Source organism: Nicotiana sylvestris, chromosome 2, assembly GCF_000393655.2.
Source record: "Nicotiana sylvestris chromosome 2, ASM39365v2, whole genome shotgun sequence".
Classification (NCBI taxonomy): Eukaryota; Viridiplantae; Streptophyta; class Magnoliopsida; order Solanales; family Solanaceae; genus Nicotiana; species Nicotiana sylvestris.
In genome coordinates this window covers 62,318,087-62,390,175 of record NC_091058.1, presented here as the reverse complement: position 1 = coordinate 62,390,175, position 72,089 = coordinate 62,318,087, and the positions used below count along the sequence as shown (strand labels likewise).

At 37.7% G+C, this 72,089-nt stretch overlaps 2 protein-coding genes across 2 annotated transcripts; both read left to right on the top strand.

The window, feature by feature from the left end:
- Positions 1-21,381: 21,381 nt before the first annotated feature.
- LOC138884982 (uncharacterized) lies at positions 21,382-21,921 on the top strand. The gene has a single exon (XM_070165863.1). The coding sequence runs from the start codon at positions 21,382-21,384 to the stop codon at positions 21,919-21,921; it is 540 nt and encodes a 179-aa protein (XP_070021964.1).
- Positions 21,922-53,508: 31,587 nt separating this feature from the next.
- LOC104210646 (E3 ubiquitin-protein ligase RSL1) lies at positions 53,509-58,846 on the top strand. Its single transcript, XM_009759597.2, has 4 exons — positions 53,509-53,760; positions 54,035-54,767; positions 55,355-56,115; positions 58,038-58,846. The coding sequence occupies exons 2-4, from the start codon at positions 54,306-54,308 to the stop codon at positions 58,417-58,419; spliced, it is 1,605 nt and encodes a 534-aa protein (XP_009757899.1). The 5' UTR covers positions 53,509-53,760; positions 54,035-54,305; the 3' UTR covers positions 58,420-58,846.
- The last annotated feature ends 13,243 nt before the right edge of the window (positions 58,847-72,089 follow it).

The window sequence follows — 72,089 nt, the reverse complement described above, 5'->3', positions numbered from 1 at the left end:
GACGCCTGACTTCTTTAATTCTCATCCTCATTCTCCAGGTGGACGCCTGATTTCTTCAATTCTTTGTCCTCATTCTCCAGGTGGACGCCTGATTTCTTTAATTCTTCATCCATATTCTCCAGGTGGACGCCTGATTTCTTCAATTCTTTTCATCGGATTTTTCCTGACACAAATGTTGTTTTTGCCCCTATTTTAAAATCAAAGAAAACTTTGTTAGTTTTAAAACAGGAGGGTTAACTGGGCATTCTCACCGACGGTGGGGCTTCTCTGTCTTGTTTTGTTGCCTTGAAATGGTTGAAAGACTGTTTGTCCTTGTAATTGATCCTTAACTATAGGATTCCCCTCTGTATGTTTTCCTTCAAACCCTTTTAACCGTAATCATATGTTCTCCTGACATTGCTGATCCGCTTTTGATTCCATTTTTCTTACACCCATATCTTATTATTTTTATCTCCCGCCTTTCATGGCCGTATTTTGCATCATGTAACCTTGAATCTTGGTAGTATACCTTGACATTCCTTCTTATTTGTTTGGAATAAAACTTATCTCAAAGCTTTTAGAAAAGTAAGATTATTAGTGACGAAACATGCTGATTTTCGACAATTATAGAATGAAAAGAAAAATCCAAATTTGGATGATCGTTGACGAAGGAATAAAGGACTTATCTGATTGGAGTCACTGGCGCCAATGATCATGGTATGCAATTTGGATTAATCAACCCAGTCTTTAATCAATCTCCTTTCAATTGTCTCATTTTTGTTTTCCCCAAAATTTCCGTAATCCAACTTCATTTTTCATTTTACAGACCTGTTGGACTTGCTTTATCTCAAAGAGTTTTCACCGATAAACCTTCCTCATTTGTTCATTTCTTACTTCTTTTTCGCCTTATGGTGCCTACGAAGGTTTTCACCAATAAGACTCTCTCATTTTACTTTCTCTCAACTTCCGTCGCCTTATGGTGCCCGTGTGGGTTTTCACCTATAAGACTCTCTCATTTTTACTTTCTTTTCTTGTTTGTACCAGAGTGTTATGAACCATCTTCATTTGTTTGACTCGGCATTTTTCTAAGATTGGTCGAAAGGTCTTTTTGGTATGTGGTGGGAAATGGAAAGGTATCAAAAACTAAACAGTTTTGGTATGGGTTTAAAATTACAACTCTTGGAATTTTTTTCTTATTTCCAATACAACTCCTGCCCCAGTTTTCTTGATTGGGGTCTCTTGATTTTTCTTTTGTACACATTATGCATATTGTGCACCCTATGACCGAGCCGTGAGGCGCCTACGTATCCTTCTTTGAGGAATCAGGTCAAACGTAGTTCACTAGATAATAGTGATTTTCTTTTTTTTTTCTTTTTTTTATTATTTCATATTTGATTTTTATTGATTCCAAGAGAGGGTAAGAAAGAAACAAATATGGCTCGAAGGGGAAGCAAATGGTATAGTGTTTGGATAGCAGAATAAATTGCCTTGTCATTCCAATCTTCGAAATAATGCTAAATACAAACATTCAAAAGTTATGCATAATATCTTTTTACCGCGTCAAAATTGATCGCCATATCTATGCATTTGCCTTCAATATCTGTTAAGCATAGTGCACCATTCGATAATACTCTGGTCACAATGAATGGTCCTTGCCAATTCGGGGCAAATTTGCCTTTTGCCTCAACCTGATGTGGAAGAATACGTTTCAGCACATGTTGACCCACTTCGAACTTCCGTGGACGCACTTTTTTGTTGTATGCTCTTGCTATTCTTCTTTGATATAATTGACCATGACATACTGCGACCAATCGTTTTTCATCAATCAAGTTTAACTGTTCCAGACGGGTTTTGACCCATTCATCATCATCAATCTTTGCTTCGGCGATGATCCGAAGGGAAGGAATCTCAACTTCTGCAGGAATTACTGCTTCAGTGCCATATACCAACAAATAAGGAGTTGCTCCTACTGAAGTGCGAACAGTAGTGCGGTATCCCAATAATGCAAATGGTAATTTTTCATGCCATTGTCTTGAACCTTCTACCATTTTCCGAAGTATCTTCTTTATGTTTTTGTTGGCTGCCTCGACTGCTCCATTCGCCTTGGGCCGATATGGGGTAGAGTTGCGATGTGTAATCTTAAACTGTTGACATACTTCCTTCATTAAGTTGCTGTTAAGATTAGCACCGTTATCTGTGATGATCACCTTTGGGATTCCGAATCGACATATGATATTTGAGTGGACAAAATCGACCACAGCTTTCTTGGTCACCGATTTGAATGTCTTGGCCTCAACCCATTTGGTAAAATAATCAATGGCTACCAGAATGAACCTGTGCCCATTGGATGCTGCCGGCTCAATTGGTCCAATCACATCCATGCCCCAGGCAACGAAGGGCCATGGTGCCGACATTGTGTGCAACTCGGATGGTGGAGAATGAATCAAATCTCCGTGTATCTGGCATTGATGACACTTGCGCACAAAACTGATACAATCTCGCTCCATGGTAAGCCAATAGTAACCAGCTCGGAGGATTTTCTTTGCCAACACATATCCACTCATGTGGGGTCCGCAAACTCCAGAATGTACTTCAGACATGACAGCTGTAGCTTGTCTAGCATCTATGCATCTTAATAATCCAAGATCTGGTGTTCTTTTATACAAAACTCCTCCGCTTAAGAAGAATCCATTTGCCAATCGCCTAATGGTCCTCTTTTGATCTCCTGTGGCTTGTGCGGGATATATCCCCATCCTGATATACTCCTTGATGTCGTGGAACCATGGTTCACCATCAAATTCTTCTTCAACCATATTGCAATAAGCGTGCTGATCGTGGACTCGAATATGTAGTGGATCCACATAAGCTTTGTCTGGATGGTGCAACATTGATGCCAAAGTAGCCAATGCATCGGCAACCTCATTATGAATCCTTGGAATATGCCGGAATTCCACTGATTGAAACCGCTGACAAAGATCATGTAGACATTGTCGGTATGGTATGAGCTTTAAGTCTCGGGTTTCCCATTCTCCTTGAATTTGATGTACCAGAAGATCCGAATCTCCCATGACTAAGATTTCTTGGATACCCATGTCTGCGGCTAGCCTTAAACCCATAATACAAGCTTCATATTCAGCCATATTATTGGTGCAATAAAATCGCAGTTGAGCCGTAACAGGATAGTGATGCCCTGTTTCAGAGATGATTACAGCTCCTATCCCGACTCCTTTCATGTTAGCGGCTCCATCAAAGAAAAGTTTCCAGCCAGGTTTTTCAATTCGCTCCACCTCGTCGATGTGCATTATTTCTTCATCAGGAAAATAGGTTTTCAATGGTTCGTATTCCTCATCGACCGGGTTTTCAGCTAAATGATCAGCCAATGCTTGGGCTTTCATTGCAGTTCGAGTCACATAGATGATGTCAAATTCTTTGAGCAATATCTGCCACTTTGCAAGTCTTCCCGTTGGCATAAGCTTTTGAAAAATATATTTCAACGGATCCAAACGCGAAATGAGGTAAGTAGTGTAGGACGACAAATAGTGTTTCAATTTTTTAGCTACCCAAGTCAGGGCGCAGCATGTCTTCTCCAGATGAGTATACTTAACCTCATAAGCTGTGAATTTCTTGCTAAGGTAGTAGATGGCCTGTTCTTTTCTGCCAGTGAGGTCATGTTGCCCCAATACACAACCAAATGAATTTTCCAAGACCGTCAAGTAAAGAATCATAGGTCTTCCTGGCTCTGGCGGGACCAACACGCGTGGGTTTGACAGGTATCCTTTTATCTTGTCAAACGCCTCCTGACACTCGTCGGTCCATTCGACCGCAGCATCCTTTTTCAACAATTTGAAAATAGGCTCACAGGTTGTTGTAAGCTGAGCAATAAACCTGCTGATGTAATTCAACCTTCCCAACAAACTCATTACTTCAGTTTTGTTCTTTGGAGGTGGCAATTCTTGGATGGCTTTGATTTTTTATGGGTCTAGCTCGATGCCTCGTCGACTGACTATGAACCCCAGCAACTTTCCAGATGGAACTCCAAATGCGCATTTGGCAGGGTTAAGCTTGAGGTTGTATCTGCGAAGTCTTAAGAAGAATTTCCTCAAATCCCCAACGTGGTCGGACTGATGCTTTGATTTTATGATCACATCGTCCACGTATACCTCAATCTCCTTGTGTATCATATCATGAAACACTGTGGTCATCGCTCTCATATAGGTTGCTCCGGCGTTCTTCAAACCGAATGGCATTACCCGGTAGCAATAAGTTCCCCATGGTGTGATGAATGCCGTCTTTTCTGCATCTTCTTCATCCATTAGAATTTGATGATACCCGGCATAACAATCCACGAAAGATCCTATATCATGCTTGGCACAATTATCGATCAAAATATGGATATTGGGTAATGGGAAATTATCCTTCGGACTTGCTTTGTTGAGATTGCGGTAGTCGACGCATACTCTAATTTTGCCGTCTTTCTTTGGCACAGGAACGATATTAGCTAACCAAACAGGATATCGAGTGACTCGAATGACCTTTGCTTCCAACTGTTTGGTGATTTCTTCTTTAATTCTCACACTCATATCAGGCTTGAATTTTCTCAGTCTCTGCTTGACAGGAGGCACCGTTGGATCGGTGGGCAAATTTGTGAACCACTAAATCGGTGCTCAGGCCCGGCATGTCGTCATATGACCATGCAAAAACATCTTTGAATTCTATGAGTGCTTTAATTAACTCTTCTCGGATCTTTGGTTCGAGATGGACACTTATTTTAGTTTCCCGGATATTACTCATGTCCCCTATATTGATGTCCTCGGTATCACTCAAGTTAGGTTTGATTTTTTCCTCAAAGTGAATTAACTCTTTACTAATCTCTTCAAAAACCTCATCTTCATCATATTCTGATTCATAATCACAATATATTTCTTGAATTAATATTTCGGAACCAGATTGATTTTTAAGACTGGGCTGAGGATTCCTCATGCATGCCATATCACTAGAGCCAGCGTAAAAGGAACTGTACAGGAAAGAAGAAAAAGAAAAGAAAACTATCAGGAATGATAATAAAAAGGAAACTGCTTTTTATTGGATGATGAAAGATAACAAGGTTTTGCACACTTCAAACAAACTGTAAGATAAGCTTTGGGATTACAACCCTGAAGTAACCCAAACAAACTGAAAGAAAATCAAAATAAACTACCAAGACTCCTTTCGAATGGGGAGAGGAGTGGCTTTCCAATTATTAAGCTTTGTTTCTGGCCCAACGAATTGAACTTCTGCGTTGCTACACCCTTCTCCGCTTTCCAACATATTCACATCATTAAACAATTTCTCGAATCTTTCAATTAATTCCTCCTCAGGATTGACCCGGGATTTAGGAATTGTTGTTATCGGGCGATTTTTAGCACCGGTCTTGACAAAAGACTTTGACAGACATGGGACTGGTTTTGGAAGAACCCATGCCTTGTGTTTCAACTTTCTGGCCTTTATCACGTCATTGACAGTGGGTATGAACCCCAAACCGAATGTTCCCCAGTTCTCGGGGAGAGATACTGGTTGTATAATTCCTTGCAAAGATGAGCCCAGACCTTTGCCGGGTATAAAACCATTTTTTAACATTTCATAAGCTACCATGACTGATGCAGAGGATATCTTTGGATTCGGAAGGTACTTCCCCTCTGGAATTTTCTCTACCGACACTATGTCGGATACTTGGTAGACCCATGGTCCCTGGTCATTTTCTGTTCCCTCGACCGGTACAATGGCCCTGCTGTGAGCATTTAAACTTTCTTCTCTATGCACAACTATTTCTTGATGATCCCATTCGAACTTGACCGCCTGATGTAGTGTTGACGGGACTGCTTTAGCAGCATGGATCCATGGTCTACCCAACAGCAAATTATAAGAAACAGTTATGTCCAGTACTTGAAACTCCATTGTGAATTCAACTGGCCCTATTGTCAGTTCCAACACTATGTCGCCACATGAATCTCTGCTTCCACCGTCAAACCCCTGTACGCAAATACTATTCTTCTAGATCCTCTCCTCTTTGATTTTCAATTTGCTTAAAGTGGAGAGAGGGCAGATGTTTGCACTTGACCCGTTGTCAACCAATACCCGGGTTACTACGGAGTTTTCACATTTCACGGTGAGGTAAAGAGCTCTGTTGTGCTCAGTACCTTCCATAGGCAATTCATCATCAGAAAATGTAATTCTGTTTGCCTCAAAGATTCTGTTGGCTATTCTTCCCAAATGATTTACAGAGATTTTTTCAGGAACATGAGCTTCATTCAGGATTTTCATCAAAGCCAGACGGTGCTCCTCTGAATGGATCAGTAATGCCAACAATGAAATTTGAGCGGGCGTCTTTTTCAATTGATCCACAACAGAATAGTCATGGAGTTTCATTTTTCTTAAAAACTCCTCCGCTTCTTCTTCCGTCACAGCTCTCTTTATTGGCGTTGGATTATTTTTAGTTTTTCTTAACTCTTCGGGAGTAAAACATCTTCCTGAACGAGTCAAGCCTTGCACCTCACAGACTTCTTCCTTGACTTCTTTTCCCTTGTATATTACAGTCACCCGTTCATAGTTCCATGGGATGGCTTTGTTGTTGATCACTGGCAGCTGGGTTACAGGTGTGATAATAACCCGATCTGTACGGGCTCCTTCCACGAATACAATGGGTTTGTTGGCAACCCCTGGTACTATCACTTTCGGCCTTTCTTGTTTTGTGGCAACTTTGCTCGATGATCCCTTCTCGACTATCATAGATGGTTCATCACCATTTCTGTTCTGCTTAGGTACCGGCTTCTCCTCTGTTAACTGCTTATCTGGCTTGGCTTCATGAGACTTGATCATCATGACAGTTTGTGACGGCTTCTTTGTCTCCCCATCAGCTTGTATGATTTCTATCATATTGGCCTCTTGATGGGCTGGCATTGGATTTCTATTGATATTGGGAGCTTCGGGGGTTTGAACCTCGATTTTATTAGTATCAATCAGCTCTTGTATTGCATTTTTCAAATGCCAGCATTTCTCCGTATCATGGCCTGGTGCACCGGAGCAATATTCACAGCTAATTGTGTAATCCAGATTCTTTGGAGGAGGATTAGGTAGCTTGGATTGTATTGGTCTTAGCATGTCCAGCTGTCTCAGCCTGTGGAACAGACTAGTGTAAGACTCTCCCAATGGAGTGTAGGTTTTCTTTTTCTGTTCCCTTTCTCCCCTGAATGCTGGCCTAGGCCTGAAACCTGGTCCGGGATAGGCTCGTGGGTAAGTACTTGGTATGGCAGGAGCACGCCAATTGGTGTGAACAGGTGGCTGATTGTATGTTTGTGCATGGTTAATGGAAAAATGAGGCTCCGAAGGGTGATAGTAGTGTTGGGATGAATCGTGGTGGTAAGTTGATTGGCGAGGTCGTTGTTGATTATAGTAAGGCGGTGAACCTCTGGGTCCTGACCAAATTCCTGAATCCAACTACCGCTGCTTCCTCCCTCTTCTTTCTTCCGATTCCTCCTACCCCGCCTTGAATAGCTTGAGTAGTCGCCTTAATCGCTGAATAGCTCATGATTTTATTTGTCTTGAGGCCTTCTTCCACCATACCTCCCATCTTTACTACTTCGTTGAATGATTTCCCAACCGCTGAAACCAAATGGGCATAGTAAGTTGGTTCCAAGGCTTGGAGGAAGTAGTCTACCATTTCACTCTCCTTCATAGGAGGATCCACTCTTGCTGCCTGTTCTCTCCACCGAAAGCCATACTCTCTGAAACTTTCATTGTGTTTCTTCTCAAATTTTGTCAAAGATAGTCGATCTGGGATGATTTCCAGATTGTATTGGAAATGGTATGCGAATGCCTGTGCCAAGTCATCCCAGGTGTACCATCTCCCATGGTCCTGGCGTGTATACCACTCCAAAGCTGATCCGCTTAAACTTTGACTGAAGTAAGCCATCAATAATTCGTCCTTTCCCCCAGCTTCTCGCATCTTGCTGCAGAAACCCCTTAAGTGGGCTACTGGGTCGTCGTGCCCATTGTATAGGTCAAATTTGGGCATCTTGAAGCCAACTGGTAATTGTACATTGGGGAATAAGCACAAATCTTTGTATGCTACACTGACTTGCCCACCTAATCCTCGCATGTCTCTGAACGATTGTTCTAGACTCTTGACCTTCCTGAACATCTCTTCTTGTTCAGCATTTTTGGCTGGCTTGTCAATTTCGGTTGGGAGATCAAAACGAGGAGCAGTTGAATGGATTTCGGAGGCTTTGAGGGTGGGCTCCGGGGGGTAATATTGGTTGTCCTGGGCCTGGAATGTAGGCTCACTAGGAGATTTGTGGAATGTAGCCGGGGGAGGTGCTACGAAAACAGGAGTCACAGGTGGAGGAAAGTATGAAACTGGTTTTGGAGGTGGAGACTGCGGTGTTTGAGAGGTGGTTCCTCGGTAGTGTTGGTAAATGGGGAAATTTGGGGATAATTCAGTGGTAATATTATCCTGAGTTTGGGTCATTGATGGAGCAGGGTTAGTTGGGTAAGATGGGGGTAACTGTCCTGTAGACCAGGCTTGGTACATCTCAGCCATTTGCTGCTTGAGTTTAAACATCTCTTCTTTCATTTTCCCGACATCCATCTCCTCTAGCTCAATACCTGTGTCAACATCTGGGATAGACATACTTTCGGGTATTGGTCCTTTTGATCTCGTGTGATAATGATAATATGCCAGTATACTCTTTAGAGAAACTAACTGCTTGAATTCTGGAAATGAACAAACTTGTTAGTCTTGAGAGTTTAACACATATATAATTACACGTTGAGATGCAATGCTCCTAGACAAATATCCCCTTTCTATTATGCATTTGCTCGGCTGCTTGTGTCGTCCCAGCTTTCTTGAAATTTTTATTGTTACTCACTTTTATTTTATTTATCATATTCCTTATTGTGGTGGTCGAATCTTATAAAGATTGCCTACGTATCATGCCCCGTATGAATCAGACCTTGCGTAGTTCGGACATGAGGCAAACACTTTTATTCATTATACAAAGATGAACAGACATTACATTTGAAAACTTTGTAAGAAAATGTCTTGAAACACACACACTTAAATCAAAATAAAAGATACAATTCTTAACATCTCACAACGTGCCCCACTTTCCACTTGTGTTGTAAATTATTAGATTATTTGCTCAATGTGGGGCTTGACCTGGATGACCTCCCAGCGTACGATACATCCTTTCCAACTCCATTGCTAGATGACGGGCAAAAATGGGTGCATGCTCTGTAAACCTTTCATAATCCATTCCTTGGCAGTTTACGTAACTTTGAGAGGTGTAGACCGCCAGGTCATGGATTTGTGCCCTGAAATCTTAGAGACGTTGGTCTTGGTTCTGCAATTGCTACTGACGAGTGGTGGCTATATCTCTGACACGGTTTTCACGATCTAGAGCTGATTCTAATAGAGCTCGGAGTCTGGCCTGCTCTAATCTTGCATGCGCTCTTTCCCTGTCGATGTCTGCTTGTTGATGTTCTCTGTTGCATCTTCTTGTCTCTTCTAGTTGTGCACGAAGCTGGTCTTCTGATCGTATCCAATGGTCTTTTTCCTTCTTGAATTGTGCCCTGTCTTTTTCGGATTGCCTATCTTGGCGTTCCTTATTAGATCTGGCTTCTTCGTTTAATTGTTGGATCCTTTCTTTTGCTTTGCTCAACGCCCTTTCGTTTTCCGCAAGAATGGAATCATAATCTTGCATTTTTTCAAAAAGATTGGCGATGGTTTTTTTATCCTTCCAGCTCCTCTTTGGTGTTTCAGAAACTCTTTTCATTTTTTGGAATCGAGCATGAAGATTTTCATTCTCACAAGCTAGACTCTTCTTCTCGCCTTCGGCTTCTTGTGCTTGCAAATCTTTCTCCAGACTGAGGCTTCTCAGATTTTCTTTTAGGGCATGGATAGTTGCTTTGTACCCTTTTTCCTTTTCTCCCCAGATCAACCGCTCTTGGATTTTATCATTGAAGTTTTGAACATGGGGTCTTTTTGTTGGCCTTCTTAGCTCAGGCTCTGGTACATCATCCACGCGAGACCGTTTTTCAAACCACCTTGCATATCCAGGATTTATCTCACCCTTTGTAGTGTCTGGGACTTGAGTATCACTTTTCAAGTATCGACATCCATTCCACATCTGCTGAAGTAGAGCCTCAGGAATAGTGGCTTCTGGGTGTAATTCGATTATTTGCATACTCAAATCTTCATCATCAGGAACTACTTGATATCTCCCTAGTTGTCTTAGGACTCTTAGTGGCGCATACAGCTGGATGCTTCTCAATCCCAATAGTATCAGATAACTATTTGAGGTTGACATGTGTATCACTTCCCTCATCGGGAGCCATCCCAAAGTCCATTCAATTTGATTTGCCGTCAAAACCCTTAGATGAGATACCCATGCTTCTATCCCTTCTGGAGCCTGATAATTTTTTATTCTTTCCTCATAACTCTCAATGTAATTATCATTGTTTGGCCCATACTGTATGATCTTGGGCTGTTGTTGGAGATGTTCAATCACCCACATTTGCAACAAAATTTTGCATCCTTCGAAGACTTTTGCTCCTGATTTACATAAAGTCAAAGCCCGATAAATGTCTGATAGAATGATGGGGACAAGGGTGTGATTTTCTTTGGTGGTGAGGATTTGCACAACTTTCGCGGTGCGAATATCAATTGTTCGCTCTTTGTTTGGGAAGACCATGATTCCTAGAAAAGCCACCATGAAGGCAAAGCGACGGTGAATCTGCCAAGTGTCTTTGTTTTGCTTGTTAGTAAGGCCTTTCTCATGAATTTCAAACCCATCTGACTTTCCGAACCTTGAATACAAAAAGTTGAAGGAACAACATCCATTGATGACATTGCTTTTCCTGATTTGACTGCTGATGTTCAGAAGACCGAAGAATCGATGTACCGAAGGAGCCTTTGTGAATATCAGGCTTTGATTTCTTAGACTTCCGTCAAAACCAGCATATCCAGCTATCTCCTCTAATGTAGGAGTAAGCTCGAAGTCAGAGAAACGAAAGACATTGTGAACAGGGTCCCAAAAAGTTACTAACGCCGCAATCAGATCATCACGGGGTTTAACTTTCATAATATCCGTGAGATTTCCCAAATGCTTGACGACCCATTTTTGACCATCTTCGCCTAAATCATACCACCACATTTGAAGCTGAAATAGAAACTCTTCTGTATTCGTGGATGGGGGGTTTTGCGTGGTGCTCATTTTGTATCTGAAATTTAATTTAATAAAGTCAAGACTCATTTTGAAAATATACACTAAAAAATCATTTTCAAAAAATTTTTATTTATTAAATACCTTTATTTCAAGATTTAAAACTATTTTTTTTTTTGAAATTTTTAAAACAACCCATTTTATTCCTCTCTTCTCACCATGATTTCATTTAAGCTGGTCAACAAGCATGTTCGAGGCAAATGAATGCACAAGTAGCAAGTAGGATGCATCAGGATGGTCTTTTTGTTTCGGGTTCACCTGTCCTAGACAGACCCAACCCCTGTGTTGAGTCTCCAAGGCCAAATGTACATGATGCAAGTAGACGTTCCTAATAGGGATCCGGTACATGGCTGAGTTATTCTAGGTTAAAAACCTGAGGTTGATTGTTCTAAACCTGGCTTACCCAAATGGACAGTTTGAGCCGAAGCGGGGGCAACGTACCGGGAGCACGAAAGTCTACCCGGCCTAGTTACTTGTCCCAACTTCGTCTTATTAGGTATGACTTTAACAGAAAGGTGGGCCACGCGCACGTGTGCACCATAAATTCAGAAGACTCAGAAAGAAGGAGGTTTCGTAGCAATTGTATATGCACAATTCAAATAATATTAAAGTAGTAAAAAATTCATTTAGCATATTGGGCATATATCATGTAAAAATCAGATAATAAATAAAGTCGGTTATAACAGTTATTTTAAGCTCGAATTCTTTAAACCCTGAACCAGTGGTTTTGGGTTACAGAAGATAACACAGTTTATCCCCAGCAGAGTCGCCAGAGCTGTCGCACCTCCTTTTTACCGCACCCGCGAGGGTGCGTAGGGAGTTTTCTCCAATTTAAGGACAGTCGAAACGGGATTTATTTATTTTTTGTTTCAGAGTCGCCACCTAGGAATTTTAAGGCGTCCCAAGTCACCAATTTTTAATCCCTGAATAGAGGAGAATATAACTCTGTTTGTTATTCTGCGAACCAGAAATCCTGAGTAAGGAATTCTGTTAATCCGGAAGAAGGTGTTAGGCATTTCCGAATTCCGTGGTTCTAGCACGGTCGCTTAATTGTCATATATTTGACTTTGATCTAAATGCATATTTATTACCCAATTTTATTACCGCTTTTATTTATACTGCTTGTGATTAAGGGCCCTTCTTTGAATCGAATCACGCGTACGTATATTCGTGTTATAAATTAAAAAAAATGTGGAATTGTGTCACGCGCACATGTACACGATAATCTTGATAATATATTTATTAAAACAATTATTTTCAAAATTGTGCCGAATCAAGAATATTCGTCTTTCTTAAATAGTGAACCGCACATCTCGGGTTTTATGAAATTAATTTAATATTTTTCGAAAAAATTCATTTTTATCAAGTGTTGTTCGAAGTTGCGCGGACGCATAATCCGAATATTCTTTTAGAGATATAATCAGGTTACGCGAACGTATCCCTAATTACGTGGAATATTTTTAATGGTATTATGGATTTTCCACCAATTGTTTATTATATCATGAGAAATCTCCATTTAAGATACCCTTGAATTCTTGAAAAGAATTCACAATTTATTAAATGTTTACAGCTGATTATATCTCCACATATGAATTATATTCTTTCGAGCCATTCAAATTTTAGGAGTAAAATAAACAAAGTGTGATTAAGAATACCATTTTCTCGTAAATACAATATATATATATATATATATATATATATATATATATATATATATATATATATATATATACCCAAAAATGAATTGCATGTGAAACCGAAAAAAAATGATTTATAAAGGGAAGAGATATTTTTGAAGAATTTTCATTATTTTATTTAATGCAAATTCTATTTCTACTTACCCTTGATATAAAATGTTGCGATTCGTGCTTATACATCTCATCTCATTCTCATATACTTGTTTTTAATCTAATAGGCGAAATTAAATTAATTTATTTACGATGGTAAATAGGCATCAAATTGATAAGAAAGGGAATTATTATACAAATTGATTAATAATATTGCCTTACATGCAACATAGTTGTACGTCTGAAACATTCATAGTACTTTAACATCGTAATGAGATATATCAACTCACCATCCATTAATGGTTCTATATATACCTGTTATCATGCCATATATAAACGTACAACTTACATCATTCAATCCACAACTAAATCAGGTATTAGAATAAACTAGCAATATGGTTTTTGACATTTTCATACTACTCTTTATTCAACTAACAACGCCACAAGGCTTAGTTAATGGCCAATCTTTATGCTATATTTTCCTATCTTGGCAATTCAAATATAACTATACTAATGAGATTTCAAAATGGATAACAGTATTACAAAACTTTTATACGAATTTCAAAAATAAGACAATTAACTTATAGCCATCGTATTGCACTTACTACTAGTTAATCAACATAAAACAAAGCTGAAATTTAGACTGAACTTTGAATGAGTAAAAAAAACATAATTATCATCCCAAACTTCATTTTTCCTTCCAATGTTCTTTTCACAACATGAATCTTAAAAATATGTACCTGGAAATGAAGGTAGCAGAAGTAGATTTTAGCAGTAGCAGCAATAACCAAATCCGCAGAATAGCAGTATTTCCCCAGATTTGAGCAATAATAAAACCCGTGAAACCAGACGAGCAGTAACAGATATTTAAGAAGAATTCCAAATTTAAACCAAACAATGTTGACAAACAAACCAGGACAGATTCCAGAAACACTGTTTCAGCTTTTCCTTCTTTCTTTTCTATTATCTGTTTCAGATTCTGTGTGTATGCGAGTGTTCTATTTTCTGTTTCTTTTGCTATTTTTCTTCCTTCCTCTCAGATTTCTGTTTCTGATTCTATTTCTATTTCTTTCTTTCTGTTTTTCTCAAATGTATATGTATTTCTGTGTGTATTCCCTAATGCTTTAAAAATCAGCCTCTCTTAAAAACTCTCTAAAAAATTGCCTCCTCTTCAAAATTCCAGTCCATGTATTTATACAGGTCTGCCCTATTTCCTTTTTGTGCTTCTTGGACCCCCTTCTTCTTTTTAAAATCAGAAAGTTCCATTAAAAACTGCTTTTGAATACTTTAAATGATCTTATCCTGATTTTAAGCAGCTCCATTACCCTTTGTTTCCCATTATCACTTTAAAATAATAGCTATTAACTTCCACTTTCAGCACACTACTATTAACATATTACCCTCATTGTTTTATCTGTTTCATTCCCGGAAATGTCCCTGAAATCCTACTGCAATTACTGTCCAAGTTATCTGAATTAAACTGGTTTAGCAGCTAACAACCAATTCCTAATGATTAACCTCCTAATACAATTGTATTTACCCAGCCTTTGTAAACTTGAATTCAGAACTAACATCATAACAACATTAAACTGAAATTATTATAACAATTCAAACTGAACTTCAACATTGAACCTGAATCAGGCAAACACAGGAGCATTGTCAATATACTGACAATGCCCTGAAACTCAATGATCAGAAATCAACACTCATACAGCATCCATTTGACGGATTTTATTGAACTATAAACAAAGATGTTTTAATTGTCGAGTATTAATTAAACTGATTATCAAATAAGAAACAACTGATTACAACAAAATAATCCATTCAAAACAGGTTGTTTCAGTCAACATTTTCATAAACAAGATTTAAAATACAAACAATCGACGAACTTAATCGAGTCGATCACACACATTGTAATTAATCACAACCAACAGAAACAATTCATTTATTTGACTAATCATACGGGCATGAGACAAAAATGACAGAATTAATCAAACAAAAATATGAAAAATTAACAGGTTATTAAAACAAACAAAAATACACGTAGAATACACAAAAGAAAGAGAAAAATACCTCTGAACCTTCAAATTTATTCAGACTAGAACTCCACTTGGATTTGGACTTTTTGAAATCAAACAGACCTTAGTCGAAGTATTTTCCACTGAAAATACTTCGACTAAGGTCGATTAAACCTCAATCTTCTATTTAATTTGGGCAGAATCCAAAAGTTTGGTATTTCTAGGGTTCCTGAAGGTTCGATTTGGGGCTTAACCATTTCTGGTTAGATTCGAGGGGAACCAAAGATAACACAAGGGTGAGGGAAGCCTAGGGGTGATTTGGTGTTAGTTTAGAACAGATCTGGGTGAGTTCTTGTTTGGCTCGAATCTTCAAATGAAGATTCGAGAAGCTCTAAGGTGATTCGAGCCAAACAAACACCGGATCCATAACGAGGCAGGCTAGGGGGTGCTATGGTGTTAACTAGGGGCTGGTTGGTTTAGATCTGAGTTTGGCTCGAATCTTCAAATGAAGATTCGAGAACCTTCAGGAAGATTCGAGCCAAGCGGCTAACATATTCGGATAGAGGGTGTTCAGGGGGTTCTACGGTGTTAAGGTGGTGACCGGCGGCGTTGATGCCGCCGGGTTTCAGGCGGTGGGGAATAAAGGCGGCTAGGGTTAGGGGTTTGGTTTCGGAAGGGATGATGAACAGTAGAGAGGAGGGGGTGTTCAGTTAGGGGCCGGGGTAGGGGTTTGGGCCTTATATAGGGATAGGGTGGATTGATCTCATCCGTTGGATCAATTAAGATGCACGGTTGAGATCAATCCACTTAACCAAACGTTGTCGTTTGGTTGAAATTCGGGGTCAGGCTGGATCGGGTCAAAGGGTCGGGTAAAGGGTTATGGGTAAGGGGGTGAGATCTCCGCCGTTGGATTGATTCAATCCAACGGTCCTTGATGAAGCATGACCAAACGCTGTCGTTTTGGCTCGTGTAAATTGGACCGGACAGGCTTGTTTGGACTGGGCTTATGGGGCTCATTTTGTTTGGGCCTGGATTTAGGTCCAGGTCCGATTTTCTTTTTACAACTTATATTTTTTTTATTTTCTAATTTTATTATTAATCATTAAAATCTTAATTAAAATTATAAAAACAAAAATTACCCTTCCAAAGATATTAATTACCTTTTAACAATTATTTAACACACAGACCAAACATTAATCATACAGTGAAATATTTAAAATAGAACAAATGCATATTTTGTGATTTTATTTTGAATCAATTATTAAATGTATAATTAAATCCTAGATATGCATGAAACATATATTTTTATTTTTATTTTCATTTTGTTATGACAAAGTAAACATTTACGGATATAAGACAAATATTTAACAAAAACCACGCAAATTCAAAAATTGCACAGTAAAAGAAATTTATTTTATTTATGATTTATTTTGGAGTAGTTTTCGTGAGGCAAAAATCACGTGCTCACAATCCCAATGGGTCAACCCAAACAAAACATGTGCATATCATTCTGGTATGAAGGGGCACACCATTGACAAATACCGAACATTGAAAGATAAAATCCATACATTGATTGATAACAAGGTCATACATGCCAAGGAAGCTACACCCAATATCCGTAACAATCCTCTCCCAGATCATAAGGGCAATAGGGTACATGTGATAGAGACGGACGAAGAATGAGATCCCGAGGGGTCAATCGGGCTTATTCGGGAAGGCGGTGATTTTAAACATGCAGTCACACTCACTCATATTGTGGTGCAGACGCAGTCGTTAGTCAAGGTTGAGTTAACCGCATTGGTTCCTTTTGAGGTTGAGGTAGCTCCATCTACAGCCACACCTGCTCCATTTGAGGTAGAAGTTGCCATATCTTTCACTATGACATTATCAACCACACCTCCTTTCAATTCCAAGGCCATACTTTGGGATTACGTTGCCGAAGTTAGGCGAAAGGGAAAAGCAAAAATGGAAGAATCTGATGCTGCACAAGGAATGACCAGAACATGAAGGATCTATACACCTATACAACTGGGAGGATCGAGTAAGGAGGTTGCTGCTAAAAAACCTGTCATTGAAACTAGACCGGATGATCTTTGGAGGAAAGTACAGGCGAGGGAATACTCCATCATTGATCATTTGAACAAAAACCCCGCTCAAATATCCATCTTATCACTATTTCAAAATTCAGAGGCACACAAGAATGCTTTGATGAAGGTGTTAAATAAAGCTTATGTACCCAACAATATCAACCTTCCACGAGGATGAATTACCATCTGAAGGGTTGAATCACAACCAGGCACTACATATCATGGTACAATTTGAAGACAATTTCATTGCCAGGGTCCTGATCGATGGAGGTTCAAGCCTCAACATTTGTCCGTTGAATACTCTGAAGAGATTGGGCAAAGGTTTCCATGAGATACGGGTGGGAAGTATGAATGTGAAAGCATTTGATGGGTCTCAAAGGGCTACGATTGGGGAAATTAACATTTGCCTACAGATGGGCCTAACTTGGTTCGATGTTGAATTCCAAGTGCTTGACATATCAGCTACATACAATCTTCCGTTGGGTCGACCTTGGATACATGCCGCTGGGGTTGTGGCTTCTACACTACACCAGGCCGTGAAGTTCGAATGGAACCATCAGGAGGTGATCATTCGCGGAGATGGAAGTAATCCTATTTACACCAGTCAAACCATCCCGGCTATCGAGAACAAAAGAAGGCTAGTAGGGGAAACTTATTACCACATCGAACATGTCAATGCAGTTGAGAAAGATAAATGGTGGAGTAACAAAATAGAAAGCATACTGGCATGGTCTAGGTATGAACCCGGCAAAGGGCTTGGGAAGAATCTCTGGGGCATTACTAAACCAATATAGCTGAAACGTCATGGTACAACCTTCGGGATCGGATACCAGTATACATGGCAAGAGTTTGATGATTGGTCGCCTCCATGGCATGTTCCTTATTACCCTTTCGAGCAACCAGTGCCATGTCTAGGTCAGACTTTTCACCAGGCTGATAAAATATGGGGAACTTCAGAAGAAGAAGCTTTAGCTGGGCTGAGGAATTTGTTCCTTGAGGACGAGGATATGGATTGCAGTGCGATAATTGAGGAGGAGGAGGAGGAGGAAGAAGGCCTCACCATTCGGACTGTGGAGAAAGGAGACATTCTCAAGAATTGGACTGCCACACCATCCCGGGCCCGCCGAGTCCCTGGGCAGCTTGGCATTTAGCCTAATCTATTTCTATAGCCAAGTTAGGTATTTCAAATGTTTTCAGTAATTTTGTTTTAAAGATGCATTTTGTTTCAAAATAATTGCTCGATTCATCGAGCCGTACTTGTTTTGGATACTTTCAAAATTTAATCAATGCATTGATATTTATTATTATCTTTCACGTCTCTCTTTCTACAAAGTTATTATTACTTTTCTTGATGAACCGATGACTATGACATGTAATGAGATAACGCAACATAAGGATAGTGAATACGGAGGAAGAAGATGAAATATCTAAGGAAATTGTCTGAGAGGTTGAGAACTTTGAGAATAAGCCAAGGTCCAACCTGGACAAACCGAAGCAGTAAATTTGGGAGACGCCGAGACCATCAAGGAAACTCGCATAATCATTCACTTATCACCGCCAGAGAAAGAGGAGTGCGTTCATTTCTTGAAGGAATACGAGGATATCTTTGCATGGTCATATGATGACATGACCGGTCTGAGCACATCCATAGTGGCTCACAAGTTGCCTACCAATCCAATGTGTCCGCCAGTGAAGCAAAAACTTAGAAAATTCAAACCAGACATAAGCCTAAAAATTAAGGAGGAGGTCACTAAGAAAATCAAGGCCAAAGTCCTCAAGGTAGTTGAGTACCCAACTTGGTTAGCCAACATTGTACCAGTTCTGAAGAAAGATGGGAAAGTCAGAGTATGTGTTGACTATCGAGATTAAACAGAGCAAGTCCCAAGGATGACTTTCCATTGACAAACATACATATCCTGATTGACAATTGTGCAGGGCATGAACTCCAATCCTTTGTAGATTATTTTGCGGGTTATCACCAGATATGGATGGATGAAGAAGACGTAGAGAAAATAGCTTTTATCACACCATACGGGGTATACTACTATAATATGATGCCATTCAGTCTAAAGAACGATGTGGCTACTAACATAAGAGCCATGAAAATCATCTTCCATGATATGATACACAAGGAAATAGAGGTATATGTTGATGATGTCATCATCAAATCCAAGAGGGCCGCATATCACATAGCAGACTTGAGAAAGTTCTTTGACAGGTTAAGGAGGTACAACTTAAAACTGAACCCTGCAAAATGTACATTCAGGGTTCCCGCAGAAAAGCTGCTGGGATTCATTGTCAGCCGCCGAGGAATCGAGTTGGACCCATCCAAAGTTAAGGCTATCCAGGAGTTACCACCACCAAAGAGCAAAATGGACATGATGAGCTTCCTAGGACATCTCAACTATATCAGTCGCTTCATAGCACAATCTACAGTTATATGTGAACCCATCTTCAAAATGTTGAGGAAAGATGCTGAAACAAGTTAGACCGAAGATTGTCAGAAGGCTTTCGACAAAATCAATGAATATTTGTTTACACCGCCAGTCCTAGTCCCTCCAGAACCTGGGAGACCTTTGTTACTCTATCTATATGTATTAGATGGAGCTTTCGGATGTGTTTTGGGACAACATAACGAGACAGGTAGAAAGGAGCAAGCCATATACTACTTGAGTAATAAGTTCACACCCTATGAAGCACGATATTCTCTGGTAGAGTGCACTTGTTGTGCTTTGACCTGGACAGCTCAGAAATAAAGGCATTACTTCTGTGCCTATACCACATACCTCATATCCAGGATGGACCCTCTAAGGTATATCTTTCAGAAGCCCATGCCGACTAGGAAGCTAGCCCAGTTGTAGATACTATTAAGTGAGTTCGATATCGTCTATGTAACTCAGAAGGTGGTCAAAGGACAAGCATTGGCAGACCGTCTTGCTGAAAATCCTGTGGGAGGGGATTATGAACCCTTGAAAATGTATTTTTCTGATGAAGAAGTATCATTCATAGGAGAGGGCATTACTGAAGCTTACGATGGTTGGAGGATGTTCTTCGATGGAGCTGTAAACTTCAAAGGAGTGGGAATTGGAGCGGTTTTTGTATCAAAAAAAGGTCAACACTACCTTATATCTGCAAAGCTCAGGTTTCCATGCACCAAAAACATGGAGGAATATGAGGCTTGTATCATGGAGTTCAATCTGGCCATCGATATGAATATACAAGAACTGTTGGTAATTGGTGATTCGGATCTTTTGGTACATCAGGTTCAAGGAGAATGGGCTACAAAGAACACCAAAATACTACCATACTTGCATCACGTACAGAAATTGATGAAAAGATTCACAAAGATAGAATTCAAACATGTGCCCAGAATTCAAAATGAGTTCACAGATGCACTGGCCACTTTGGCATCAATGATACAACACCCAGACAAGAATTTCATTGATCCCGTTCCGGTGAGGATCCATAATCAACCGGCTTACTATGCTCATGTTGAAGAGGAAACAGATGGAAAGCCTTGGTTCCACGACATCAAGGAATATTTGGAGAAAGGAGAATACCCGGAACATGCGAACCATACTCAAAAGTGCACACTGCGAAGGCTGTCCAATCATTTCTTCCAAAGTGGAGAGACCCTGTATAGAAGAACTCCCGATATGGGGTTGTTAAGGTATGTTGACGCAAAGGAGGCTTCTAGACTACTCGAAGAAATACATGCCAGAACTTGTGGACCATATATGAATGGTTTTGTTCTAGCTAGGAAAATACTTAAAGCTGAGTATTTTTGGATGACCATGGAGACAGATTGCATCCGATATGTAAATAAATGCCACCAATGTCAGGTACATACAGACATGATAAGGGTACCACCCAATGAGCTCAACGCAACAAGTGCACCTTGGCCTTTTGCTGCCTGGGGAATGTATGTCATCGGTACGATCGAGACCACTGCTTCAAACGGGCATAGGTTCATTTTAGTGGCCACTGACTACTTGACAAAATGGGTAGAGGTTATATCCTACAAAGCTGTGACCAAGAAAATCGCCGCAGACTTTGTCAAGGGTCGTATTGTTTGCCGACTCGGAGTTCCGAGTCCATTATTACTGATAATGCCGCCAATCTCAACAGTGACCTAATGAAAGCCATGTGTGAAACCTTCAAAATCAAGCACAAAAACTCTATAGCATACAGACCTCAGATGAATGGTTCCGTAGAAGCCGCCAACAAGAACATCAAGAAGATACTAAGGAAAATGGTAGAAAACCACAAACAATGGCACGAGAAGTTACCCTTTGCCCTATTGGGGTACTGCACTACAGTCTGTATATCAACTAGAGCAACCCCTTATTTACTAGTTTATGGTACCGAAGCTGTCATCCCAGCCGAGGTAGAGATTCCTTCTTTGAGAATCATGCATGAATCCAAACCCAGCAATGTAGAATGGATAAGGAGTTGCTATGAACAATTGGCACTTATAGATGAAAAAAGAATGAATGCAGTATGTCACGGTCAGCTTTATCAAAATAGAATGTCCAGGGCTTTCAACAAAAGAGTCAAACCAAGGCAATTCGCACCAGGACAGTTGGTACTGAAGAAGATCTTCTCTCATCAAGATGAAGCCAAAGGAAAATTCTCTCCCAACTGGCAAGGTCCTTACATGGTTCATCGGGAGCTAATAGGAGGAGCACTCATACTTGCAGAAATGGACAAAGAAGTTTGGCTGAACCCAGTCAATTCAGAGCAGTCAAGAGATACTATGTTTAGACAATTTACATTTCTTCATCTGATGTAACTGAACTACACTTGACCTGATTCCCGTTTAAGAGGGGATACATAGGCAACCCTGTAGGTTCGGTCATATCTTAATAAACTTTTCATTTTTCCCCCCAGAACCAGAAACTGGGGTGGAATTTTGAGTAGAACCCTCAAAATTCCGGAGCAAGTCTAGCCAACTCCATCATAAGCCAGAAAGTCAGAAATTGGTTAAGAAACTGAGGCAGAATTTTGAGAAGGATTCTCAAAATTCCGGAGAAGGGTCAGCAAGTTTCATCGCACGCAAATGGCGAAAGATCATTTATGAAACTGGGGAAGAATTTTGAGGAGGATCCTCAAAATTCTAAAACAAAAAAGTTGCAATGTCCCTAAAACATGTTACGATCATTAGTTTATCTAAAATTACTTAATATTTCGTTGTTTTTTCTAAAATAACTTTACTTTTATCAATAAGTGCATATTTTTAAAAAGTTTATTTCTATAACAGCCAGATGTTACCCAGGGCAACTCAAACAAGGACTCCAAAACCAAGCAAAGCAAGCCGACGGAGGCACGAACCGACCTCCCCTTTACAGAACTCACAATTTTTAGTTGGATGCGGGAGCGAAGAATATACATGCCTCCAAGTCACAATCTTCATAACAACCGTGATACTGAAACCTATTACCGGCTAAGAAAACTCTGCTATCACCTGCTATTTATTCTATTTTTGCATGGGACTAAGCTCTGTCTCCATCTGCATGAGGCTAAGCCCTGCCTCCATTTTGCATGAGGCTAAGCCCTGCCTCCATATCTACATAAGGCTAAGCTCTGCCTCCCATTTGCATGGGACTAAGCCCTGTCCCGAATCTTGCATGAGACTAAGCTCTGTCTCCATCTGTATAAGGCTAAACCCTGCCTCGATTTTGCATAAGGCTAAGCACTGCCTTACATTTGCATGGGACTAAACCATGTCCCAAACCTTGCATGAGACTAAGCTCTGTCTCCATCTGCATGAGGCTAAGCCCTGCCTCCATCTGCATAAGGCTAAGCACTGCTTCTCATCTGCATGGGACTAAGCCCTGTCCCGAACCTTGCATGAGACTAAGCTCTGTCTCCATCTACATGAGGCTAAGTCCTGCCTCCATTCGCATAAGGCTAAGCATTGCCTCCCATCTTCATGGGACTAAGCCCTGTCTCGAACCTTGCATGAGGCTAAGTTTTGCCTCTTATTTTCATAAGTTCAATCATCGCCTTTATTTGCCAAGACTAAGCACTGTCTCTCCGGCACTATCTATTTACTCCTCTTTCGGGCTAAGATCTGCCCTCAACCTCACAAGACTAAGCCTTTTCTTATTGATTTTAGCATCATATTATTGCATCTCATGGGCTGAAATATCGCCAACTTTTCCAAAGGCATCATTGTCTAAAGGCATCATCCTCATAGCCGGAAAACATCATGCCATGGCCTGAGGATATCTCAAATTTGCATATCATTATTCAAAGGAGTCATGGTTTGGAGGCACTATTTTCAGGGCCCGAGAACATCATTTCATGGCCTGTGAATCCCCCACCAAACAATTCATGGCCCAGGACATCATGGTCTAAGGACGTCATCCTCAACTATCCAAAGACAATTCTCATGATCTGAAGGGAATCTGCATCATGTTTAAATTTCCGCACAAATATATACTTGTAGTATCTCTTTACTTACAGGTGACTCGATAAGCAACCGCTACCCCAATAGGAGCAATCCAGCTCCAGTTCTTCAAAATATCTCAAATCTGACCGCTCACCATAACCATCTTTCCACCCATTCCAAAGTCTCGAGTCTGTTCTTGTGATGACTTCATCGGTATATTCCACCGATGAATCCAGAACTACACACAACTTGATTCCTATAAAACCAGGGATATGTAGGCAGCTCAGGAACCAGAGTGCAACCTAAATCTCTCAAACCATCTCGCTCGGTCAAAATTGGTCATCATATCTTTACCCGACAACTCTTTCAGTCTTCCCGGATAAAGAGGGGCAGCTGTTGATACCCAATTTTTCCCTATAATACTTTTCAAATGCATATATACCTTTAAAACTATGCATTGGTACCAATTGATATTTTTCCATAATTTCTACATTTTTCAAATTAATTTATCCCAATATTTTATTTATATAAATAATTATAAATTGCATCACAAAGGACTTTATAATAATTTCACAGTTTAATTTTGCTATTTATATTCATATTGAGCTCAAATTATTTCACAAATAGCCATATCTACATTTTTGGGTTACAATTGCAATAACTTTGAAATTATATCCCATGCATGCATTATTGCATTATTTTACTAGAAAATAGCTCATTGCATTTTTAAAATATTGAGTAATTATTTTAAAGCATTCCATACATGAAAATTATTTTTTATAATCAGTTAATTATTTTATAAAATATATTTTATCAATTATTTGGGTATTTAACAAATAACCCTTTTTATTTCAGACCTAACCAATTTTACCAGCCCAAAACCCCCTTTAAAATCAACCCAAAAGCCAGCCCAAACCCCTTAGGCCCAATCTGCCTACCCGACCCAATAACCCCTCTTCAATCCTGGTCGTTGATCTTTTAGATCAACGGTCCACGTTCACCCTTACCTTATTTAACCCCTAACCTACCCCAAACCCATTTCATTCTCTCAAAATCCGCCATCATCGTCTCCCCTCATCTCCCAACTCTCTCTCAACCTAACCATAACCCTAGTTGCCATCATCGGCATAAACCTCCCTCTTATGGTGCTTCTATGTCTTCTCCGACCACCCCTGGCCTCCTACGCTCCATGGCTCTTCGACTTCATCAGTCCTTGAGAAGATCTCAAGGAACTCCAACTGGTTCTGGTTTGAAACTTTGTTTACCGGCCTGTCTCAGGCCATTTTTCATTCGTAAGTAAGGATCTCTCCTTGTTTTATTACGAATCTATGGGTTCTTGACCTATTCTCTTCATCTCTGTTATTTTTCTGAAAACCCTAGTTCGATACTGTCGGTTCTTCTTAGATCTTTATAGATCTAAGGTGATTCGAATGTTATTAAGTGTTTTCTGTCAAAAATATCTTGTTTTAATTGATTATTTCGATTATTAATCACTCTTTCTAAACTAGGGTTCATCTCAAACTTTTCTTCATGATTTTTCTAAGTTCTCAGTGTTTAGTTAGTTGTTTCTTCATCATCTTAACTGATGAATGTTCAAACACTAGTTGATTCTGTGCGATATACTGGTTTCTTCGATTTTGTTTCGATACTTTGTTATTTATGTGATACCAGTCGTATTAGTTTACTCCGTTTTTTGGACTTAAATGTTTTCCTTGTTAAAATCCAGTATTTCTTTGGGATTTTACCCTAATTAATCTCTATTTATGGTTTGAACCTATTTTTCTTGCTGAATTTTGTATTTCTATGAAGCTTTACTTACTTAATTTCTATTTATGGAATATGAGTAATTCTTTCCCCAAAAATCAGTATTCTTTTGAAGGTTTTACTGATTATTTCCTATTATTTTGCCCTATTAAAGTCTGTGTGCACAAATCTTATTTGTACCCTTATTTATGACTTTAATTGATCACACTTGCTTTAATAAGTTATCCGAATGGTTTTGGGATTCTTACTGATTCCCTATTTGGTATGATTTGGATTTCTTACCCTAATTAACCCCCTTTTGTTGTGACCGTTAAGTGATTACCCCTAATTAAGAGGTCTATTCCAGACTTCTTTACATTAATTGATTCGGTGATTACTTGATTGCCTCCTAATTGACTGAATTCTGACTCTCTTTACCTTATTTGCTCTACTCCCTAAGTACTATATATACACTCTCGTTCTACCTCTCAAGAACACGGACAGTAGTTCAAAAATACACACACACACTCAAACTTTCTCTCATCTCTCTTTCTGCTACTTGTGCTCATTGCTCGTCTAGCCGGCTGAAAGTCTAGGCTAGACTGTGGAACTCTACCTGCTTTACTTTCTGCACTTTGCTTCCATAATTGGTATGTTTTTATTTCAATATCATTCTGAAAGTCAAATCTATATGCTCCATAGTTGTTAAATCCATGCTTATTTTCGCACTAGTTTAACTGATTATGTACTTAGTTGTTCTTCTTGTTTACTGCTTTAATCAGTATGCTTAAGTTTTACCCCCTCTTGTTCAGTGTTTTAATCAGCATGTCTAAGTTTCAATCTTCTTGTTTGTTATTTTAGCCAGCATGTTTACTTGAGCTCTTGTTTGTTTCCTTCAACTAGCATGCTCATTTTAAGTAGTTCAGGCTCCTAATTTATTTGATTAACCACAATTGGTATGACTAATTCTGTGTGGTAGACCCTTGTCCTCAATATGGATATTCCTACATTTTGTCTCTATGATCTAATGTCTATTATTACTTTAGTTTTAAGTATAATTTCCTTGTTAATAATCTAAATCAGTAGTTTGTATTCTAATGCTATGAATTTGGTCACTGGTTGTCAATCAATCCCTGTTTGTTCTGTGTACTTGTTGATTAATATGCTTCCCCTCTTATCCATGTTCATGCGTTTCTGATTTAAGCTCCCTATGTTCCCCCCCCCCATCCATGTTTGTAAACTTGTTTGTCTTCACTTAGAATCAAGTAATAAATGGCTTTGAATTTGGGCACTCTAAGTTTTGTGATTGTGTGGTTGTTTGTTGAATCTTTGTTCTTCTCAGAATTGCTTCCAAAACTGTTTTCACTCTTAACATTTTCTTAAAACTGTTTCCATTCCTGAAATATCTTTTCACTCCTAAAAATTTTACCTCTAAATTATTATTACTAAGTTCTTACAACTATGTCAAGCACTCTCACTTCTACTCTTAGATTATTTAAGTTCTGCCCCTCCAGTGTGTGTACTGCCTAGGAATCTATGAGATTTCTCCAAACTCTAGCACACTGGAGCTGGCCCTTCCACACCGCACATAACTACTTCTCTATTTATAAGGATCTTGGTGTGAGCATTGCCCGGGGTCCTTGAGGCCCTTGGGACTTTGATGCACCAGGATACCTCATTGGATACTATGAACTATAATATCTTGGACTGTTTCGAAGGCCTGGTATTTCCAAGTTCACTTTGGGCCTATTTCAGGCTCTCTATAGCATAGCTTATATTTATTATGTAATTTATTTACTTATGGTCTGTAATGATAATCTTTGTAAATAGATATTGGAGAAATTAGTAAAAGGGTAGGATTCTTATATGATTTTTGTGGGGAAACCGGGTAGAAATCACGCCTTTAGGTCTATATTATATTTACTTGCATAAGAAATGATGCTTTAGGTCTATATTATATTTACTTGCATTAGAAATCATGCTTTAGGTTTATACTATGTTTACATGCATTAGAAACCATGCTTTTAGGATCACTTGCATACTGGACAACATGTTATAGGCATACTACCTCATTTGTTACGAAATTTTGTTTCTGAATAATCATGATCATCTAGAAATCCTGTTATTAAGTTATTGCTATAATTCTGCCTAATAAAAACGTCCAATCATTCTGTGCATTAGAGATCCTACTTTAGGACTGTATTTGCTTTTAAACCATGTCTACATCGCCTAAATCAATAACTATCTTGTCTATAAAAATGCTTAAAAACAATCCCAACACTTAGATGTCATAGAGATAAGTGTGTATAAACCAGTTCTGTAATGTAATATTCAACACCTAGACCAGCATGCCTACAGAACTTAATAAGTTCAAACTGTTTTAAACTGATTCCCAGAATTCTGATTGCATTTAGACAACATGTTTATAGAGTATTACAGATCCATGCCTAAGCAAGCCTATAGGTAACCAAGGTCTAATAAAAATTGTGAAACTATGCTTTGCTTATTTGTGACTGCCCAGATTCAACAGGTTCTAAAATCAGTAGGCAAACTGATTAGGTCTCTATCGCTTCGCCTTAACACAATGTTGCATATTCTCTACTTGTCATGCTCACCTAGATATCCTGTTCTAGGACCTTTCTGAAATATCTGGAATCTGTTGTTTGAGACGTGCTAATTGTCTGTTTATTTGTGGAGGTAAACATGAGGCCCCTTAATTGTTTCTTACTTGACAGTCTTGTTTGTTCTTTGTTGTCGCTTAGATTTTCCCTTTTAAACACCTTAGGAGAGTCTAGAACTGCCTAAAATTAGAGGTCTTAAACACCTCCGGGACCACAAGAAAGGGACGGGTAATGCACGCATAGAGTTCATCTTTATATAACCGTTAAGGAAAGGGTAATTAGGTAGTAAAGGGATATGATGACCAGTGCGCTAATGCTATGTGTAACCCCTCTAGTTGAGGAAGGTTTATCGGGTATTTTATAGATGTGATCCTGTAGGCTAAAATACCTAGGACCCCTTTTACCCTTTATTTTAAATGTAATACCTATTTGTCTAAATTGCTTTATCTGTTTATAAGACAAATTCACATAATTTGAGTTCGGTCGGGACCCACCGTTGTGGACCGCGAGGGGTGCCTAACACCTTTCCCTCAAGGTTATTCTGAGCCCTTACCCAATCTCTGGTAATGCAAACCGGTTTAGGAATTACATGTTTTAGGTGCCTTAACGCACCTTAATTCGTTAGGTGATGACTCTTCAAATTCAAATACCCAATTCCCGAAAAGAAATGAGTTATTCCCAATAAATGTCGAAACCCGGACTCCGCGAGGGAAAAGGGGAGCGCAACACTAGGCAAGCCGACACACTACCAAAACCAATCAATATTTTCATTTTTAAGACAAAACCAAAGTTATTTAACAATAATCCTACATAAGGAGTTTAAATCAAAACAACAGTGCGGAAAAAAAGCCCGACATCAGGGTGTCACTTGTCATGAGCATATACTATAGCCGTCTAACAACAACAAGACTAACGTAGCCTGAAAATCACCGAATACAACTAAGGGGGGATAAGGAGGGAGAAAAGCATGGTTGCGATCGCCAGGCAGCTACCTTGCTAACTCCGATGGACCTGCCACTGAGTAATCAACACCCGCTACCGGGTTCAGAAATACCTGGATCTGCACACAAGGTGCAAGGAGTAATGTGAGTATGTCAACTCAGTAAGTAATAAAGGTAAATAAAAACTGAGCAGTAATGACGAGAAATAAAACATATACAGTTCATATCATGAAATCTCAGTAGATACAACAGGCTTTTAAAATCAGGGTTTTGATTAAACTCAGCTCATTTGAATCCAGTTTTAGTAAAACCATTTAAAGCATCTTTCAACAGTTTCCAAACGAAGTGATAAAACAATGAGTAAAAATGATGAAAACATAATCAGCCCCTTAGGTAAAACTTACTCATATACAGCCCCTCGGGCAACATAAATCATAATCAGCCCCTCGGGCAACATAAATAATAAACAGCCCCTCGGGAAAACATCATTATCACTCATATACAACCCCTCGGGCATACCTCACCATCACTTGTAAACAGCCCCTCGGGCACAACATAAATCAAGAACAACCCCTCAGGCAAAATATCATATCACTCACTCAAGGTACCCGCGCTCACTGGGGGTGTACAGACTCCGGAGGGGCTCCTACAGCCCAAGTGCTATATCGCTACGGCGTGAAGCCCGATCTAATATTGTTGCGGTGTGCAGTCCGATCCATATATCGTTGCGACATGCAGCACGATCCATATATATATATATATATTGTTGCGGCGTACAGCCCGATCCATAAATATATAATCCATACAATCAGGCCCTCGCCTCTCTCGGTCATCAACCTCGCAAGCCACTCGGGCATTTTAGTGAAAAATCAGGAAAACTCAGCCCAAACAACTTTCATATATTTAAAAATAGAGTAATGAAACTGAATCAAACAATGAACAGGTAAAGTCATGACTGAGGATATGTTTTCAAATCAAAATAGTGTAAGGATAGTAACGAAATACCCCTGAGGGTCCAAACAGTACATGCACAAGGCCCCAAACATGGTATTCAGCCTGGGTTATAAGATTTCTTTCTAAAACATATAGCTATTATACGGCTTAAATCAAAATATGCAACTTTATAGTCACTACAGCATGGACCAAGTCACAATCTCTAACAGTGCACGTCCACACGCCCGTCACCTAGCATGTGCGCACCTCAATGTATTAAAACAATGTAAAATTTAGGGTTTTATACCCTCAGGACTAGATTTACAATCATTACTTACCTCAAACTGATCAAAATCCTACTTCGCGATGCCCTTGCCTCTCGAACAGCCCTCCAAATGCCTCGAATCTAGCCACAAACAATTCGATACAATCAACACGAGCTAAGGGGTCATTCCCATAAGAAAATGCTAAGCTTAAGGTTAAAGTCAAAAAGTCAACTCAAAAGCTGGACCCTGGGCCCACGTCTCAAAATATGATCAAAGTCAAAAATCCGATAACCCAATCGATTACGAGACTAAACATACTAGTTTCACTCAAATCCGACTCCAAATCGACATTCAAATCTCAAAAATTTATTTTATGAAATTTCCACAATTTTCCCCAAATTTCCACCGCCAAGTATCAAATGATGAAATTAGTGATATATTCATGTATATTAACCAAATTCGAGTTAGAATCACTTACCCCGATAAATTTTTTGAAAACCCCTCAAAAAATCGCCACAAACCGAGCTCCTTATGTCCAAAATGTGCAATAATGCCCTAAAACCCCATTTATATATTGCACTCTCAGATCTCCACTACGTTGACCACGAAAATCCAGGCGCGGCCGCGAAAAATCCAGCCACCACTGACGTAAAAAAGTAGCGCGGTTCGCGCTTCTGGTGGATGCACTGACAGGACTTAGTATTTTGGTCATAACTTTCTCTACAGATGTCCAAATGATGATTTCTTTACCTTTCTGGAAATTAGACACGAAGGGATACAACTTTAATTTTTGAATCATATCAAAGTTCCTTGTAGATCAAAAGATATAGGCTTATGAAGACGGACCAGCGAATTTGCAGATCTGCCCTAGAGCGCCTCCGTGACCAGATTTACGTTGTTCGCTCCCCCTTCTCCGCCCTCAGCAAAACTTAAGCACCAGAACCATGCATGAGTTCCGGTAATGCCCGAACTCGCTCAAAACTCATCCGAAATGCACCCGAGGACTCCGGAACCTCAACCAAATTTGATCAAGTCCTAAAATACCATACCAATTCAATCGAGCTCTGGAATTACCTCAAACAATAACAAAAACATGAATCGCACACCAATTCAAGCTTAATGGACTTGAAACCTCAAACTTTCCCAACCGATATCGAAACCTATCACACCTCGTCCGAATGACATCAAATTTTGCACACACGTCACAAATGACTCTACGAACCTTCTCCAACTCTCGGAATTCCATTCCGACTTCGATATCAAATTTTTCACTTCTGACCGAAAATCACTAAATTTCCAGTTTCGCCAATTCAAACCTAATTCTACCACAGACTTCCAAGCTACATTCCGGACGCGCTTCTAAGTCCAAAATCACCTACCGGAGCTGTCGAAACCATCGAAATTCACATCCGAGATCGAGTACTAAAAAGTCAAAACTTGGTCAAACCTTTAAAATTTAAAGCTTCTAGCTGAGAATCATTCTCCCAAATCAAATTCCGGATAACCTAAAAATCAAAACCAACAATTCACATAAGTCATAATACATCATACGGATATACTCATGCCCTCAAACAACCGAGTGAAGTACAATTACTCAAATCAACCGGTCGGATCATTACAGATTCGTGAGCGGGGTAATTCCTTGGACCGGTCCGGTTACAGAGGGAACTTGTTAGTTGAGAGCTTGAGTAAATTGTAAAGAGGGGAATTGCACCACGTATTTTATACTAGTTGTTCATATATTTATTTTGTCTCACATTTACTCACTTCTTTATTGTACCTGATATTATTGGACCATTAGTAAATGTCGAAGTCGATCCTTCGTCACTACTTCTTCGAGGTTAGACTAGATACTTACTGGGTACGTATTATTTTTGTACTCATACTACACTTGTTGTACACTTTTATTGTATAGGAACATGTATGCTTAATGGCCTAGTGGGCGCGTCGGCATGGTTGATACGGAGATTTAGCTAAGCTGCATCTTATGAGACGATCCGCAACTAGCAAAGTCCCCTTCAGTGTATTGTATTTTCTTTTCTGTCCAATTCGTATTCCGGACAGTTATTGTATTTCATTTTATTTCCTAGTATTTGCTCACGCACTCGTGACACCGGATTCTGGGATGATTATGGGATATTCAGTATTGAAATTGTAAATATTTTTATTTATTCTGTGAAGATTATCTTTTACTAGTTAAATTGAAGAAATTTATGACTTCACGAATATTTAAAAATGAGAATTTAATTAACTATTTAGTGTTGGCTAGCCTGATAGTGGTGTCTGGCGTCATCATGACCTTTAATGAATTTTGGGTAGTGACATACTCGACTATTTTGAGGTTGTGCTGGGCCGGCACGTGGGCTTAATAAATATTTATTTAACATATTAAAAGTATACTGCCTCTAGAAATGGAAAGTCGGAATTGGATCTTACTTAGAGGAACCAAAGCTTGATCTTGAGAAGTTTCAAGTGATGAATGTTGTCATGTATTTGAAGAACCTTCTAGAAAATATCCCGATCTTTCAGTGATGGCGCATGATGCACTTATTATTCCTATTAATACTGCATCGAAATCAACATTTAGCATTGGTGGGCGTATTCTGACAAAGTACAGAAATTACATCCATCATGAAAATGTCCAACCACTTGTTACTACTCCAAATTAGCAGCATGACTTTACCCAAACTCAAACCGGTAATATATTTTTGTGTGAATTGAATATTATTAGTTTTTAAAATTTAATTATTCTTATGATTTAACTAATTAACATTGCATATAAATTGTAGATGTAGATGAAAATAAAGACGTTAAGACAACTTTGTTACAAGCTGATTCAAAATATTTTTTATAAAGATGATGTGTCGGATATTCCATAAGCGTCATGGATGTTCTATTGAATAGTTTGCTTTGAGTTTTGACTTTTAGTGAATGAAATATAGTCTTGTCCTTTACTTTTTTAGTGTTTATTGTGATATATTGGAACAGTATAAAAAGTTATTAAGTTTTGCGAAATTTTTCCAATAAGATATTCTTTTAACTTTTAAATATTTATCCTTTTTAGGTTAGAACTTAAAGAAAAAAATAAATTACATTTAAAAAAATGATAGGACGTCCCGTAGGGATCCGTGGCCCACATAGGGTTGGGATAGGCTGACCATTATAAGGTTCATCAAAATGGTGGGCTAGCCCAGCCCAATTCATCAATTGCCAAAGCCCCGTGTGCTAGGATGGGCTAACCCGACCCAGCCTATATTAACAACTCTAAAAGGCCTTATGATCTTTTATTTTTCTTTGGAAGAATTATTATTTTATTTATTTGGAAAAAAAAAATAAGGAAAGAGTTTGCTAGGCGGCTTTGTGTTGCTTTTAAGGTTCTAGAGATTATAATCTCAACTTCACGTTGTTGTCCCAATTATTATTGTAGGTTCTATAGTTTATTTGATTTATAATCAATTGACAAATAAATATTGGCAACATTAGTTTTGTGTAATCAAGATTCAGGCCCACCATTCTGTATTTTGGATTGGGAATTTTTACATATACATAAATTTTTTGGGGTGGACTTAAATTTGAATATTGGTACAATTTTATATATATATATATATATATATATATATATATATATATATATATTGGGATGAATCAATTAAAGCCAGATGTTGCCAAAGTGACCTTTCTAAAAAGTTTTGTGCTTGTAAGTTGTAACCTATGTGAATATGGTTTGGTCCAAAGGAAGGTCAAAGTTTAACAGAATTACATGTGCAATTTTGTGGTAATAAATACGTGATAGTTTTTGGTTTTACGTGCGAATAATAAATCGGTCCAAAGGAAGATTTATTACTTGGCATGTTCTTTTATTATCAGTGTTTGATTATTACACCAAGATACCACTTATAATTACTCTCTCCGTTTCAATTTAGATGATGTAGTTTGACTCGGCATGAAGTTTAAGAAAAAAAAAGACTTTTAAAATTTGTGGTCTTAAAAGCTGAAGGGGTAAAAGCTTTATGGGGCCATGACATTTGTGTGTCATAAAAACTTCTCATTAAGGGTAAAATGGACAAAATAAAGAGTTTAAAGTTGAATTATTTCCAAATTTAGAAATATGTTATTTATTTTGGAACAAACTAAAAAGAAAAGTACTTCATCTAATTTGAAACGAATGGAGTAATAGCTTGTCCGAAGATAAAATATTAATGGAGTGACCGGTACCTTGAGATGGGATTTACCTTTATTCGAATTTATTTTTATTTTGGTTTTAAGTATTATGTGAGCTTATCTCATTGTTTGTTGTTATCTGGATTCAGTTGAAATGACTTCTGCAAATATTACTACCAATATCAATCCAATTCTAGGAATATTCGGGGGCACTATATCTGAAAAAACTACGATGGCTAGGAATCCATGACCAAAATTGAAAACGAATTTGTTAAGAATGAAAAGGCGAAAAATTATACACTTTTGACAAATTCGAATTCAATGTGGTACAGAAAGAATAAGAAAGTTGTGATTACACCAATAAATAACAACTGACATTGAGACATGATATGAAATGCATGAATAAGACTAAATACATGATATCAATGAAACTAGTGAGATAATACCAAGAAACGACCACTAGGTGTCCCAACAGTATCGACGTAAAGCCCTAACATGACACCTAACATAATTTACAGCTCATTTACTTAATTACATGACGAAAACACGGATATCAGCAAGAAAGAGTCACTAAACGGTGCCATAGAATGAACTAGGTCCCGATTCTCACGGTGCATGCCCGCACGCCAGTCACTTGACATGTGCATCACCTCAATATTAATCACATAAAACATAGTTCGGGGTTTCGAACCCTCAGAACGAAATTTGGAAGCGTTACTTACCTTAAACCAAGCTAAAATCCTACTCCGTGATTCTCTTGCCTCTCGAATTAGCCTCTAAAAGTCCCGAATCTAGCCAAAAGCAATACAATGCAATCAATAGGCCAAGGAACCAATTCCACAAAAAAATTACTTAATTGGACACAAATTCTGAAATTCACTCAAATCTGGCCCCCAACCCACGTCTTGGAATCCGACAAAAGTCACAAAACTAGAAAGCCCATTCACTCACAAGTCCATACATACAAAATTTATCGAAATCCGACTCCATTTGGTCCCTCAAATTCTCAAATCAAACTCTCCAAAATTCCCAAGCTCTAACCCCTCATTTCACCCCTAATTTTCACTAATTAATTGATAAAACAACGGGAAAACACCATAGATAAAAGTACTAGAGCTCAAGAAACTTACCTCACTAAAAACCCCTTGAATCTCCCTTCAAAATCACTCCAAAAGCTCCAAAAATCGACTTCACAATGGTGGAAATGAACCAAAATTCGCGAAGTGTGCTATTTATACTTTCTGCCCAGGTCTTCCGCACCTGCAACCATATATCCGCTCCTGCGGAACCGCATCTGTACTCGCACATGCGGAAACCACTTAAATCCTCAAAATAGCACATGTGCCCCAAGTTCCACACCTAGGGGCGTGCACCTGCGCACACCCTTCCGCTTCTGCAGAACTGGCCAATTTCCCTTCTTTCGCATCTGCGCCCCAAGTCTCGTACATGTGGGCTCATAGATGCGACCAATCCTTTGCACATGTGGCTCCAGCCCAACTTACCTTGGCCGCATCTGCGGCTCTTTCTCCGCTTCTGCAGTCTCTCACCTGCGGTTCCCACTCCGCGGGTGCGGTTATGACAACTGAGTTCAACTTCGGCAATCCCTCCAATCACAAGCTTGTTCCGTCAATCACCCAAAATCAACCCGAGGCCCTCGGGACCTCTACCAAATATACCAACAAGTCACATAACCCCATACAAACTTAGTCGAGCCTTCGAATCACTCAAAACAGCATCAAAATACCAAATTACCTTCGGATTCAAGCCTAAGAACTTCTAAACTTTCAAATTTCACAAATGACGCCAAAACTTACCAAATCACATATGAATGACCCCAAATTTTGCACACAAGTCAGAAATGACACCACGAACCTACTACAACTTCCAGAATTCCATTCCGATCCTAATATCAAAATTTTCACTACCGGCCAAATGGCCAAAATTTCAACTTTCGCCAATCGATGCCTAATTCTACCACGAATCTCCAAATCACATTCTAGACGTGCTCCTAAGTTCAAAACCACCTAATGGAACTACAAAACCATAAAAATTCAAATTCGAGTTCGTGTACATATAAGTCAACATCCGATCAATTTTTTCAATTTAAGCCTTCACAAAAAAAGACTAAGTGTCTTAATTTACTCCAAAACCACTCCGGACCCGAACCAACTAACTCGGTAAGTCAAAATATAGCTGAAGAACACAAAAGAAGCAGGAAATGGAAGAATGGGGCTATAACTCTCGAAACGACCAGTCGAGTCATTATAGAAATAGAAAAGTCAGTCTCCCTTATAATTCAAAATTGGTTGGTTCTGGTTCTTTATCAGGTTACGATAATCTATATTTACTCGATATGGTTGCTTCGTTCAATGAATCCTTGCATGTTAACATAACTGGTAATAAGTGCAAATTAACCAGCGAGAATTCAGTTGCATTGTGGCAGAAGAGATTAGGCCATATCTCCAAAAGGAGTATTGAGAGGCTTATGTCCACTAGTATTCTCGATTCCTTTGATTTTTTAGATTTTGATGTTTGTGTTGATTTTGCTAAGGGGAAACAAACAAATATTATGAGATTTGGAGCCAACAGAAAATCAAATGTCTTAGAACTAATATACACTGATATTTGCAGACCGTTCCCTACAGCTTTTTGGAATGGTCAATAATATTTTATATCATTCATAGACGACTTCTCAAGATATGGCTACCTTTATCTAATTCATAAAAAATCGCAATCACTAGGTGTGTTCAAAAATTATAAAGCTAAAGTTGAGAACCAACTTGGCAAAAGTTAGATCTGATCATGGGGTGAATACTACGATAGATTTGATGGATCAGGTGAACAACGTCCAAGGGCATTTGCGAAATTCCTAGAGGAATGCAGTATCGTCCCACAGTACACCATGTCGGGTTCGCCCACTATGAATGGTGTTGCTGAAAAACAAAACAGAATGCTTAAGGATATGGTAAGGAATATGATTAGTCATTCTACCTTGCCTGAATCACTCTAGGGAGAAGCATTAAAGACTGCGGCATATACTCAACAGAGTTCCGACTAAAGCAACTGGTAAGACCCCTTATGAGCTTTGGACAGGAAAAAAGCCTAGTTTAAAGCATTTGCACATTTAGGGATGTCCAGCTGAGGCAAGGCCTTATAGGCCAAATGAAAAGAAACCGGAATCTAAGTCTGTAAGTTGCTATTTTATTGGATACTCTGAAAGATCCAGGGGTCACAAGTTTTATGATCCCACTACTAAGGTTATTTTTTAGACGAATAATGCAAGGTTCTTTAAGGATGTTGAGTTTGCGGGGGGGGGAAAGATTTAAGAATTTTGTCTTTGAAGAGGAACATACTGAAATACCTCTAATTGCTATTGATAATGCCCCGGAACAGCTTTCCATACATGACATTGTTCAAGAAGCAAATTTGGATCAGGACAATGTTATCTATCCTCCTGTTCAAGAAGATGTTCTAGAAGAACAAACTATACAGCCTCAAGAACCAATGCCATTAAGAAGATCCACTAGACATAAAAGAAATGCAATTCGAGATGATTACATTGTGTTTCTCCAAGAACATGAAGTTGACTTTGGAATGATGGAAGATGATCCAATCAACTTTCGTCAAGCCATGAAATTTTCTAACTCTTAAAAGTGAATTCTTGCCATGAATGAAGAGATGAAGTCCATGAAAGACAATGAGGTGTGGGACCTTGTCCAATTGCCTGAAGGTGTAAAACCTATTGGTTGTAAATGTATATTTAAAATCAAGAGGTATTCGATGGGTAACGTGGAGAGATATAAGGCACATCTTGTTGCTAAAGGGATCACACAGAAAGAAGGCATCGATTATAAAAAAACTTTCTCTCCAGTTTCAATGAAAGACTCTTTCACGACTATAATGGCATTACTTACACATTTTGATCTTGAGTTATATCAGATGGATATCAAGACAGTATTTCTCAATGGTAATATTGATGAGACAATTTATATGGTACAACCAGAAAATTTTGTATCCGGTGATACAAAGTCAATAGTTTGCAAAATGAAGAAATCTATCTATGGGTTTAAGCAAATGTCTCGTCAATGGTATTACAAATTTCATCAAGTTGTTGTCTCATTTGGTTTCGAGATGAATCTTTTTGATGACTGCATATACCATAAGTTTAGTGGGAGTAAGCATATTTTTCTGTTTTTGTATGTCGATGACATATTGCTTACCACAAATCATATAGGCTTATTGCATGAAACTACGAAATTTCTAACAAAGTATTTTGAGATGAAAGATCTTGGTGATGCAAGTTTTATATTAGAGATTCAGTTATACCGAGATCGCTCTCGAGATATTCTTGGATTATCATAAAAGGCGTATATTGAGAAAGTACTAAAGATATTTGGCATACAAAATTGTAAATCAGGTGATACCCCTATTGCTAAAGGAGACAAGTCTAGTCTTAAACAATGCCCCAAGAATGATTTTGAGACTAAGGAAATGCAAATGATTCCTTATACTTCAGTAATAGGGAGTCTGATGTATGCTCAGGTTTGTACGCGTCCGGATATTCGTATATTTTTGGGATGTTGAGTAGATATTTGAGCAATCCGGGACTTGATCATTGGAAAGCAGCCAAACGAGTTATGCAATATCTACAAAGAACAAAGGATCACATGGTCACATACAGAAAGTCGGATAAGTTAGAAATCACTGGATATTCAAATGTCGACTTTGCTGGATGCCAAGATAGCACGTAATCTACTTTGGGCTACATATATTTGCTTGCTGGATGAGCTATATCATGGAGGAGTGTTAAGCAAACACTTGTTGCTCCTTCCATCATGACAGTTAAGTTTGTAGCATGTTATGAGACATCTAATCATGGGATATGGCTGCGAAATTTTATTACTGAGCTGCGGATTGTGGATGGTATTGAAAGACCACTTAAGTTATTTGTGATAATAAGTCAGTAGTCATGTATTCCAATAACAACAAGAGTTCAACAAAGTCAAACCACATTAACATTAAATTCCTGGTTGTTAAAGAAAGAGTTTAGAGTGGCCATGTGTCTATAGAGCATACTAGAACAAATTCCATGGTTGCGGATCTGCTTACTAAGGGACTGCCACCCAAGGTCTTTCACGAGCACATTGCTCATATGTGTGTCATGTAATTTGAGGATACTCAGTTTTAGTGGGAGTTTGTAACTTTTTAAAATGCTCTTATGTTATAGACACATTATAGTTTTCAGTTTATGGTTTCAATTTTATGGATATTTTGAGGATATTTTTGTAGAAATAAAGTATTCAGTTTATTTTTTATTCTGACTTGTTTTTCAGTTGGACTAGTTGAAAATAGGCATGCTTAGATCACGTTGCATGTACTTTTCATGTTACACATCCATATTTGATCTATGTCATTTGGTTATGTTGGTTTTCATGATCAAGGAAGGTTTAGTTACGATAAATGTACCAAAAACCGCCTTGGTCCAATATTGACATGATTAATAGACGAGATTGTTTTGAGGTATTTCAGATTGTGATAGCAAATATTTTGAGTTCATAAGGTGATATATATATATATATATATATATATATATATATGTGTGTGTGTGTGTGTGTGTGTGTGTGTGTGTGTGTGTGTGTGTAGTCCAAGTGGGCGATTGTTAGAATTTATGGACTTGCACATATATTGTACTAAGAATAACTGTGTGGTGGTTACTACCACCATAAGGTTGGCCTAAATTAACGTGATTTACTACGGTTTAAAGTTAAACGGGCCAAAAGAATACCTTATAAAGTATGAGGTTTTATGTGTAGATATCCGGATGTTATTTCTAGTTTAATGATGGGCTAAACTAGAAATACATAAACTTGTACACCTATTAAATGGGTTATGGTTCATACATTAGATGTAAGGTTTTTCTTTCTAACATCCCATCGCTTGAAAGAGTAAAACGGCTCACGTCTTGATTAAGAAGACCGTAGATCGAAAGATTCAGTTAACTCTATGGCACTCATAGATTCAGGTATGCTTCCACATTTAATTTATATTTAATGATTTGACATGATAGTTCCTAGGTAAAAGATGAAGGATTTTCTTTAAAGTAAATTTGGTTCTAACACTTTGTTGTTTTATAAAATGATAATGGAGTTTGGGACAACGCAAATACCTTTTATTCCATAGGCAAAGATACTACAATCGCATAGAGTAGTACAGAAGAAAATTTTGAGAGTATAATTAATATGGAAAAGGTCAACCGACCACGGTATAAGTGAAGGGTTGTGTAGGTTTAACTTTTTCCAAGTAAGGACAAAAGGAAACAGTTCACTGATAGAAATACATGTCATCTCTCCCAAATAATGACAACCAACACCAAGAATATTCCACCTAATCTTTAATTAATTCTTAATCCCTAAAATACGCTAAGAAAGCCAAAGAAAAAGGGAGAAACGGCAAGTGGCCAACCAATTGATTTTTTTTGGAGGATTAGCGAGACCTCCTAAACCATTAAAATGTACGATATGATTCTAGATTATGACTTAACACTATTGATTTCTTAACTATGAGTTTGTTTGGATTAACTGATTGTAAATAATTGATAAGCTTGAAGTGTTGAAAAACATTTTTAAGTGTCGAAATTAATTTTTTAAATAAGCATTTACGTGTTTGAATAAACCTGCTAAAACTGATAATAAGCCGTTGATATGTTTGGTAGAAAAGTGCTGATGAGTTGTTCTCTTGTTAAAAAGATTAAAATACCTTTAAAGTTTTTACAAAAGATTATGAATTAAAAAGTTTCTTTGCAGAGAAAAAAGATAAACAACGAATATGGAATGAAGAGAAAATTAAAAAAATTATAAATTAAAAAATATTATTAAGGATAAACTAGTAAAAGTCTTGGTCAAATTAAAAGTGCTTATAAGCTGAAAAGTCATAAATTGAGGGTGACTAACTTATGGCTTACAGCTGATTTTAACTTATAAGTACTTGGCTTATAAGCATTGGATATTTACCAAACGCGTAGAAAAACCAAAATATACTTACAAGCCAGTTTAACCAGCTTATAAGCTTAGCCAAACACCCTATGTATTTGTTTACAACCGATGCAATAAGACAATTTTAATAATCAACTAGTAAAATAAAAATATTGTAATAAGATCTTATCCCAATATGAGAAGAGAGGCGTAGGGAAATTAAGTTGAGAGAAATTATTGAACTAGGATATGGGATGAGTTACTACCAAGTGAGTTGGCCAGTAGTTAGATTACTTGATAAGCAATGGCGAATAGAAGGCATCAACCAACCTGATTGTCCAACTTATTTGCTGTTTTCCCACTTTGATATATTTGCATATTTCAACAATGTGTTTGTTTGGTTTAGAAACAAATTATGTATAGATTATAATACATAGAGTAATAAAACAAAAGTTAATATTGTATAAATTACTTTTTGTTAGGCGTTTGATTCATTATATTAGAAATTGGATAACTGATGTATAACTTAAACTTATATTTAGTTTGAAATTATATAAGGACTTGAGAAAAAAAATTGAGGAGACCCTTAGGGATAGTTTTTTCATTTTGAAAGTTTTATTAATATATAATTAATTATGGTATTACTTATACCACATTGGTCATGGTATAAAATAATACATAAATTGGCAGATAAAACTATACGTGTATTAATTGTTATAAATTTGAAATGTGTACAAAAGATTAAATAGACAATCTATATAGTGCCTAGTTTAAACCATGATTATTTTATCTAATACATCTATCGAACTTGCCCTTAGTGCTTGCACTTTTATTTTGTCCAAGTTTCTTAAAAAACTAAAATAAATAGGTGATTGGATGTTTGGCCAAACGTACATGATAGCGCTGAAAAAGGATTGTTCTCCGGGCGTACACATACACATGATATTTCATAAGTTAGTGTCACAATTTGAAGATGCATACGCCTCTGACATGTCCTTACCGTGTTGAATATAAGAGTTAAGTGAAAAAATTAAAATAGAAAAGAAAATTTACATTATAAAGTTCTACATGGATGATGATTGAACAACTGTATATACAATTAAGTATCATGCGCTATACCTTCTTTTTTTAATTACATTTTGACGGAGAAAAATAAAACGAGCGTACGCGCTAACTAATGTTAAGGTTTGAACCATCCATTTTAGGGTAGGGCATATATTGGGTAAAATTGATAGTCCGAACCGAAAAAAGTTAGGAATTTTTGCCTTCCTATACTGCATATGAAACTTATTTACCCTCCCTGATCAAGTTTTTGTTGGATCCGTGGTTATCCTGTATTTGTAAATAATAATTCTGGAAAAAATTAAACGTTATCTTATAAACGTAAATTTAAATGATACAGAAATTAATTCGAGCCCACTGAATTCATAGTGTTTCCTTAAGGAATTTAATCCCCTCCTAGTACCCAAGGTTATAGATTATTTTCTCCCAGGATAGAACGAATTACACACTGGTGTAGCGGTACTTCAAACCCCAGTGTTTCAGCGAACACAAAGTTCGACAGCAAATCACACTTATGAATGCTTTGTTTGTAGTTAAAAACAATGCAGAATAAGGAGGACAACTCAGAAGTCGAATGAAAATTCTGAGAGGAATGAATGCAAAGTATAGCCAATGTTGAATTCTTACCGAAGAGAATATCAGATTGCAATTTGTTTTTTCAGTGTATACACAATGTATACAAAGTGTATATCCAGTATATACAGAGTGTATATCCAGTGTATACAGAGTGTATATCTAGTGTATACAGAGTGTATATTAAGTGTATACAGAGTGCTTCGAGTGTTTTTTCCGATGTGTTCTTCTTTCTCTCCAACTTATGCTCTATTTATAGCAGTTATTTGAGAGAAATCTGCCCCCTCCATGGTGCAACAAGCACTAGGCTATCATGGAGGAAGCACTTACATGATGGAATGTACACTTGCTTGGTGAGGGGAGCACTTGCACCATTGTGGGAGGTGCACTAGGCTGCTTATGGCTTAGTGTTGCAACACAATACACGGATTGGAAAACATCTGTTACAAACACGGATTATATCACGTTAATATTCACTATTAACAAATAAATTTGGTCCAAAAAATTAATCAATCGATCGATCATTTGACCAAATCCGAATCCAAATCCAAATCCAAATCCCATTTCCCATTCACTCTAATTTTAAGACTATTTCATCTTAAACAAAAACTCAACAATCCCCCACATGAATGGGGAATGGCTATATCACGGAAGTATGCATGAAAAACTTGTGTGATTTGCAAGCAAGAATTAATTGCATCTGGATAAGTAGGTTTCCCTTTGAACTTTCCGTAGTGAACTTATGTCGGATATACTCGGTCAATCGGTAGATTTGATATCTTTGAACCGTCGAACTTTAGTGTATACCTAGACAACCATAAGTCACACAATCAATCCCTTAACCGTCTTTGGTTCTCATTGTTGTGTTCGTTTCAGCCATGAACACTGCCTGGTTTCATAAGTGCGTAGAGAATTGGCCTTGCAAAATTCTCCTTGAAGCGGCTAACACTTCACACTTACATAGGTGATTCCTAAACGTGTCATCCCGTAGATACACTATTTGATATACCCTGTATCAAATTTAGAAATCATTAAAAAGCCTTAATGCTTTATCCTTGGTACTGAACATTGTCTCATCACGAGAATGGACTAAAAAATTTTGTTGACAATGTTGAACCGTCATTAATGACTTTGTTTGATATCCTTGAACCTAGATCTTGGGATCTCCAGTCTTCTAGGTAGAGTTACCGCCACAATGACTTGTTCTCGGCCATAGTCACATTCCCCTCGATGATTTCTCAACTACCTCTCTAGTTAGGCCTTTTGTAAGTGGATTCGACACATTATCACTTGACTTTACATAGTCAATCGTGATAATTCCTCTAGAGAGAAGTTGCCTAACGGTTTTATGTCTTCGTCGTATATGACGAGATTTACCGTTATACATAACGCTCCCAGCCCTTCCAATTGCCGCTTGGCTATCACAGTGTATGCATATTGGTGCCAACGGTTTGGGCCAAAATGGAATATCTTCCAAGAAATTCCGGAGCCATTCAGCTTCTTCACCGGCTTTATCTAAGGCTATGAACTCAGCCTCCATTGTAGAGCGGGCAATACATGTTTGTTTGGACGACTTCCAAGATACCGCTCCTCCACCAATAGTGAATACATATCCACTTGTGGACTTCGAATCAGTTGAACCGGTGATCCAATTTGCATCACAATATCCTTCAATCACCGCAGGATATTTACTGTAGTGCAAATCAAAGTTTTGGGTATGTTCTAAGTATCCCAAAACTCGTTTCATTGCCATCCAATGAGATTGACCTGGATTGCTCGTGTATCGACTTAGTTTACTTATAGCACAAGCTATATCTGGTCGTGTACAATTCATGATGTACATTAAGCATCCCAACACACGAGCATAATCCAATTGTGATATGCTTTGGCCTTTATTCTTTGCTAGTGCAAGATTTACGTCAATTGGAGTCTTTGCAACTTTAAAGCCCAAGTGCTTGAATTTTTCAAGTACTGTCTTAATATAATGAGATTGTGACAATGCCAGACCTTGAGGAGTCTTTTGGATCTTAATCCCCAGAATTAAATCCGCAATTCCCAAGTCCTTCATATCAAACTTGCTAGTTAGCATACGCTTAGTAGCATTTATGTTGGCAATGTTATTACTCATTATCAGCATATCATCCACATATAGGCAAACAATGACTATGTGATTTGGAACATTTTTAATGTACACACATTTATCACATTCATTTATCTTAAAACCATTTGACAATATTGTTTGGTCAAATTTCGCATGCCATTGTTTGGGTGCTTGTTTTAGTCCGTAAAGGGACTTAACAAGTCTACATACCTTATTTTCTTTACCTGGAACCACAAACCCTTCAGGTTGTTCCATGTAAATTTCTTCCTCCAACTCTCCATTTAAGAAGGCCGTTTTAACATCCATTTGATGAATTTCAAGACCATACACTGCAGCTAATGCTACTAACATCCGTATGGACGTAATCCTTGTAACTGGGGAGTATGTATCAAAGTAGTCAAGACCTTCTCGTTGTCTATACCCTTTGACAACAAGTCTTGCCTTAAATTTATCAATAGTGCCATCATCTTTCATTTTTCTCTTAAAAATCCATTTAGAACCCAAAGGTTTATTTCCAGGAGGAAGATCAACCAATTCCCATGTATGGTTGTTCAATATGGATTCTATTTCACTATTGACTGCCTCTTTCCAGAACAATGATTCCGAAGAAGACATAGCTTCTTTAAATGTTCGAGGCTCATTTTCCAATAAGAAAGTCACAAAATCTGGTCCAAACGAAGTAGACGTTCTTTGACGTTTACTACGTCTTGGATCCCCCTGATTAAATGTACTTTCTTTTGTTTCTTCCCGAGGTCGTTTAGATCCCTTCACCAATCGACTCGCATTCCTTTTTATACGGATATATATTTTCAAAGAACTCAGCATTATCTGATTCTATAACCGTATTATTATGAATGTCGGGATTTTCTGATTTATGAACCAGAAATCGATATGCTTTACTATTAGTCGCATATCCTATGAAAACACAATCAACTATTTTTGGTCCTATTTTTACCCTTTTGGGTTTAGGAACTTGCACTTTTGCTAAACACCCCCACACTTTAAAATAATTTAAGTTGGGCTTCCTTCCTTTCCATTTTTCATATGGAATGGATTGTGTTTTGCTATGGGGTACTCGATTTAGTATTCGGTTAGCCGTAAGAACGACTTCCCCCCACAAGTTCTGTGGCAAACCAGAACTTATCAACAATGCGTTCATCATCTCCTTTAATGAACGATTCTTTCTTTCCGCAATCCCATTGGATTGGGGCGTGTAAGGGGCTGTTGTTTGATGAATAATTCCATATTCTAAACATATTTGTTCAAAAGGAGATTCATATTCACCACCCCTATCACTTCTTATCATTTTGATTTTCTTGTTAAGTTGCGTTTCAACTTCATTTTTGTATTGCTTGAATGCGTCTATTGCTTCATCTTTACTATTAAGTAAGTAAACATAGCAATATCGAGTACTATCGTCAATAAAAGTTATGAAATACTTCTTTCCACCGCGAGATGGTATTGACTTCATGTCACAAATATCTGTGTGAATTAAGTCTAAAGGATTTGAATTCCTTTCAACCGACTTATAAGGATGTTTAACATACTTAGATTCCACACATATTTGACATTTTGATTTTTCGCATTCAAACTTAGGCAATACTTCCAAGTTTATCATTTTTCGCAAGGTTTTATAATTGACATGACCTAAACGTACATGCCATAAATCATTTGACTCAAGTAAGTAAGAAGAAGCTGAAGTTTTATTATTAGTTTCAACAACTATTACATTCAGCTTGAAAAGGCCCTCAGTAAGGTAACCTTTTCCTACAAACATTTCATTCTTACTAATCACTACCTTGTCAGATACAAAAACGCACTTGAAACCGTGCTTTACAAGAAGTCCAGTAGAGACTAAGTTCTTCCTAATCTCGGGAACATGAAGGACGTTGTTCAAAGTCATGACCTTGCCAGAAGTCATCTTGAGAAATATCTTACCGTATCCTTCAATTTTTGTTGTAGCAGCATTTCCCATAGAGAGCGTCTCTTCGGGTCCAGCAGAAGCATATGTAGAAAATGCTTCCCTCACAGCACAAACATGGCGAGTGGCTCCAGAATCAATCCACCACTCCTTTGGGTTTCCTACCAGGTTGCATTCAGAAAGCATGGCGCACAAGTCATCAACATCATCATGCTTTTCTACCATGTTTGCTTGACCCCTTTGCTTGTCTTTCTTCCGAGCACGACACTCCGTAGATTTGTGTCCGGTTTTCCCACAGTTGTAGCAGTTTCCACTGAACCGCTTCTTGCTTGGGTTGTATTTCGAACTTGAAGCCTTCTTTCTCCTTTTGTTATCTTCAACAATATTTGCTCCCATTATTGTTGAATTTTCACGGCCTCTTCTCTCAGCAGCTTTATTGTCCTCTTCGATTCTCAATCGAACAATGAGATCTTCAAGGGACATCTCCTTTCGTTTGTGTTTCAAATAATTTTTGAAGTCCTTCCACAATGGAGGCAACTTCTCAATTATTGCTGCTACTTGGAATGCTTCATTGATGACAAGACCTTCAATGAAAATTCCGTTAGTAAAATTACTAAAAATTTTACTTTCAATATCAGTATTTATTTGAAACATACCTTCAGCAAGTAGATCATGAATATTCACTTGCAATTCCTGGACTTGGGTAATAACAGATTTGCTATCTACCATTTTGTAGTCTAAAAATTTTGCGGCGACGAATTTCTTCATCCCGGCATCTTCAGTTTTGTACTTCTTTTCAAGCGCAGTCCACAGTTCTTTAGACGTCTCCACGCCACTGTATACATTATACAGATTATCCTCCAGTCCGCTAAGAATATAATTCCTGCACAAGAAGTTAGAATGCTTCCACGCCTCAATCACGAGAAAGCTATCATTCTCTGGAGTTTCATCTGGAAGATCAGGAACATCTTCCTTGATGAACTTTTGTAGACATAACGCAGTCAAGTAGAAGAACATCTTTTCCTGCTAGCGCTTGAAATCCATCCCGAAAAAGTTTCTGGGTTTCTCTGCCGGTGCCAACGCCAGAGTTCGACTTGTCGATGCGTTGGCAGTCATCATCGGAACAGCTTGATTTCCGTCATTTGCCATTTTTATGAAGAGAATATGACACAAACAAACGTTTAATAAACGTTTAAAACTGGAGTGAAAAATTACGTAGATTTTAATCTCCAACAAAACGCCACGAAGGCTTTACTCTCCAAATGGGAGTACACAAAACCACAAAGGTTTTAAGTTTCCAGAATAATAAGAATAACACAAATACAGAAATTAAAATTCTTTAAATTCCTTAAGCTTGTTGGATCCATGGTTATCCTGTATTTGTAAATAATAATTCTGGAAAAAATAAAACATTATCTTATAAACGTAAATTTAAATGATATAGAAATTAATTCGAGCCCACTGAATTCACAGTGTTTCCTTAAGGAATTTAATCCCCTCCTAGTACCCAAGATTATAGATTATTTCCTCCCAGGATAGAACGAATTACACACTGGTGTAGCGGTACTTCAAACCCCAATGTTTCAGCGAACACAAAGTTCGGCAGCAAATCACACTTATGGATGCTTTGTTTGTAGTTAAAAACAATGCAGAATAAGGAGGACAACTCAGAAGTCGAATGGAAATTCTGAGAGGAAGGAACGCAAAGTATAGCCAATGTTGAATTCTTATTGAAGAGAATATCAGATTGCAATTCGTTTTTCCAGTGTATACGCAGTGTATACAGAGTGTATATCCAGTATATACAGAGTGTATATCCAGTGTATACAGAGTGTATATTAAGTGTATACAGAGTGTTTCGAGTGTTTTTCCGATGTGTTCTTCTTTCTCTCCAACTTATGCTCTATTTATAGCAGTTATTTGAGAGAAATTCACCCGCTCCATGGTGCAACAAGCACTAGGATATCATGGAGGAAGCACTTACATGGTGGAATGTACACTTGCTTGGTGGGAGGAGCACTTGCACCATTGTGGGAGGTACACTAGGCTGCTTATTGCTTAGTGTTGCAACACAATACACGGATTGGAAAACATCCGTTACAAACACGGATTATATCACGTTAATATTCACTATTAACAAATAAATTTGGTCCAAAAAATTAATCAATTGATCGATCATTTGACCAAATCCGAATCCAAATCCAAATCCAAATCCCATTTCCCATTCACTCTAATTTTAAGACTATTTCATCTTAAACAAAAACTGAACAGTTTTAACTTAATTACATGGACATATACAAATTATTAATTATATATAAATTAGTATTAATGAGTATCCCTTTATATTAGGAATTGAATAGGGAATGAGTTATTTCCGCATCCATGCTCTCTCTCTCTCTCTCTCTCTCTCTCTCTCTCTCTCTCTCTCTCTCTCTCTTCAGTGTTCTTTCCCCAATTTTTCTTCCTTCGTTTTTCTCTGTGTTTTATCCTCTCTTTTTATCAATGATTTTCACTTGTTTTAATATAGAGTTTTAACTTAGCTATTTCCTTTCATATTGCACAATTAGTATTTGAATTGAAATTCTCAATCAATAAATTATGAATGTGTTTGATTATCCACCATTGACAACCATTAAAGAGTTTCAAAACATTGAATTCGAATTTGAGTTTTTAAAAAATATTGTTTGTTTGGATTGGGTGTTGTTGCAAATAATTGAGAATATTCTTTGAATTTTATATCTCAATTTTGAGGGTGTTTGGTGAAGATTAGACTTAATTTTGGCTGAATTTCAGATTGAAACTCGAAAAAGAAGAAAAATACATGACATATAATATACTTACAAAATTATATTAAAGTTGTATGTAAATTGTATTTAAGTTGTATTTTGTTGTAATTATATATATTTTTATTTGAATAATGTATGAAAGTTGAAATACAGTTATATAATGTATGAATCATTGTATGAAATTTGTATAAGTTATCAATACTATATTTTTACATAAAGTTGTTGATATGTATCAAAATTATTTTAAGAGAGGAAGTTTTGACTGGAATTTCAGAGGGAAGAAGAACAAACCACTTACAAAATAAATACAAAAATACATACAAAAGACAAATTATATAAAATTTTTATAAAAATTGTGTTCAAGTTGTATGATATTGTAGTTATTTTTAGCTGGGTAAAAATAATGTACGAAAGTTGTAGATAAGTTGTATACTATATAATTAGTATAAAATTTATTTTTACTATGTATGATGTTGTAGATATTTACATTTGCATTAAATTTGTACGAAATTTATTTCTAATTTGTATGTTGATGTACCATACATTGTTCTTTTCTCAATTGATTTATAAAGGAAAGAAAAGTAAAGAGTGAATTCGAAATCGACTAATGTGCACTGACTCATGTTTGTTTGAACGAAAAAACTTGAATATTAATGTGAACTGAATGATTTGGGTGGAGAAATTTTGAGTTTCACATTAAAATCACCATCATCGCACTTTAGAGAAATTGGGTTTTATGTGAGATTTGAATTTTGTATGAGAAATTAACTGGGTAGCATAGATTCTTTTTGGAAATAGTAATATAAAGTTGAATCCGAAGTTTGGAGGTGGTTGAATTTAATTTAAAATCTGCTAAAACTTCCAACCTCCTCTTTTATTCAACTGTGATTGGTGCTGTAGGTTGACAATATTGTTAAGAAATTGTTCAATAAAAGCAGAGTAGAGCAATCATAGAGATGAAAACAGGGATAAATTTTGCCGGCAATTGCGTTCAAAGCTATTGTCATACGTATCTTTTTCCTTTTTGTAACTGAAATTCCCTTTGTTATGGCTTAAAATAAGTAATACACAACTGGACGGAGTCTTATTAAAAGAGAAATGGAGAGAATAGGAAAAGATGTAGCTGAATCCCCTAATTTAAGGCACTAATAATTGATTGTATATAATTTATAAGTAATTAGGGTGGGTAATATATAAAATTAGGATAATTTTGGTAAATAAGTTTAAAATATTATATAGGAAAGAAAATCCCCAACAGCTATTGGGTTCAGTATCGGGTTATTGGGTAAATAGTCCATTAGCATTTTAATATTATTTGATTATTCAGTTATCGTTTTGGGTCTCGGTTTGTGCATTTTATTAACGATCTAACCGATAACCTAATAAATTTTATCAAAATTATAATCTTACCCACTAAGTAATAAAGCCGTCGTACGACTTCATTCTCTCATTCTCTCAATAGTCACTCTTCATCTTTAGACCGCACTCCTTAGAGTAAGTTTTAAAATTTCTCATCTCCATTATTCAGTTAAGATTTTTAATTTTAGACTTTACGGGATTATTTATTCAGATTTTTAATTTTCTATTTGTTTCTTTTGTTGCATAAGTTATGAGCATTTACAAGACTAAATTTTTACTATTTTTCTGTAAATATATCCCCCTTGTATTGAGATAGTTAGTAAGATAGGATTGTTGAATGTCTTATTAGTTACTCCTACTAAATTTTGACTTTGAGAATTGAGATTATTTCTTGGGATTTTCACATGCAAAGAAAATTTTATTTTCTAAAATTGAAATTTAATCCCTCTTTTCTTAAGAATAAAAATTCACTTTAATAGTATGATCACAATTTCTATAATAAAAATATGGTGTTTTTGGATGTTTTTGATTCTTATCGGGTAAACCGATATTCAGATCGATAAGGATATATAACCGGCTAACTGATATCTTATCGGTTCGATTATTGGTTTAATATATTTATAAACCGATAACCAATATGCTAAATCGATAATATTTACAATCCAACCGAACCGACTGATACCTAAGAATTCATCAATTGAGTTAGCTCTCACTGTTTGTATGTGCTTTATTGGAGTGAAATTGAATACATCTTTCATATGAACATTATATAGATTGAATTTTTCTTAATCAGAAGAATATTGTTTGTTTTGAAAAGTCAAAGCTTAATGTAGCTAATTATCGATCACTTAAACAAAAAATCAATAGACATGTGAAATAGAACAGCCATATGTCTTTCTCCTATCAACGAATTCAAGATTATTATTTTTTTTAAAATTTTCCCGTGAATATAAGTTTAACAAGTAGCAGTAGAGAATAGAATCTGAAACCATTCCCCCTCTTTTCTCCCTATAGTTTCTCAAACATAACGTACTTAGAGAATTATCACTTTTTTCCGATAATTTTGTTTTTTTTGAAATTAGTGTTTGGCCATAAAATTTCAAATTTTCACTTGAAAATGAATTTTGGAAATTTTCGAAAATTTGAAAAACTCCAAAAAGTTATTTTTCAAAATTTTCACTCAGATTACTCACAAAACTTCAAAAACAATCCAAAATTATGTTTATGTCCAAATACAATTCTAATTTTTAAATACCATTTTCACCTTTTTCCAGAATTTTACAATTCTAATGTCCAAACGCCCACTTAATAAAATAAAAGAGTTTCAAATGAACATGGATAACTTTGTTTTATCTAATATCCCTGCACTGACAAAAGAAATTAAAAATTTACAAGCTCAATCTCCAATACTTAAAGAGAGGAATAGATAAAGCAGGTGAGAGATGGAGGTAATCATGAGTGTCTCATATTTCAACATCTAATTATATTTTAACCTGAAATTATAATGTATTTAATTAAGAAATTATTTACTAATACATGGAAAGCGTTGAAAAAGTCAAAGTGAATTTTCGCAAACAAAATCCAAAGCCATGTGCTTTCAGGTTTTATTGGCGTGAAGGAATAAAAACGAATTTTGACAGAATCTTTCTTAATCGATTAAGTACGTCATTCACTAATGGTCTATATATCCTACATGACTGTCCATGTAACTTTTGTGCATTCGAGACTATCCTTCTGCCACGTCATAATTTTTATCAATTTCCAATGTCTGTATTTTTTATGATTGTAACTTATTATTCTTCTAGTACTTCTAAATATAGGAATTACTTTCGCATATATTTTTGATTTGTAATTTATCCCCTTTCTGCTTTGAATACAGGAATTGCATAATTAATTGGAAAGCAAAAATGTTTTCATGCTTTGAAGTGGTAGTGTTTTGAGTAGCTTAATATTTGCTCCTTGCATAGAGCCGACGATCTTCTCACTAGTAAAATTTTACTGGATTGTATTATTGTAATATTTGCTCCTTATATTGGAAATATATATAAAAACGATTGAAACTTTTTTTTTTTCATTCTCAATATACACTTTGTAGCTCGACTATTTGAATTTATATTAAAATTTTCATTTTAATGGTAAAGCGCTATTTATAAATGATAAATTTATACTCAAATCTCATATTAAAAAATTCTGATTAAAAATTAAATAATACTAGTACCAACCACAATGGTGGTGAGTTGGAAGACACTTAGGAAATTTACTTAATATGTATAGCTAAACTAAACATTTTTTTTTTTTCAAGATGGTAAAAAGGAGATTCTTACACGAATAGCCGGCTATATTCATTGTTTACTTCTTATAATCATATACGTAAATTATACATTAGTTATACACAACAATATGCTCTAAAAAGATTTTTTTTCTTCTAATGTCTCAGAAATTTAATCTAACTTATATTTTTGGTGAAGAGAATAAAATCAACGATAAAAGATCCAAGACAACAAGTAATTTCCCTTCCTTCTAAAGCCAACCACGTATAATAACCGCAACTGATGCCCCCCTCCACCCCCCGGCTCTCTCTCTCTCTCTCTCTCTCAAGTCTGAACAAGAAGAAAGAAAATTTAGTAAAAGCTCTGCTCTTGTAACATTGTCAGATTAGGGTTTTTTTAATACACTTCTGCATATACATACATATTGACATACGTATAAACATTTTCTGAGAACTTGATAACATGATTCTGATGATAAATTCTTTTCATATAAGCTGAAACACCAGACCAGACCAGACCAGACCCTGTGGTACGGAACCTTCACTTCTTTTTTGAACTTTAATTTATTCATAATTTTATTCCCTTTAAGTTTTAGTAATTATTTATGGAAACTTTTTTGGTGACAATGAAAGGTCTTGAATTAGGTAGCTTAGTGGGTTTATTGATTTGACTTTTCTGAGTTAGAGTTGTACAAGGAAGAAATTGTTCTTTCTTTTTTCCCTTTTGAGTTGATGGGTATTTCTCACTTACTCTTTTTTTTTATGGATCTAGTGATAATGGGTAGTTCTTGAATTTTTGTACAGGAGCTTTAAACTTTTGGAAAGATCAGAGCTTTTGATGATATTGGTCTGGTTCTCTTGGAGATTTTGAGCTCATTTTGGTAAATAATTGATCATTTCTTCTTGGTTTATGATTCAGTAGTTGGATGGTAAAGTTGGGATTTTTCTCTAGCAAAGTTGTGGAGTTTTTAGAGTTATGTTATGGATTTTAATTAGATTGTGTAAAAATTACTAGTAGTACTATTAGTTTCTGGAGGACCAAAATATTTGTGGGTACTTCTGAGAATCTCTGAAAATGGAAGAACAAATAGTTCATGGTGATGGGTTATTGGTGAATTTAGCAAATGAAGTGAAATTAGAAGAAGATGAGGAAGATTTTTGTAGCTGCTGTGAAGATGAGGAGGACTTGGAGGAAACAGCTTTGAAGGAAGAAGAGGATGAAGTAACAAAGGAGGAGAAGGAATTATTAGTAAGGGAAAGTTGTGAGGTAGATCTTGATGAACATTCAATTAAATTGTTCTTTAAAGGGATTTCTATAGCTGGTCCTGGAGATTCTGGTTGCAGGATATCAGGAATTGGAGTGGTTATGGAGAGGGCAGAAAGTGTTCCTCCTATTCAAATCCAGAAAAAGCTTGATTTTTATGTGGAAGAATTTGTGGCAGATTATTTGGCTTTGATGGATGGATTGTTGGAAGCTGTGAAGAACAAGATTAGAAAAGTTTATGCCTTTACTGACTCTGAGATATTATATCAGCAGGTGAGAAGTCTGTTTTTTGCAAGATACGTGCATCTCAATGTTCTCTTTTTTGGCTCTTGCTTCATTCAATTTGCAATTGGATATGTGCAAACTTTAGATAGATAGTACATATTATGCTTAATATGAAGCTAAGAAGAATCAGGTCTTTCTTTATGGAATTTTATCAGCTGGAAATGAACTGTAAAATTCAAGGTTTCTAGATTCTTTTAACAAAAAAAATTTAGATGCCGAGTCTATTTTCTTTTATTTTGTTTGATATGTCAATTGATTTTACCGATAATACACTGAGACGTTGTTCTTTTACAAAGTAGATGTTGAGTCTGATCTTGATGCTCAATTTTTATACGGCTACAGGGTATTTTGGTTTTATTGCAATATTTTCCTACATGAAGAACAGGTTATCTAACTATCCTTTTTCTACAAAATCTCAATTGATATTACTTCTTTCTGGACGTGAAATGTATTAAGTGTGACATTGATTTCAGTTGCTGTAAATTTGCTTCGGGCTATTAATAGTTAATTTTTTTCTCTGGGGTATTAGCATTTGTTTTAATTTACGTTGTTTTAATAGTAAATAATTTGGTCAGATTATGCATGAAGAGAGCCTTGATAATCCGCTTCTCATGGCATTGCGACAAAGGATTCTGGATCATGCTGATGATCTGGAGGCTTTTGTTCTGAAGCTTGTCCCAAGTACTGGTCTGGCAAAGGCGTTGGACTTGGCGAAAGTAGCAATAGGGATTGTCTCTTCCCATCTTGAAGGAGATGAATCAACTGAGAATTGTCCAATATGCTGCGAGGATAGACTGTTACTGATGATGAGCACATTAAAATGTACCCACAAATTCTGTTCTCACTGCATGAGAACTTATGTTGAGGGTAAAGTTCAATCTGGTCAAGTCCCCATTAGGTGCCCTCAGCTAAAATGCAAGTACTTAATCTCTGCTACTGAATGTATATCTTTTCTCCCGCTTAACTCCTATGAATCTTTGGTGAGAGCTCTTGAAGAAGCAAATGCTCTTAACTCGGACAAACTTTACTGTCCCTATCCAAATTGTTCTGTTCTTTTGGATCCTCATGAATGTTTGTCAACTCGGGCTAGTTCATCAAGCCAGTCAGAGGATAGTTGTGTGGAATGCCCAGTTTGTCAGAGGTTCATGTGTGTGGATTGTCGGGTTCCATGGCATTCTTCAATGACATGTGAAGTCTACCAAAATCTCCCTTTGGAGGAGAGGGAAGCTGGCGACATAACTTTGCATCGCCTGGCACAGAATAAAAGATGGAGGCGCTGTTCACAGTGCCGGAGGATGATTGAGCTCGCACATGGATGCTATCATATGACATGCTGGTGAGTATATTTGGTTCCTTCATACTTTTTGATGTTTCAGAGTCCTATAAAGGGCTTTTGAATCTATGAAGATAATGCACTGATATTCTGATTTTGGAAACTAAATTTTGTTTGTCGTTATCATATACTGGGTAGATTGTTATATGATTAGATTTTCTTGAAAAACTGATGTTGACATTTCGGAACACAAGCTCTAAGTGGCAGGTACTCGTAAAAGCTTAATCTTGCATTTTATATGCATCTCCTCCAAATGCCTGCAAAATGTAAAGCATATGATAATCAAAGTTGCTTGTGGGAGATGATGTAATAGGGTGTCTATCTTGTTTTGGTGCAAATTGATTACTGCTTTATCACCCCTTACCCAATCTACAATGAGCTGATATCTCCTTGCCCCTTGATGTTAATCTTTCTACACATTGTCCACTATTAAAGCTTATTCTTCATTAGCATAGAAATATTTGAATCTTTAGTTGACTTATTGGAAAAGAAAATGTTATACACACATATATACATGTATAAATACATGTATATTAGTAGGTCTATCATCCTTCTGCAACTTTATTTTACCCTCAAAGGCTTGCATGGACAATTTTGCCTAGCATGACTAACCGACCAGATCACCCTTTTCTTTGAGCTTTGAAGTTTCCAATATAGCAAATAAAAACATCATATAAATGAGTACTAGGTTGTTCAGAGGTCATTCTTTCCATTTTATCCGATAGGGGTAGGGGGTGGGAGGGGGGAGACACGACCCAAAGTAGTGACTGATTTGAAATAGCTGAAGGCATAGACTACAACACTGGGTGAGAAGCTTGGGGATTAAGGTAAAAGATTTCCCTCTCAGTGCATTGTAGTTCAAATATGATTTTAAGAAAAAGTATCTACTAGTTTGACGCAAAACATTATTATCTGAGTGTAAACTTTTGGGCTTTCAAAGGTTTCTGAAGGCTATTTACACCAGAACATGCCGGAAGCTTCTAGTCTACAAGTGACTTTAGTAGTTTCAATATCAATGTTATCTATTATAGTTACTTTGGTATTTCACACACATTTATATAAAACTTGCATTTGTTAAGCTTATGAACAAGGATTTCACTATTGAAAGACAAGATTTTTAATGGATTGTCTGGTAGCGGAGTGCTGGCAGCGGCTGCTATTGTTAAGGAAATACTTATGGAGCAATTAACCGAACTTGACGGCAAGGTCATCTTAGGGCAAGACTACTTTTATAATCTTAGAGATGGAATACTTCTACACTCATGCTATCATCAATTAATTATTAGGTCTTACTGTAACTTTTGCAACTTTTGTAGTTGAAGCTGAGGGACCAAAACCAATAACTAAGTTAGTAAAATTAGGTTGCAAGTGTTATGAAAAATTAGGTTTTAAGTAACTTGGGCACCAGCAGTTAGCTTATTAGAGCTTTTGAAAACTGGGGAGTATCGCTTGAGAGAGCAGTTCGAATCATAACTGATAAAGCTTGACCTGTTCATTCCAGTACAAGAATTAGCGCTAATTTGGCCAAATTATTGGTTGTCTCCAGCAGCACTAGATGGAAAAACACTCAAGGAAAGCTGGGTCAACCAAATAACATATTTGTTAGTTGGGGAAGTTTTCTGCCAATATACCCTGATGGTCTAGGTTGATGGTTCTCATTGGATCTATAAATACTCGGTCAAACAGAAATTCTTAAGTTTAAGAAAAATCAATTGTCCACGACTTCTATAGATCTTTCTTACATATCTGAATGCGCCAGCAAGGCTGTTTGCCTGCCTTAACCACGCAGACGCTTACTAATTTAAAATTTTATGCCATTTTGTCTTTTAAAACTCGTTGAGACGGTAATATATTCTGCTGAAATGGAAGTTGGTGGATCAATGATAAGTATTGACAACTTTTATGCCTTTATTGAAAACTGGCAGGTGCGGGCATGAATTCTGTTATTCTTGTGGTGCGGAATACAGGGACAGCCAACAGACTTGTCAATGTGCATTCTGGGATGAGGATTATACTCGAGATTTGGTAACTCAACCGACGCAGCAGTTTGAGCAATGGGCGTGGGACTCATTCGAGTCGCTGCCTATGATGATGGATGCATATTCAGATGAAGAGAGATCTCAGCTGGCTTTGATCCAGCGATTTCTTGCTGGTGGATTTAGTCTTACGGACCACCAAGCTTACCAATCCCCGCCACGTTGTACAGATTCTTATGTTGATGCCATGAAGGATCTCCATCAGCTTCCATGGCTCGAACGATTTGTGTCTGTGATAAGCGACAATTACTACGAAGAACATATCCAGTGAAGTATAGCAATTTGAAACCGTTTAGCATTTGACGAACACTTTGATATGGGAGATAAATGAGTATCTCACTCTCAAGACTCCTTGATAGTTTAAGCAAATAGGCCCTGCATAATGTCCTCTTTCATTTGTTCACGTGCTAGAAGATCCCTTTGGTCTTTTCAATTGTATGATGTATGGGAAGTTATAAGAAGCTTCCTCTTAAAAGAACACTGATAAGCAAAACAGCATAAATCGAAGGAGACATTCATACAAAAATAGAATTGCACGGGAACCGATTCTTGTATGGACTGGTGGGTCGTCTGCTTAATTAATTAATGTACTTCGTATGGTCTGTGACCTCTAATTTTTGTTTTTTGTGAGTTTATGTTCTGTTTGTAAAGAACTTTTATAGTTAAGTTGACCTACAACATGTTACTCTCCGTATCAAGTTTGATGTGGTAATCCTAAAATTAAAATATTAACCTTCTAGAACCAATAAACTACACTGATTAAATTTTTATTATGCTACGGTGTACATTACTTGATCTCGAGCTTGATTTAGTAGTCTAATCGGATTAAATGAGATTTCTGTTCGGCTTTTTGGACTGATCATGTGATTATCACATTATACTAACAATGTTTTGACTGTTAGCCAGTCGCCTGTCAAGAAACTCTCACGTTTTTGGTGTTGTAACGGCCGGCAGAATTTAAGTTCCGTTCGGCGGCATAAGGTCTTGAGAAACTTCATAAGGTCTTGAGCAACTTCATATTAGGTGTTATGACTTGCGTGTGTGATCGAGTTCAGTTACCGGATGATTCAGAGTCAAATTGAAAGAAGGATTCTAGTTTTGGAAGCTTAAGCAGTGAGAGTTGACCGGAATTTGGACTTTTGTGTTAATGGCTCCGGAATGGGTTTTGGATAATTTCAACAGCTTCGTATGGTGATTTCGGATTTAGGCGTGCGTCCGGATTTGGAGGTCCGTCGGGTAATTTGAAGCATTTCGGCGAAAGTTGGAAATTTTGAAGTTTGGAAGATGGATAAGTTTGATCAATAGTTGACTTTGGTGATATCGGGGTCGTAATGCGATTCCGAGAGTTGGAACAACTACGTTATGTCATTTGGGACTTGTATGCAAAATTTGGCATCACTCCGGGTTGATTTGATAGGTTTCGGTACGAGTTTTAGAAGTTGGAAGATTTGAAAGTTCATAAGTTCGATTCATGGTGCGATTCGTAATTTCGACGTTGTTTGATGTGATTTGAGACCTCGAGCGAGTCCGTGTTAGGTTATGGAACTTGTTAGTATGTTTAGACGGGGTCTCGGGGGCCTCGGGTGAGTTTCGGATAGGCTACGGGCCATTACCTTATATTTTTGGACTGCTGTTTTCTGTCATCTGGTTTCCTTAATCGCGTTCGCGTCACTTCCATCGCGTTCGCGTAGTGTTATTTTGGAGGATGAAATATTTCTTCTTCGCGTTCACATTCTTCCTCTCGCGTTCGCGAAGATCTGCCTTTTCCCTCCTTCGCGTTCACAGCTGCCTTCTCGCGTTCGCGTAGTAGAAACCAGGCGCTGGTGGTCATTTACCCTTCGCGTTCGCAAGTCCCCTTGCGCGTTCGCGTTTGTCCCTGTTTCTTGTTCTTCGCGTTCGCGACCCTTTGCTCGCGTTCACGTAGGGTCTTCTAGCAGCCTTCACTTTTTCTTCTTCGCGAACGCAATCATCCTTCCGCGTTCCCGATGCTTTAAGACCTGGGTAGAATAAATAGTACTCTATTTCGAGGGTTTGCCATTTTCACTATTTTTGGAGTTCTAGAGCTCGGTTTTGAGCGATTCTTTGTGGGTTTTTCAAGCAAAACGATTGGGTAAGTGTTCTTCACCTAGAATTTTATTATATTCCATGATTTTATCTTTATTTTATCATTTAATTAGTGTTTTTGAGTGAGGAAAATGGGAATTTTTGAAGAAAACTTTCAAATGTAAAATGATGATTTGAGGGGCGAATTAGTATCAGAATTTGATAATTTTAGTATGGTTGAACTCGTATCGGAATGGGTGTTCGAATTTTTTAAAATTTTTCGGGTTCCGAGGTGCGGGCCCAGGGCCCGCACACAGGGGTCTACTTTTGGGTTGATTTTTGGATTTTGATAAAAATTGAGGCTTTATGATCCAGAATAGTTTCTTATGAATTTTATTTATGTTTTGAAGTTGTTTTGGCTAGATTTGAGCCGTCCGGAGGTCTTTTCACCCGAGAAGTTCATTTTAGAGTATCGATCTATCTGCTTTGAGGTAAGTATCTTGCGTAACTTCGTGTGGGGGAACTACCCATTAGGATTTGAGTCTTCTATGCTAATTGTAGTCCGTGTACGCGATGTGACGAGTACGTGCTCGGGCTTATTTGTAGAAATTTGGCCGTTTTGGGTTCTTGGGTCCTTATATTCATTGAATATGAAATTATTTTTATTATGATTAAGTTTCTTACTTACTAGTTTCACGCTTACCTGCTTTAATTGGAATTAATTGTTTCATGATCCACTCCCATTGCTTATTTGACTTAACTGAAGCAAGGGGTAGAAATTAGTTACTTTTGATATTTGCACATGCGACGTGACAAGGCGGGATATATATATATATATATATACGTTATTATATATACGTTGTGGCGAGACAAGATGAGAACATTATTATGCACGTGTGGCGATACACGACGGACACTTACTTTATTATTGCACACGTGGTGAGACAAGGTAACAACAACAACAACAAACCCAGTTTGATCCCAACAGGTGGGGTCTGCGGAGGGTAGTCTGTACGTAGACCTTACCCCTACCTAATGCAGGTAGAGAGACTGTATCCAATAGACACTCGGCTTAGAAAGGACAATAAGAAGAAGTGAAAAGCAAGGAAGGAAGAGATGGCGAGACAAGGTGAGAACATTATGCACGTGTGGCGAGACAAGGCGGACACTTACTTTATTATTGCACACGTGGCGAGATAAGGTGGGCTGTGTCAGGGATTGATTTGTGATGACCTGGGGGCATTCTTGTTGTTGATATTTGTGTAGTGGTGCACTTACCTGTGTGAGTTCTATTTCGTAGAAAATTATGGAAAAACATTCTACACAATGTTCGTTTCTTTTTTTTCTATAATTACAAGCTGGCATGAACTATGTTAGGACACTTGCACAAGCATACACGTAGTTAAGCACTCTTATCGGTTAAGATGATTCTTGATATTGTTGAGTATTAAATTGTAATGAGAGCACATGATGTCAGGTGTTAGGGTTCAGGAATTGGGACTCGTGAGTTGGGAATATTTTGAGGTTCGGTACCTCGTGGAGTTTATTGGCTAACACACGGTGTGAAAACAGTCGTTTTTGGTTAAGTTGTTACTTGTCTTTCCTTATTCTGTGATCACCAGATTTAAGCTGTGTTCCGTTCATTCTATTGTGTCATTATTATGGTGTTCCACTGCTAGATGTTGTTTTCTTTTCTTACTGCAAATTTTCGTATTATTTTGTCATTATGCGTAGCCGTTATATAGATATCATACTTTGTTATTTCTACCCTTATACTTGTTCACGTTATTTAGTCCAGTAGGTGTCTTGACTGGTCAGTGAGGTTAGTCTTGATACTTGCTGGGTACCGCTGTACTCATACTACACTTTTGCACAGTTTTGTGCAGATTCAGATATTGCGGAGTCAGTCGATCGTTAGCTAGCTGTGCAGATCTTGTGGTGGAGACTCAAGGTAAACCTGTTGGTGCGTTTGCAGGCTTCGGAGTCACCTTCTTATTTTGTATTTACACTATTCACTCTTATTTCGAGACAATTGTATTTTAGATGTTTTCTAGCAAACTCTATAGAGCTTATGACTTGTACTACCGGTTTTGGGGTTGTAAATTCAAATTGTTAGATGTTATTTAAATATTGTTGTTGTTTCACTTAAGTTTAGGCTTACCTAGTCCCTAAGACTAGGTGCCATCACGACATCCAACGAAGGAAAAATTTGGATCGTGACAGGTGTTGTCCCCCCCAACTCCCCCCCCACTAACACTAAAATAATTTTCACTTGGTTTTGAACAAATTAGATGTCAGCCAGCTGACAGTTTCTTGTTTGAGAAGTTTACTAAGATGACAGAGAACTAAATTGCAATAGAAACGGATAACAAAATGCAACCATAGGGAATTTCAATTTTTTTAGTGTTGTACCTTGTACTATGGATGGCAAAGACAAGAAAGAAGATTTGCAGTGAGTCACATGAGCATTCTCTATTAATTTTCTTAGCCTAAAAATTCGTAGGCAAAATGCAGCACTCTAAACAACATAGATAACAAAGTGTCACCATAAAGAGTACAATGACACAGGTGTTTAACCAAAAATCTGAGTCTTTGGTCAAAGCTAAAAATAAAGAGAAATTCGGGTTACTGATAATCTGGAGACGAAAATAATAGAAGATTTCTGAGAATAATAAAGTAATAAGTAGTTTTGTATTTCAGTGTAATCTCAATAATATTTCGTGTCCCTACATATGTTGAGTCCTTCTCCTTTTATAGTTGATTCTAGGAGAAGGTGTAATGCCTTTGTCTTATTGAGGCAATTATGAGCAATAAATGACATTAGAAGAAACGTTACACAATCATTTCTATTTAATTCAAATTTTCTAACGTATTTGATATTTAATGCTGTATTTAGACTCTTTTACGTCATCAGATTCGTATCTTCAACTTCTTCCGATCTTCGATCTTTAAATGACTCGAATAGGTACGAGACTCGTGCCATTTGAGTAACGGTCCACACCTATGTTGCTTTCTTCTCCCCATATCTGTTGTCGCCCGTGCCTCTTGGCTATTTATTGCGTTTTGACCTTTTGACCAGTCCACGTGTTATGACACGTCATCTTCAATATTCAGACTCAGTTTTTTCCCAATACAGATAGTCCCCCCACTTTTCATTTATTTATCAATTAAATATTTGGGAAGTGGATCTTCACAAAAAAGGAATTTTTGCCGTAATCAATGCTATAACAGTACTGACGCTTCAGTTGTCTTTTCTATTTAATGCTCTGCACACGTGTCACCTTCTGATTGGCTCTGTAATTCTGCAGCCTTTTTTCAAGGCTTCTTCATCCCCTCTATTCATGAAGTGATAGTTGCCTTTATTATAGGCTTTCCATCATTACACTTCTTTGTTTGATGGTTGCTATTATATACATATTTAACCTTTTTTCCTTTAGTTCATCCTTTCTTTGCAATGGCGTCTCCGAATCCTAACCCTAAGAGAATCCCAATTCTTGATAGCTTCCCCAACGCCCCTGTAAGACATAGAAGGGGTAGAGGTGACAGACTTCATAGCCTAGGATCCGTTCGTGGTGGTTCCTCTAGTTCCATCACTCCTTCTTCTAGTTTTGGCACTATTTCTAGAGGTTCTATCACTAAGAAATCCTCTTCTAAAGGTAAAGAACTTTCTGAGCCTCTTCAAGAGCCTTTAGTTGAGGAAATAGTACCCAATGACTTATCCTTTGAGAATGATAGAAAATCTCTTCGTGAACAAGTTGTTAATTTAGAGAAAGCTGACACTTTTCCTTCTCTAATCACTGAACCTTTGGTTTCTATTGTTCGAAAAGATTGCAACAGGTGAAGTGATCTTCGTATAGTGATCCCTAATCCAAACCAGAGAATATCTTCTTTTAGGATTGGATTTTCTTTTGTTTATACTTACCCCTTCACTTTGGGATTTATTCCTGCTATTGACCCAGTTATACTTGATTTCTGTCACTTTTTTAAAATTTGTTTGGGACAAATTGGCCTCCTTGTGTGGAGAGCAATGGCTTGTTTGAGGTATTTGTCCGTAAAAGCCAATGTTAGCTTTACCTTTCCCCACCTTATTCATCTTTACCACCCCAAATTATTCCGCCATGGGGTTTTTACTTTAACTGCAAGAAGTAAAAGGGTCTTGGTAAGCCCTGAAGATGACAAGAATCGTGGGTGGTACACTCGTTATGTTGCTATACGCACATTTGATTTGGTATATGAAACAAATATCCCCTTCCCTGAGAAGTGGAACTTTGCACGTAAGTTTTTTTTTTACTTACCGTACCTATCTTTAAGAAGTTCAATTTCTTTTCTAATTTCATCTCTTTTTTCTTTTCTGTAGCAACTATGAGAGATGTGGAACCCGTTCCTAATTTTCGTGGTTGGGTAGATTCAATCTTGAAAGTCGTGCCTATGGAGGCGAGAACTTGGAAATACATTTCCAATTTACATGGTTGGAAAGTGAAAACTCACGGTATGTATGTCTTTATGCTTTTTCGTATGTTAAGTCCTTTCTTGTTTCTAACTTTTTTTTATCCTTCTTTTTGTCAGGATTTGCTATTCGAGGAATGACAGCTGAAGTAGCTATTGCCCTTCGAGCCTCTTCTGGTACTTCACTCTCTTTGGAGAGAACTCAAGCTACGCTATCAAAGAGGAAAGTTGTAGAAGAGGATTCTGAGGATGATGAAGATGAAGACACCTCTTTGATAGCTAGACCAAGAGTTATGAGACACATCGTTTCCGAGGATGAAGCTGAAGTTACCCCTGTCCGTGCCTCTTTTACCGAACCTGTTCACATTCCTTCTGATGATGAAACCACTCCGAGGGACACCAATGAGTCTATTCAATGTCTCTTCGTTGGTGGTTTTGAAAGTGGAGAACTAGGTCCAGTTTTAGATGAAGTTCCTTTTTCTTCCTCTGTTCCCATTCCTTCTATTCCTCCGTTGGTTTCAAGTGCTTCCTTGCCCATTCTATCTGTTCCTGCTCCCTTATCTATTTCGAGTCCTTTGACTCCTGTTATTTTCACTTCTTCTACCGCTCCTCCTTCTATAGCTCCCCCTTCCTCTGTTCAACATGCAGAGGAGGGTTCCAGTAGTAGAAGCTTGGCTATGAGGAGCGTTACACTTGAAGTTCCAGCTAATAACAGTCTTTTAAGGAAGTCTGGTGGAGCAGATGCCTGGCTTGGGCCTTTGATTGGAGATATTGAGAAGAAGAAGATGAGCAGTTACAGTTGCTTAACTCTGATGGATGACATAGTTCATTCTACTTTGAAGGTATTTTTTCTTTACTTACTAACAAGTTTTTTTTATCTCTAAATTCTTATTTCTATGAGTTGTCACTGTAGGCTAACCTCATTGGTACAGAATTGATGGGAAGAATTTCCCTTCTGGAAAAGAAAACTCGTGAGTCTGAAAAGTCTATCCACGAGGCTGAGGAAATAGCCATTGGAGCCTGTAAGCATGTGATTTTTGCTTCACGGACAATCACTCCAAAAGAAATAAAAAATAATAACGAATGACCTCACTGTACATTTTTTCGATTTTACATAACACGTGTTGGTAGTCATTTGTGGTTCTGTCCATTTTTTTTTTATTATTTTATTTAATCTTATCAAACAAAATACAAAATATGTGTGTCATGTATACCATAATTCGGTCAGTAAAAGAAAATTCACAAAAAATGTGCATATTTTATTCTAGGGTGTGATTTAACCTATTTTATATTTTTGTGTGATAATTGTGTTAAGTGTTAAATTAATGGTTGTTTTAATTTCGTTTTATTATTATTTTTTAGTTTTATTTTTTATTATTAGAAAACAAAAGAAAAGAGTGAAGAAAATCTGTTTGGGCTAAGAAATGAAACTAAAATCAGGCCCAACCCAGTTAAAATTGACCCAGCCCAAACCAGGCTGCCCAGGCACAACTCAAACGACACCGTATCTGCGCCTCAATCGGGGCCGTTGATTGGTTGCAATCAAACGGTCCAATGCAGCCCCAGCAAAGTCAGAACGACGCCGTTTAGGCAAACTCAATCTGAACCGTTCATCCACATTGATCCAACGGACCCAGGCCATCCCCTAGACCCGTCAAATTTAACCCGATCCATTCCCCCACCCGGTCTCACCACACACCCGAACGACGTCGTCCCTCCTAAATGAATGGATCCTGGCCTTTGATCTCATTTGATCCCACGGCCAGGATCTAAACCCTTAGCCCGTATATAAACCTAACCTCTTACCCCACGCCCCAAACTAACCCCCCCTAACCCACTGTTCACCCTTCGTCCCAGAACCCCTTTCCTCTCAAACCCTAGCAGCCCTAGGTTTTCCACCGTAAGCCCGACAACCACGGTTCCGATGACCACCAAAATAACACCCCTGATGCATCTCACCACCCCAAACCCAAATCGGTTACTCCTTGGCCTCGAATTACACTCCGTCATCTCGAATCTTGATTTGAAGATTCAAGACCAAACCCCGATCTACACCCCTTGACCCCAAACTCACACCACAATATCTCCTGACCTCCCTCACCCCCCTGAACGGCTTTGTTTTCGTTCAAATCTAACCAAAGGGGCTCGAACCCCTAACTCGAACCTCAAGAACCCTAGAACTCAGATCTATGGGGGGTCTGTCCGAATCAGTAGCAGGATCAGGGTCTAATAGACTTTTACCGAGGTGTTCTCAGTTGAGAGCACTTCGGTTAAAGTCCATTAGACCCCAAAATGACATGGTCCGAGTTCGAGCTTGAGTCAGTCTTAAATTCATATCCCTGAGGTTATTTTCCCTTTTCCTTTGTCCTCCTAAATTCTATCTGTCGTTCATGTTCTGGTTTGGTTTGGGTTCTGACCTGTCTGTCCATGTATTTGAATTTTGAGTTAAATATTTAGTTTGTTTTATAGTTTTGATGATTGTTTGCTGTATATTATAGTTCTTATAGTCATTTAAATAGGTGTCGTCAACTAAATTCACTTAAAAGATTAGAAAATCAGGAGTTGAATTTCAGTATTGATTACTATGCCTGTTTCTGTTTGGTATTACTTGTATCAGCATGACCAACTCGTACCTTTTAATTGGCACCCCTGTTTGATTGAATTGGAATCATTGGCTGAATTTAGGCTGAAAGTTGATTGTTAGCTATGGAAAGCTAACAGATCCACCTGAAGTGAGCATTGAGTTTAAGTTAATTAATTAGTAGTCAGTGATTAGTTGAAATCAGAGAAGTTTATATACTGACTATTAAGAGTTAGGGTAATATAGTAATATGCAAGGTTTAAGGGTAATCTTGGCATTAAACAGAGTTTGGTCAGGCATTAACTTAAGAGCATGTCAAGTGGTAATTAAAGTATTATTAACCTAATGACAATGTGGAACAAAACATAAGAGCATGGGGATTAAATGAATACTTTAAACCCATAACTCTTGATTAGAGCAATAGGACAAAGCATGGGGGCTGATTAAGTTTACCAAGAAAAGTGCCTTTATGCATGGGAAGCTAAGGGGTATGGGCAGACTGCAATTTGCAGGATCCAGGCAGCTTGACTGTACTGGGTTATTAGCTTATAAATAAGCTGTCTCAAAACATAAAGAGGACTGGACAGTTTTTAGTCTTCAGAGAGGAAAAAACAAAAAGAAATTTCAGAATACTGTGAATGAGTACTGTCTGAAAATTGCATAAGAGTTCAAGTTGGTCAAGCTGTTTTTGCCAATTGTTGTTGGTTATTTGCCGAGCTGTTTGTGATTGTTGAACTGCTGGTGCTGTTACATTTAATACTCTGGTTTTCTGCTGGTTCACCATTCTGTTTCTGGGATTGTTTGTTTGTTGCTCGACCACTTGTGAGCTTCATCATTGTGGCTGGTTGTTTGTTGCTGTGTTGTTGCTGTTTATTTGCTGTTGCTGTGTTTGTTGCATACTACTCAGCTGATCATTCTCCTTCATCTTTTGCTTTGCTATACCAGGTACACGATTAATACACTGTCAATGTAACTTGAAAGTTGAGCATGAATACAAAAGAGAAGAGTTGAAGATGTTTATTTCATACATAGACTGTTATATTGAACATCATGTAATGTATAATAGTTTACATTCTTGTTTGGATACTGGAGGTAGTCCCTCATGCCTAGTAAATATCAATGTATGGTAATTGAATGTTAGATTGTGTATATAGGCTAGTAGATAAAAGGATTCACAATGCAGTAGGTTGTATCTTAGACTTTGGCTAATTGTGTTTAGCATATTCTTTAATGCATGCCAAGCATGAAAACTATCCATTACTAGTTATGTTCCTTCCCTTTTGATAAACTGTCTCGTATAACTGGTAAACCACACTTTAGAACAAGGAACACAAGTTTACGATCTCAACCTCACGAAGATCGAGCCCAAGTCGAAGCAAACTAAGCAGGCCTTCATCGGAAAAACAGTAGCCCAGGCCTGGCCCAACCCGCATGAGCTGGGCTTGGGACCATAAGATTCGATCGCTTGCCCGTGGGCGTGACCCTATTTCTGATTTTGTAAAAAGCATTCTGAATCCTGCTATAAATAACATGCAAGCATGTACTTAACTAGGACTATCTCTGCTTTCAATTAGTAGAGACAAACGCGACAAGAAACGTAGTTGCTATAGGATATCCTTTTAAAATAAAGACGAGATGAGCCTCGACAAATAAAAATGCACAAGCTGCGGGGCCCTCGTTAAATGTATATATCGAAGCATTCAGTTTCCAGGGCGGGTCGTTTAGCAAATCTCACGGCCCTCCCAGGATAATAACGCGATAGTCTCTTCAAGCGCGTATTTAATATTGCTATCTCCTTAAACTCGGGTGCACATTTATGTGACCCAAATCCAAATCTCAGCGGAATCGAAATGTGTCTCTAATCATGGGTACATCGACTGTGGCGTGATCCGAGATGCATTTCCATGACGTTGCAAACTCTTTTAATAATAAATGAGACGAGCCTCGACAAACAAAAAATGTACAAAGCTGCAGGGCCCTCTAAATGTATATGTTGAAATACTTAGAATTCGGGACAGGCCGTTTAGCTAATTTTACGGCCTTTCCCAAAATAACAATACGCTAGTTGCTCTAAGTACGTTTTAATAAATTTATTTTCCTTAACTCGGGTGCACATTTATGTGACCTAAATCCAAATCTCAACCGAGTCAAGATATGTCAAACAACCACGGGTGCATTGATGTAACGTGGTTCGAGATATGTTTTCACGACGTTGCAATTCTCGTAATATAATAACAATAATTAAGAAAGCGGTAAAAAGATAAAATTTTGCACATAAGTTCATATTTGTATAAAATCAGATAACCAAGCCGAATATAACAGTTGATCGACCGTGCTAGAACCACGGAACTCCGGAATGCCTAACACCTTCTCCCGGGTTAACAGAATTCCTTATCCGGATTTCTGGTACGCAGACTGTAATATGGGGTCATTCTTTTCCTCGATTCGGGATAAAAATTGGTGACTTGGGATACCCTAAATCTCCCAAGTGGCGACTCTGAAATAAATAAATAAATCCCGTTTCGATTGTCCTTTAATTGTAAAAACTCCCTTGTACCCTCTCGAGTACGTAAAAAGGAGATGTGACAGCTCTGGCGACTCTGCTGGGGACTTCTGACCCAGAACCACTGGTTCAGGGTTAGAAATTCGAGCTTAGATAAATTGTTATATTTGGCTTTATCTGATTTTTACATGTTTTGAGCCTAATGTGCTAAATGTTGCCTTTACCGCTTTGATATTATCTGAACTGTATATAAATTATGCCGAAACGTTTCTCTTCTTACCTCCAGGGATGTGCTTACTGGTTGAGACTCCCTATTCTGTTAGTATCATACCCTAAATAAAAGAGACTCGGAAATTTTCTAAGCCGGCTGGCCTTTTGGTTCCCGGAAAGGAGCTCATTCCTCAACTCAAGTTGTCCGCTCGGGTACACTGTCTAGAACACCGACCCAAGTTTTGAACATAGAATAACGTGACTTCATGCCGGATCCCTGGTAGGAACGCTTATCTGCATCATGTGCATTTTGACTTAGGGGACTCAACACAGGGGTTGGGTCCGTCTAGGAATAGCAACCTGAAACAGAAAAGACCATCCTGACGCATCTTACTTGCTATGTATATATATTTGTTTCGAACCTGCATATTGATCGGTTTATGAATCTCGGGAATGTCGAAAACAAAAAGAGAAATAACAGTTAAGGCGTTAATTGATTATTTTAGAAAATGAAAAAAAAATAGGAAAAAAAAAGTCTTTTATTTTTGGAAAGTCGTTTGTTGAAAAAGAAAATGAAAAAGAGTCTTTATTTTAGTTTGGAAAAATAGGTTGTTTTATTTTTGTTGAAAATGAAAAAAGAGAGTTATTTTGTCTTGTTTTCAAAAATAGGAAAGGAAAATGGTTTGTCTTGCAACGAAAAATGAAAATAAAAAAAAAAAGAAAAAAAAAGACTTGTTTTAAAATGGTTCGGTTAATTTGCCCGAGCTACGCGGGTTTGATTCTCATAGGGTGTGAGATACGTAGGCAACCTCCGTCGAGTCCAACCTCCCATTTTTTTTAAAATTTTTTTTTTGATAAAAGTAGCAAAAACGCCAAAGTATATTTTCCTGTCACAGGGTCGGGTGACACCGCTTATATCAAAAATAGCCAAATGTTCCTAAAAGGAACTTCGGAAGGCTGCCTTTGTACAGACGGCCACCTCTTGTTTTTTTTATCACACAACCTTAAAAATCTTCGTTCATGAAGTGCTGAGAGGTCGTGTTCAGAAATCCTTTTGAGAAAAGTAGCATATGTTTTTGTTTTTATCAAAATAAGTTTCATTTGTTAAAATCTTATTAATAAATGTGCAGAATGAGCACGACTCCAAATAAACCCTTTTCAATCATGAATAAAATTCCCCTCCAATTGCGGCTCTGGTGGAATGATTTAGGCAAAGAAGGGCATGACAAAATCAATAAATATCTGAAAGGCCTCACGAGTTTGTTGGATATCAGGACACGGGGAGATATCATAAGGGCACTGGTCCCCCACTGGGATCCTGCGCACAACGTCTTCCATTTCTCGGACTTTGAACTTACCCCAACTTTAGAAGAAATAACAGGGTATATCGGCAGTGCTGAGGCTCCATTGAGGCACAAATACCTGGTTGCTCCAAGAGCTGTGGCAATACACCGGTTTTTGGACTCATTAAAGATAGTCAGAACAATTCATAACCCTGACTTGGCAAAAGGTTTTTGCACTATGAGTTTCATATACCAAAGATATGGTCACATAGGAGGATTCAACAAGCCAGAAAACCAGTTGTGCAACAAAAGTAATCGTCAAAAGTGGGATGAACATAGACGGATTGCTTTCATGATAACTTTCTTAGGACTCTTAGTATTCCCAAGAAAAGACGGGAATATCTACATAAAGATAGCAGGGGTCGTCAGTACTTTGCTCACATAGAAAGATAGTACGCTGGCGCCCATGATAGTATCTGATATGTTCCGGGCTCTCACGTCTTGCAAGGCCGGAGGAAACTTTTTCGAGGGTTGCAACTTGTTGTTGCAAATGTGGATGACCGAACACCTATGTCACCGAGCCCAGTTTCTGAGCCATGGATCCGCTGATAAGACCTGCATAGAGGAGTTCTATACCAGAGTTAATGAGGCCTACCTACCTGAAGGAGTCTCGGCATGGAACTCATATTTCCATACCCTCAACGCCAGTCAAATACAGTGGACGCTGGGATGGTTACCAATCGACGAAGTCATATACATGCCAGCAGCCAGGCCAAATTTTCTCTTAATGGGACTTAAGAGCATTCAACCATATGCGCCACATCGGGTTTTAAGGCAACTTGGGAGGTGTCAAATAGTGCCGAAAGACGAGGATC

Coding starts and splice junctions, on each gene's coding strand:
- LOC104210646 (XM_009759597.2), top strand. CDS start 54,306: ATGGAAGAACAAATAGTTCATGGTGATGGGTTATTGGTGAATTTAGCA. Junction 54,768..55,354: donor CTGAGATATTATATCAGCAG/GTGAGAAGTCTG, acceptor TAATTTGGTCAG/ATTATGCATGAAGAGAGCCT. Junction 56,116..58,037: donor TGCTATCATATGACATGCTG/GTGAGTATATTT, acceptor GAAAACTGGCAG/GTGCGGGCATGAATTCTGTT.
- LOC138884982 (XM_070165863.1), top strand. CDS start 21,382: ATGGTAGAAAACCACAAACAATGGCACGAGAAGTTACCCTTTGCCCTA.